The 72089-nt window shown below is 37.4% G+C and overlaps 2 protein-coding genes, 5 non-coding genes and 1 pseudogene across 11 annotated transcripts; 2 read left to right on the plus strand and 6 right to left on the minus strand.

The window, feature by feature from the left end:
- Positions 1–10942: 10942 nt before the first annotated feature.
- LOC142165283 (U1 spliceosomal RNA) lies at positions 10943–11102 on the minus strand. The gene has a single exon (XR_012696140.1). It is a non-coding gene; the product is annotated as a U1 spliceosomal RNA (small nuclear RNA).
- A 544-nt stretch (positions 11103–11646) lies between these two features.
- On the minus strand, positions 11647–11762 carry LOC142164961 (U5 spliceosomal RNA). The gene has a single exon (XR_012696045.1). It is a non-coding gene; the product is annotated as a U5 spliceosomal RNA (small nuclear RNA).
- A 685-nt stretch (positions 11763–12447) lies between these two features.
- LOC142165423 (U1 spliceosomal RNA) lies at positions 12448–12574 on the minus strand (annotated as a pseudogene).
- Positions 12575–13016: 442 nt separating this feature from the next.
- On the minus strand, positions 13017–13133 carry LOC142164946 (U5 spliceosomal RNA). The gene has a single exon (XR_012696035.1). It is a non-coding gene; the product is annotated as a U5 spliceosomal RNA (small nuclear RNA).
- Positions 13134–13721: 588 nt separating this feature from the next.
- On the minus strand, positions 13722–13882 carry LOC142165089 (U1 spliceosomal RNA). Its single transcript, XR_012696085.1, has one exon. It is a non-coding gene; the product is annotated as a U1 spliceosomal RNA (small nuclear RNA).
- Positions 13883–15644: 1762 nt separating this feature from the next.
- Positions 15645–15763, minus strand: LOC142164972 (U5 spliceosomal RNA). The gene has a single exon (XR_012696049.1). It is a non-coding gene; the product is annotated as a U5 spliceosomal RNA (small nuclear RNA).
- A 23079-nt stretch (positions 15764–38842) lies between these two features.
- On the plus strand, positions 38843–43180 carry LOC107832810 (uncharacterized). 4 transcript variants are annotated; one of them, XM_016660694.2, is made up of 5 exons: positions 38844–39115; positions 40489–40851; positions 41347–41652; positions 42737–42884; positions 42999–43180. In XM_016660694.2, the coding sequence occupies exons 1-4, from the start codon at positions 38900–38902 to the stop codon at positions 42869–42871; spliced, it is 1020 nt and encodes a 339-aa protein (XP_016516180.1). In that variant the 5' UTR covers positions 38844–38899; the 3' UTR covers positions 42872–42884; positions 42999–43180. The 4 variants fall into 4 exon arrangements, with proteins under 4 accessions (XP_016516183.1, XP_016516180.1, XP_016516182.1 ...); XM_016660696.2 differs by having other exon boundaries at positions 43004–43180; XM_016660697.2 differs by lacking the exon at positions 42999–43180 and having other exon boundaries at positions 38843–39115; positions 42519–42966.
- Positions 43181–61841: 18661 nt separating this feature from the next.
- Positions 61842–65628, plus strand: LOC142179585 (transcription factor HY5-like). 2 transcript variants are annotated; one of them, XM_075250445.1, is made up of 4 exons: positions 61842–62072; positions 62540–62717; positions 62998–63154; positions 65460–65628. In XM_075250445.1, exons 1-4 carry the CDS (start codon positions 61976–61978, stop codon positions 65502–65504), a joined length of 477 nt encoding a protein of 158 aa, XP_075106546.1. In that variant the 5' UTR covers positions 61842–61975; the 3' UTR covers positions 65505–65628. The 2 variants fall into 2 exon arrangements, with proteins under 2 accessions (XP_075106546.1, XP_075106535.1); XM_075250434.1 differs by having other exon boundaries at positions 61863–62072; positions 62528–62717.
- Positions 65629–72089: the final 6461 nt, after the last annotated feature.

Raw genomic sequence — 72089 nt, forward strand, 5'->3', positions numbered from 1 at the left:
GTATTAATGCTTAATACTCAGCAATATTGTTGGAACAGAGTTGTGCCAAGGTGAAGGAGTAGGGCAAGACTTCACCTTGGGAAGTGACAAATATTACGCCAGCACCAGCTCCTCCACGATGTGCAGCACCATCAAAGTACATCTTCCATGGAGGTTGAACCAACGACCATTGCATCCTCATCAGGTAGTTCGTCAGTTAGCTCCTAGTCATCAGGTATCGGATGATCTGCCAAGAAGTCTTCCAGTGATTGTCCTTTTACAACCTTTTAAGGTATGTACAAAATCTCTAATTGTTGAAAATTGGAGGTACCATCTCGCTAGTCGATCACTAAGAATAGGTTTTGACATCACAAACTTGATGGGATTTGCCTTTGAAACAAGACGGACAACATGAGCTTGAAAGTAGTGCTTCAAATTTTGAATTGAGAAGACTAGCTCCAAACACAACTTTTCAATTGGCGAATAATTTAGCTCGTTCGGTATCATCATCCTGCTCAAGTAGTAAAGCGAGTTTTCTTTCCCTTCACTATTTTCTTGGGCTAACAGTGCTCCAACAGACCTTTCTTGTGCCGCAATGTATAGTATCAATGGCTTTCCAGGTATAGAGGCTGCTAAAACTGGAGGCATCATCAAGTAGGATTTAATGCTCTCTGTCACACCTCCTTTTTCCGCCCCCGCGAAGGGCGTAGGAGTTTTTTCCAATTAAAGGACAATCTAAACGGGATTTGTTTATTTATTTCAGAGTCGCCACTTGGGAGATCTAGGGTGTCCCAAGTCACCAATTTTAATCCCGAATCGAGGAAAAGAATGACTCCATATTACAGTCTGCGTACCAGAAATCTGGATAGGGAATTCTGTTAACCAGGGAAAAGGTGTTAGGCATTCCCGAGTTCCGTGGTTCTAGCACGGTCGCTCAACTGTCATATTTGGCTTATTTATCTGATTTTAATACAATTATGAACCGATGTGCCAATTTTTAATTCTTTACTGCTTTTATTATTATATTTTTAAAAGAATGTGAACATCGTTTAAAAACATATCTTTGGATTGCGTCACATAAAATGCAATCTATATTAACTGAACTAAAAACGAACTTCAAAAAAAATGAATGAATACGAATTAAATCTATATTAACAACAAACAACGGATTCAAACGATTTAAGCTAACACTTTTCTATATTAAAACTAAATACTCTTAAAATTAATAAAACAAACTGAAAAATAATTTAATAATTAATTGAACTTCAACTTAAATCTAATAACAATATAATTAAACTAATATTTTTTTAAAGCAAACTTATACTAATTCCAAATCTGAGAATATCAAACAAATTACGGACGAAAATAAACTTAGAACAACTAACACCGACGAACTCGAACGAACTTTAAACGAAACCAACGAAACTTTGACATAAACGAACTTGAAGATGACGAAGCGACAAGCTGCGATGGCAGCCATGGCGAAAAAAAACGAAGATGAAGGAGCAGCAGCACAAAATAGTAGCAGCAATATGAAGGAGAAGATGCAACGGGCAGCAGCACGAAGCTGCCATGAGCAGCAGTACGAAGGAAGATGAAGCAGAAAACGCAGCAGCAGCTGCGTGAGCAGCAGCAGCGGCGGCTGGACGCGAGGAGGAGGAAGGAGGAGTCGTTCATGTTGGTGAAGCCGCGGGTGTGTGTGTGTTACGTCGTCGTGGTTGTGTGTGTGTGTGTTGTCGACGTGGTTGTGTGTGTGGCGTGGGGATGAAGGGAATGAGAGAGGGGCAGCCATGGGAGGGGCTTTGAACTCTTTTTGAGAAGAAGGAGAAGAGAGAAAGAGAGGGGGGGCGGATGAGTTTAGTCTAGGGTTTTCTTTTCTTTTTTTTGTTTTTGTTTTGTAAAAATGAAAAATGAAAATGAAGAGGGGGAGTTGGGTTGTTGGTACTGGACTGGGTCGACCCGGTTTGGAATGGACCGAGTCATAGGGAAGGTTGGGCCATTTTTTGGGCCTGTGGCTTGAAATTGAAGAAGTGGCCCAATCCGATTTTACTTTGTATTTTTGCCCTTTTTCTTCCTTTATTTTTCTAAAACTAAATTATAAAAATACTTAAATTATTATTAAGAACTAAATTAAGTTATAAAAGCGCAAATTAACTCCCAATAACAATTAACACACAATTAGGTAATAATTAAGCATAAAATTGTACAATTGGACATTAAATGCTAAAAATGCAAAAGATGCCTATTTTTTGTAATTTTCAATTTTTGTAAAACAAACTTAATTACTAACAATTGTATAATTAAATCCTACATACAAAATGTGACATATTTTTGTATTTTTTATTAATTTAACAAATAAACATGCACAGACAAATACAAATAATTATCCAAAATTCTCAAAATTGCACACCAAGGAAAATCATTTTATTTTGAATTTTTTGGGAGTAATTCTCATATAGGGCAAAAATCACGTGCTTATACTCTCAAAGGCATTATTGCACTTTTGGTCCCATTTGAAAGGGACACCTTTCTTCATAAGGCGATTGAATGGTTGACACCTCCCAACTAAGTTCGAGATGAATCTCCTAAGGTACGCTAACTTTCCTTGCAGACTTTTTAATTCATGGATATCCCGAGGCTCAGGCATTTTCAAAACGGCATCCACTTTGACTTGATCAATTTCGATACCTCGATGTCAGACAATGAAACCAAGGAACTTTCCAGAAGTAACTCCAAAGGCACATTTCAATGGATCATCCTAAGTTGGTACCTCCGGAGAAATTCAAATACCATCCTCAAGTCCTTCAAGTGGTCGCCCTTCTCTCTTGATTTTACCACCAAGTCGTCAACATAGCATTCGACATTCTTGTAGAGAAGATCATCGAAAATATTCTGCATAGCCCATTGGTAAGTAGCACCAGCGTTCTTCAAGCCAAAAGGCATTACCTTGTAGCAATAAATACCCTTTGGAGTATGGAATGCAGTAAGCTCTTCATCTTTTGGTGCCATGCGTATTTGGTTATAGCCCAATGAACCGTCCATAAATGACATTGCCTCGTACCCAGTAGTAGCATCGATCATCAATTTTGGAATGGGAAGCGGGAACTCATCTTTCGGACACGCATTGTTAAGATCCCTAAAGTCAACGCACACTCGAATTTGGCCATTTTTCTTCCTTACAGGGACAATACTTGAAACCCATGTTGGGAATTTAACTTCACGAATAAAGCCAGCTTCGATGAGTTTGTTAGCTTCTGTTCGATCAAGGGAACCAAGTCCGGCCTAAAACGCCTTTGAGCTTGTTTAACAGGGTGAGCACCATTTTGATTGCATGGTGATGGACTGCTACTTTCGGGTCCAAGAGAGGCATCTCTTTGTAACTCCAAGCGAAGACGTCCCTGAACTCCTTGAGTAACTCAATATAAGTGCTCTCTTCATCAGCTTGTAGAAAAACACTTAGATAGGTGGGTCTTGGCTCTTCATCGGTGCCAAGGTTGACTTCTTTTAAGGCATCAACTGTCGTCTTCACTCCTTCTTCAAGTTCAGGTGGAGCATCTTTCGCATCTTCATCTTCTTGAGGGTCCCCATCATTGAAAGATATGTGGTAACACGATGAAACATCCTACAATTCCGCATTATCCTCTATTTAAGATGGAACAACATTCTCGACTTGTACAGTAACATGATACGAAGAACCCACACTTTCTTCATCTTTGTCGCGTTCCTTAGTGTAGACCACAGTATATGGCTTTACCTTCAGTACTTCTTTACATGAAACCACAAATTTTGTTTGTCGCCTTATTCTAGAAGGAACCAAACTTGGAAAATCCTTAGATATCTCCTAGATTTTGGGTGAAACGGGTGTTCTTATGCTTTGAAAATTTCTTTGGAACTTGTTCCCCTTCTTTAATGGACCCAATCTTTCAAACACGAAGGTTTTCACAGGTGATTTTCCAAGTCGATCAAAGACAGAAGGCTTGTTAGAAGCGGCTGATTCATCTTCTATAGTGATATAATTGTTGCTCGCCCTTCTAATTGAGATGCGCACTAGTGACGGTTGCTTGTATCCCAAACCTTCACGTGGTTGCCTCGTTGCAGCTTCTGATGGGAGCTTCCCTAACTTTTATAGCTCATTGGGATTGTATCTATCTTTTGCAAACAGCTTGCAAGCGTTAGGATTAAAACCTTCATCTGTTCGCTTTGTAGGGAGTGCCACATTCTGCCAATGATTTTGGGATACAAACCCTGCAAGCGGCTTCAAAGACAACTTTACTGCCTCAATTCGTTTTACCGGAAGAGTTAACTCCTTTAACATCTTGGTTTGGAGATTAGATGATCCTCCCTCATCTTTCTTTCTTTTAGGGACATATTGGAGCACATGACTTACTTTCTTGCCATAAGACGCAATACCACCTTTATGAGATTTATTCACGTTGGCGTGTACCTCCTCAGTAACAGTTTTGGCTTTACCAATAGTCACCTCAGCTCTTTTAGTTATGGGCTCGTCATTCTTGCTTTTCATGCCACCATCAATTTTTATCTCCTTCACAATGCGGTTCTTCAAGTAGAACTTTGCATCGGCGAAGTGTGACTCAGCCTCGGTGAATGGCTCATCATCAGCAACTATCTTCTTCTCGACTTTACCCTCATAGTATTTCAAACATTGGTGGTAGGTAGATGGAACCACTTTGTTCTCATGTATCCAAGGCATTCCAAGCAAGACGTTGTATGAAGTCTTTGCATTGATCACATGTAGCCATTCACTTGATTGCATATCTTTAATGGTGATTCCCAGCCTGATCGCGCCTATGGCTCTTTGCCCCCCTTGGTTGAATCCTTGGATCATCACACGACTTTTTGAGAGTTTGTTCATGGGAATACCAAGTTCTTTCACAGTGCGAATTGGCAAAATGTTCACTGAGGATCCTCCATCAACCAAAATTCAATTTACCTTTTCATCACACATATAGCAAATCAAGTACAGTGGGCGGTTATGAAGAGTGTCACCTAGCAGAAGATCGTCATTTGTGAACGTGACTTTTTCCTCACAAACATTAACTTCTTGAGAAGTGGACTCGATGAGCTTTTCCAAAGATGGTGCCAACGGTAGGATATCACTCTTTTCTTCCCCTCTATCAACATTGCAACAAGAGGCCAAAATACCCTCATGGAAAATCTTCATGCGGAACAAACTTGGTAAAAACTCCTCCAAGATCACTGGATTTCGTGGCTTTTGAGAATGGTGTATCTCCACTTTTGCTTTCTTCAAATGCCTAACTGGATTCTTTTTCGTTGGTATTTTTACCATCATCTTCCTTGTTGGTTGTTCTATTGATTCTTTTGTGGGCTCCTTTTGTGGCGCCTACGATGAGTCACCAACGTCCAACCTTCATCATCATCAGGTTGATCGTCTTCAGCTTTGTTGTTCACCAGTAATTCTTCATTTTTCATTCCTTTTAAACTGCATAACTCATCTAGACTGAATGAGCCAAAGATTATAGAGACTTGGTTCGCATTTGCTTTTTCATCTTCAAGCACGATCTTATTTTCACGGGCCAAGTCCATAACTTTGTCTTTGAAGACAAAGCACTTCTACAGAGGGTGGCTTACAAGTCGGTGATATTTGCAGTAATTTGGATCATTCGTTTTCCCAGCTTTATTTGGTAGCTTCATCTCCAAAAGTTCAATGAGATTTAACTCGAGGAGTTCTTCGAAAATGGCTGGTACATCAGATTCCAGGAATGGGTACTCTTTCTCCTGCATTTCTTTTAGAGTCAACTTTCCACTTGGCTTATCTTGAAAAGAAATGGATTTCATACCCTGCTTCTTGCTCACCTTCGTCGTGAACTTCATAGGTGACGTGTTGACATTCATAGCTTCTTTGCTTTCAGACTTGGGTACGAACTTTCCCCACTTCCTGACTTCTTGCTTGTCATTCCCTTTACGAGGTTCATAGATGGGCAACCTTTCATTACCAGCGGAGGCCATGCTCAATTCCATGTCATGGGCACGAGTTGCAAGTTCTTCAAATGTGCCAAGCTTGATACCTTGCAAGTTGTAGCGTAAACCCCAATGCATGCCTTGGATGCACATCTTTATGCCTGAAGCTTCATTAAGCATGTCTTTGCAGTTGAGGCTTGCATTTCTCCAATGATTGATAAAGTCGATAACTGGTTCCCCCTTTCGTTGACGAGTATTTGTAAGTTCTATCATACTTATAGTACGTCTCGTACTATAAAAGCGATTGAGGAATTCTTGCTCTAGTTGATCCCAGCTATCGATAGATCCAGCCTCGAGGTCTGTATACCAGTCTAAAGCATTTCCTTTTAGCGAGCGGACAAACTGCTTGATGAGGTAATCTCCATAAGTCCTAGCATTGTTGCACGTCTCCACGAAGTGCGCAATATGTTGCTTTGGATTACCTTTACCATCAAACTGTTGAAACTTCTGGAGGTCGATAGCCATCAGGCATCTTCAACATATCGACCCTTGCAGTGTATGGCTTTGCATATGTAAGGGAGGATTTGGCAGCAACTTCATATTTGTTCTTAATGGTTCCTTCAATGAACTCCTTCAATTGATCGATTGGAATCATCCCTTTAGATGAGACAGGGATAGCCTTAGTGGATGCTGCTTGTCTTGGGAGAGAGTCACTCTCTAGAACTTCTGGGAGCTTGCGGGGTGCATGGGTAGATTCTTCTTCCATCAAGATTCCCACCCTATCTGTTAGCTTATCGATTCTAGCCTCTTGATTTTGCATGCATTTAGTCAAGCCAGCGATTGCTTCCGTCAAGTTTGCCAACTGCTCCTCCACAGATGAAATATTTGTCACCATGGCTTGCATGATTGTCGTGGACGACGGAGAGTAGCATGGATTTTCACACAAATTGATCCTTGATCGGCTCACGCTATGTGATCTAAGTGGGGAGGATCCATCACTTGAAGCATTATCATCTTCCTTCATAGCAGAGTGCTTGGATCCGGAGAGGCCAAGCAGAGCAAGTTTTCTTGATCTTTTCAGCAACATCGCTTCCTCCTTCAGATGCGTTTGTGGAAGATCTTGCTCCTTTTGAGGATGAAGATCCGAAAATAGGGGTGACACGGACGGTACTTGGGGTGCGTGTTGTCCTAAAGAGCTTGCTTTGCTCCTCGTCACTGGTCCGAAGCTTCCAAAGGTAACATCGAGGATGCTTTCCACATCAGCATAGAACCTGGAGTTAGCAACCTTGGTGGAAGTTGAACCGGAGTTGATTTTCTTTGAAGCCATTTCAATGTTCTTGGACTTTGGTGATTGAAAAGGTGAGATGAGAGGTAGAGATTGTCCCACCGGGCATACCAGAATTTGTATACAATAAATTTGCATCGAAAAAATAAAATCAAGACCGAAAATATCGCAACAATCGTAGTATTTTATTTCGAATATTTGAGTGTACAATCTCTATGATTCCTTTGATTCTACTTTTCTAATATAAATTCAAGGAGCTTTGAGTCTGACCTTGAATTTGAATTTGATTTATCCGTCGCGAACACTTTGATTGTTGCCACGAATTGTATCACGAACAAGTAGCCTTGATCTTGAACGCCTTGTATTTAATTTGACTTCGTTCTTAATCTTGAATACTTGAATTGTTCTTCGTTCTTGAGCTTAAACTTGATTTCTTGAACTTGAACTTGATTGCTTGAAGCTTGAAACTTGTAGAGAAATTTGTGGCCTTTGATCCACGAGCTCTCTCTTCCTTCTTTTATAATTTCTGGTGTATTTTCTGAGTTATGAAGGCCCCTATTTATAGTTGTGGAAGGGAGGAGTTGTGAAAAGAACAAACTCTTTCCGACCAATCAAATTGAAGTGTGACATGGCCGCATTTGATTGGCTAGAATATATCACTTGCACAAGTGGCATGATTTCATTGGTCTTTCAGTGTGACTGGGCATGCCTTGTCATTTTGACACGTGGCATGGTCCTATTGGCTCTTCCGCTTGACTTGGCGTGTCACGTCATTTGACACGTGGCACCAAACTGGGCCTCTAGGAAGATGACATCTTGGGCTTAATGAAGTGGACTCATCATTTTAGTCCAATTAAATGAGCTAGCCCAATGGATTAAGACTTATTTATTTAATCCATATATATTGGACTTATATCGTTAATCCAATTATATTAGCCCAATAATTTATTTAAACTAATATATTTTGAATTTAAAATATAGTCCCAATTATTTTACGGCTTAAATTCTAATAAAATTTACATGCCTACACGTGTAATTAATGAAACTCCTTTCTTTCCTTCAATTTCAGAAAACACGTACATAAATAACAAAGAGAACAAATGACGTAGAAGATGAAAGAAAGGAAGAATTAAACTGCATCTGGGTTTTGAAGAAATTGTTTAGGAGTAATAAACTGAAAGGAGAATACTCAAACTGCTCAATATATACTAGATGGCATCTACGGAGCTGATATTAACAAAGTAAACAAAATCTGGAGTGAATTAAGCAGTCAATCAAAATACATGGTTTATCAATATACTTTAACAGTTGTAACAAAATTATAATTTTCATTAGGGGAAAAACAGTACTGAATGCTAAGATCCTACGTCTTTTTTCTTGGATGGAATAGATGCGTAAATATAGGAGTTGCATTGATATGTGGCTATGGCATATGGAAAGAGGGCTGTGAGGCTGGCATTGTACAGTTGTGAGTTTGCAGTTTCATCAACAATGTTTTTTCATTGTTATTCCGGAGTAGTTATCTTTTGATTTTTTATCCGTGTAAAAATTGACTGATTATCATGTTTCTTTAAGTCAGTACTAGTCTTCATAGTCCAGCACTCAACGATGCGCGATGTTGTGTCTTATAATTCGTGTACAAGACTGAAACTAAAATTGGTGGGACACTCAGTTAAGAAACCCCTGGGAAAACTGCAATATTCTTTAGTGAACGGCAAAAGAACAGTTAGCTCTCTGCTCATCGCAAGGCTGTGTGGGATGTACAGATGATTCTCTTACAATATAGGTCGAATGTACACCCGTAAACTATTTTTATAGTTAAGTTTCCTTAATCGTAAAAACTATAGACAATTAGACGAAAAACGCAGATAACAAGGAGAGCAAGTACGTAAAAGATGAAAGAAAGCTAGAAAGCAGCTGGATGAAGATAATTTGTAATTTAATTAGTTGTTTTCAGCTAATCCAAACAGGCTTCAAAATAGTTGGTACGTGCATCACTCTTTTCCCCCTCGAGGCTTCAAAATATATTTCACTCTCCGTTTCTTCTTTTGTTCTTCTCCTTCTTCAGCAGTCTTGCAATTACTTACTATATGGTTGAAAACTTACATGTTTCAAAATAAATAAAAACTTATGCGATTCGGATTTCTCGTCAGTTTACTGGTGATATGCTCACAAGCGGATAGACGAAATGCTGCACAGAAAGATTTGGACTATATATCTTGAATTTCGGAAACAGAGCAGTTCTTGGTCGATTAAATTGCATTGTTTATTTTTATTTTAAGTTGGCCTTACAATAATAGTACGAGGAACCTTATACCTCGAGCTAAGATATTGATAGCCAACAAAAGTGGAGTGATGCGGTTTTATCACTGCCCAGAAGAAGTTCATGACGAGTCTCTGCATTCTGAATGGTGTGAAAAAGCTTTCTCAAAATTAACAAAAATGAGCCACTTACTAAAGCATGTGGACTTAGTTCCGAGTAAAGAAATTAAAATGTCACTTCTTATGACCCTGAATCACTTCATGGATGCGCCTCGCACCTGCCAAAGGCGACCCACTTCTTAGTAATTTGCTTGAGTGAAGAGACAAAAATAACTTGGGAGTAAGAAGCTTGAGGTCATGAAAGAAGGGCTTTATCAGATTAGGGATGTTTCGATGCGTGTTCACTCTTCTTCTTTACTAAACTATCTTTATGGCAGCATCTGGGATATTGTTTGTGGAGGACTTTATGCAATTGCACAAGAAGTTGAGTAAGACATTGAGCCTCTACCAGATTGGAAGATCCTGGCCACAATCAATGGTAGGATGTGATTGAGATGGATGTCATAGTGTCTTATCTATGTAAATAGTGGGTGCTAAAGTTATGTTGGTTCAAATCAATGCTGGCAGAGGCTGAGCTGAAGTTCTAGTTACGGTTCGTCAGAACCAGTAGCTTCCGCCAAATTATGTATTTGTGTTAATAAATCCAATTAATGTATATAAATAATTATCCAGAACCCATTAAACTGCATTTTTTAGAATCTAGAACCCATAAATTCAAATTTTGGATACGCTTACTTGAATATGCAGTCTTATTGAAATATAGCTATGGCTTGTGGAAAGAGGGCTTGGGAGAGATTGTTATTGTGATCAACAATAGTTTTTTATCATTGAGTTTATAGTTGTTAATCTCCAGATGCATAAACCTCTTTACCTGTATAAGGTAGGGGTAAACTGCGCATCCACTACCCTTTCTAGATCCACTTGTGAAATTACACTTGATATGTTGTTGTAGCATCTCCGGATGCATAAAAGTTACTCTCCAACAATTTTTTTGTTTTCTTGATGATTTCTCAAAGTTGTCATTCTTATCCATGTAATAGTGAGTACAAAAATAGTGTACAAATCCTCATAGTCAACCAAATATTTGATGAGCAATGTGTCTTATTGACATCATAGTTTTTAATGAAAGGCATTTTGTCTAAGTGGTGTTTCACCATACCTATGAACAAGACATAGAGTTGGGTTGTGTCATAAAAGTAATTAGACACAGTCGGCACGCCCAAATATACAAAGGCAAACAACTCAAGTTATTTACGTCATTGCGAAATCTGAATTAACAAATTTCCACTGAACTATGTATTTAACAAGCACTATAAAATTTACATATATTGACATAGAATCTTAAAGGTAACAACACAACATATTCGCAACAATACGAATGTTCCTATGAATGAAAAATTTTTGTTGATGAATTGGGCAGGGGCCGCGCAAACGCTGGCCCCGCTACCACAAATTATGACATAGGCTCGGCCACTTGGGCCGACCTTAGGCAAGCACCCCTACAAAGTGCAATGTAGGTCACCAACCTAGGCCATAGGTCTTATTGATCGCTCATTGACCCCGTCCAGGTAAGTATATTTCCTCGTAGCTCCTCCCTATGGTTTTATATCCCTCCAGCTCTTGGTTTTCCTTTGTGTCAGCCGATATGGGACATCGTGTGCCTAAACCATCTTCTCTTTAAAATTTGTTGTTAGTAGATGTTTGATTATTTCAAATTTTTGATTCTCATCCTTGAAATTCTACATAAACGTGTAACTGATGAAGTGGTTTTTCTTTCTTTCTTTCAATTTCAGAAAATACTCATATAAATAACAAAGAGAACAAATACGTAGAAGATGAAGGAAAGGAAGAATTAAACTGCATCTGGGTTTTGAAGAAATTGTTTAGGAGTAGTTAACTGAAAGGAGAATACTATGGTTTATCAGTATGCTTTAACAGTTGTAATAGGGTTATTATTAAACTCTTGCAAATAATTACATATAATCTTAAGACAAAAAACAGATAGTTATAATTCATCGTAGTTTTCTTAACTAGAAACTTCATTTAATTTTTTTCCATGATCTTCTCGTATTTTACCTAGAGCTAATTAAACATAAAAAGACTTAAACTTAATTGTTGGGGGAACTCAATTTGAGAACACCTCCAAAAATAAGCGTATGCCTCTGAATGCAGCACGCACACGGTATTCTTTAGTAAAAGGCGAAAGAATAGTTCGCTTTGTGCTTACTGCGTGGCTGCGTGAGATTACACACTCCTTGTAGCTGCCTTTTATATGTAGCAGCAAGTTTTGACTTTTTTTCTACTGTCGATGTGCGACTCATTCTTCTTCTTCACTCCCTTCACCATTCCTTCACTTACTATCCTATAGAATCGACTTTACTGTTCTGTATCCTTCCATGTTTGATTAATCTAATTTCAAGGCGTTAGAGTGGAATGAGTAAAGGAAAGATAATATCTTATTTAATGCTATTCTGCTTCTATAAATGCATTGGGTGAATTGATCAGAGTCTTTCTCAGCTGAGTCGCATTTTGAAGAAGCTAAGTCTTCTCAATTGAGAATGGATAAGCAGTCTCTAAATCCTTGTGTAACTGCTTCTGCAGAATGAGGGCCGTGTTTATATATACTTACTACCACAATGAAAAATGTCATCCTGTAGTACAAACACAGTTCTCCTCTATTTGCCCAGTTTGGTGTAGCTGGAGAAGTGATCGTCTTATCATTGGGCTCAAAAGTCAAAAGATGGGTTGTTTTAGAGGGTGTTTGGATTGACTTTTTAAGCTAGTCAAACTAGTTTTTAAGCTTTTTTAAAGCTTATTTGAGTGTTTGGCAAAATTTAAAAAGTGCTTGACTTTTAAGAAAAAAATAGATAACTATATAACAAAAAATGAATGTCACTTAAGCAGAAATTTCTTTTGTTGAAGACTTGGGTATGTAGGCTCGACCCCTTGGGCCAACCTTAGGCAGGCACCCCTCCAAAGTGCAATGGAGGTCACCAACCCCGGCCACGAGCCTTGTTGATTGCTCAATGACCTCGTCCAGGTAAGTATGTTTCACCGAAGCTCCTTGCCATGATTTTACTGCCCTTCAACTCGTTGTTCTTTGTGCCAGCCGATGAAGGACATCTAGTGCTTAATCTATCCCTCCTATATTTTCTCCGATCCGAAACAATTTACTGTGACTTGCAGACTGGTTATTTATTTCAATCTAAGATAAATGCTTTATCCATAAACACTATTATTATATCCACATTTAGTTTCCCTTAATCGTAAAACCCATAGCTTCCCTTTCTTTCCCTCAATTAAATGAAACGCGCAAATAAATAACAAAGAGAGCAAAAAAGTAAAAGAAGAAAGAAACCAAAATGAAACTAGATGGAGATTCATTCGGAATTTGAAAAAGTTATTTCAGCTAATTCAAACTGGCTCCATGTCCCACTTTAGTACTGAAAAGAAGTAAAACATAAGAAGTCTGAAACTAGAATTGTAGGGGGTTTCTCAATAAAGAGAACCCCTCCAAAAATAGGCGTATGCCACTAAATGCAGCGCGTACACGGTATTCTTTAGTAAAAGGCGAAAGAATAGTTCGCTTTGTGCTCACTGCGTGGCTGCGTGAATTTCTCCATTTGTTGTAGCTTTCTTTTTATATAAAACAGCATGTTCTCGATTACTCTTTCACTTACGATGTGGGACTCACTCCTTTTCCTCCGTTAGGTTTTATTCAACTTTGAGGCATTAGTTCTCCTTCTTCTTCTTCGGTCTCTTCACCATTCTTTCACTTAATGATATGTGAGTACGTGACAATATACATGCATGTTTCAAGTAGAAGCGACTTTGATTTGCTTTCCTTTCCTTCATCATTTGATTCGTTTAAACTCCAACTCGCTTCAGTTTCTTGGTGGCTGTGAAGAAATATATAAGCTCACAAACTTATTGCTGAAATGTCCTTAAAATGGGGTTGTACTACATATCTTGAAAATCCAATACAATGCAGGCTTAGTTTTTAAAGTTATCAAAAAGGACCCAATTGGAAGAATAAGAAAACAGAGCACCTGATTATTTGGAAAGGGGCTATTTTCGAGAAACCGTCAGCTCAAATATGAAAGATAATAAACATGTTTGATGCTTCTAAGTTTACTATCTTATCATTACATAAAATAAAGCTCCACAAAAAACAATTTTAAATTTGAAGAATTGGGAAGGGGCCGCGCGAACGCAAGCCCCCACTATCACAAATTATGACGTAGGCTCGGCCACTTGGGCCGACCTTAGATGGGCACCCCTCCAAAGTGCAAGGGAGGTCACCAACCTAGGCCATGGGTCTTGTTGATCATCCATTGACCCCGTCCAGGTAAGTATGTTTCCTTGAAGCTCTGTCCTATGGTTTTATATCCCTCCAGCTCCTGGTTTTCCTTTGTATTAGCCGATATGGGACATCTTGTGCCTAAGCTCTCCCTCCTATTTTTTCAAGTCATTTACTACTACAGAGTGGTTGTTTGTTTCAAATCTAAGATATGCTTACTTGAGATTTAACCACTGCTTCCCTTTCTTTGCCTCAATTTTAGAAAACACGCAGATAAGTAACAAAAATACGTAAAACAGGAAAGAAAGATAGAATGAACCTAAATGGAGATTAATCTGGATTTTGAATAAATTGTGTTTGAATTAGTAGTTAACTGAAAAGAGAAAATCAAAGTGCTCGCATCTTATGACATTTATGGAGAAGATATTAACAAAGTATGCAAAACAATCTATCAGAAGATTGGATTACTAGCAGGGTGTGCATTATCCGGATTAAATCAAAAAATCAAATTGAGACACCAAAAAAATTGTTATTTGGTTTTTGCTTTCATTTTGGATTAAAAATTTAAAAAAAAAATGGTTTTAAATTTTTTTAAAATAAAAATTGAAAAATCGAAAAATCAAATTATGTATGTTATATATATCTCTCTCTATATATATATATATGATGATTCCTTGAAACATGGACGTTAAAGGAATCAACTAGTATTAAGTATTTAAGTCATAGAGTGAATACGTTAAAATCCCTCGAAACTATCACCATTTTACGAGTATCATACACAAACTATTTGGTATTCCGTGTACCCCTAGACTATAAATCTCTTTAGATTAAAAACCTCCCAGTTGATTATGTGATAAAATATTTGGATAACTTGGTGAAAGTCTTGTGGGAGATGAAAGAAGTCTTAAAAAGAAGTACACCTTGCCATTTCTAACAGGCGTGGTTATGTGAATACTCAATAATTTATGTATGAACTCGCAAAATAGTGACAGTTTAGGAGGGTGTTAACCTATTCACTCAAGATTTTATTTCACGTTTACTGCTACTTGATGGAAAGAGTTTTTGGAGCGTGATGTTTACGCACTAGGCTATATTCTTCTGGTGGGTATTTTAATATGAGTTCATTTCATGGTAGTTTAGGAGGATTCAGTGAAATAACAATAGTTTAGATATAAATCCCCCAAAAAAAAGCGATAGTTTATGGGAATTTTAACATATTCACTCTAAATTATACCTACATTTTGTTTTGATTAATGATATTTAGGTGTGGAAGCTTATTTTTGTTGACTTGTTGCATAATGCTTTTATAGGAAATTACAACTATATGCGAGCATCTCATCAAATATGTATTACTCATAAAACTATGTAAGAGATTTGACATTACAACTCCTCATTTGTACTATTTATTCTTTTCGTGTTACCCAAATTTGTCAATTGATTGTATTAGATCCTTATTAAGGTGTATAACAAAACCAAATAACTGAAAAATCAAACAAAAGAAAAACTCAAACCAAACCAGGTTTACTTTAGTTCAAATTAGATTGCAATTTTTCAAAACCGAAAACCAAAAGATCAGATAATGAAAAACCGAATGTACTAAGTACTAATATATATATATATATATATATATATATATATATATATATATATACACACACAAGCCACAAGGTTAGAATAGCTAAAGTTATATAAACAGTTTATCAATATAGTTTTAAGACATAATTTATTCTTAAGTTTATACTCTGTATTGCTTCACCATTTAAACACGGAAAACATCATTTATGTAATACAAAAAGACTGGCACTAGAATTGTAGGGGGTTTCTTAATAAAGAGATCCCCTCCAAAAATAGGCGTATGCCACTAAATGCAGCGCGTGCCCACGGTATTCTTTAGTAAAAGGCGAAAGAATAGTTCACTTTGTGCTCACTGCGTGGCTGCGTGAGTTTTATGAGAGAACGTGCTTCCCATTTTATATTGTAACAATGTTTGGATTTACTCTTTCTTATCGATGTGGGAGTTGAACTTTATGAAATCCAGTCTCCTTCCTTGTTTTATCCATTTAAGATTTGATTCGTTTTCACTGTTTCGCTAATTGTGAAGTAAAGATGCGGAGAATCTGTTCTATAGATTGCGTTCAGTGTCTTGGTGAAGAATAAAAGCTCACCAACTGATTGATGAAATGCCGCACACAATTGTGTTGCGCAACCAGAGCTGGATGTGCATTTCGCTGGTAAGTGCAGGTGTAGGGCTGGGCATATATCGGGTATAACCGATAGCCCGAACCGATAAAAGCTTATTGGGGTATCGATATCGGGTTATTGGGTTAACAGTTCGCTAATGGTTTAATATTTTTTCATTATTGGGTTATCGGTTCGGGCCTCGGTTTGCCCAATTTCTTAACGGGTAAACCGATAACCCAATAAGAATTAGTACTATTTCAATTGTGTTTGGACAACTATTGAATTACTAATACTCTTGTTGCTCTTGCTACAATTAGACTCTGAAGAAAGACATTGATCCCCTGATTTATGGTTTGGCAGGAAACCAAAAAATAATTATTTATGTTCCTGTTAACTTCAAATATTAGTTGTGGCCAGAATGCAAAAATGGGTAGTATACTATATGTGAATTTTTCTCTTTTTTGCTTTACTCCGGTGAATTGTCTTTTTTTTCCTTAACTCTAGATTGAGTTATCTTATTAGGTAAACTGATAACCGAACCGATAATGGTTAATAACCGATAAGCGATATCTTATCGGTTCGGTTATCGGTTTATCATATTTGTAAACCGATAACCGATATGCAAAACCGATAATATTCACAACCGAACTGAACCGACCGATGCCCAACCCTATGCAGGTGTAGTACACTCTTTGTCTTCTCTTCAATTACATACCTATTATGGTTTTTTAAAATCACTAATTTTATAGATTTTTGTTTTCAAATAGAAATAGCCATGCATTATATTTTACTTGAGTTTTTGACTAAAATTGTCCCTTATTTATGGGAGTAGGTTTATTTTTGTCCTCCAAATATAACTCAGAGCATCTTTAATCTCTTAACTTTGCTAAAGCGGAGCATCTTTGGTCTTAGTAACAGACCCATGTTAAAAACTAACGGTGTTATCCCCTGTGACTCTCATGACTGTAAAACACTGAACCCACGGTGAAAGACTAACTCCATTCCTGATTCCCCCCAAATAAACCCTTTACCAAAAGCCTAAGCCCCTCTGGAAAAAGCTCAATTGACGGGAACAAGAAAATAACTTAAGTGAAGAAGCTTATTTCTTCATCTCCAGTAATGATTATTTGATCCCATGGTAGTGGAATACCCAATTGTGATTCGATTTTAGCAAAGAATACTATTTGGGTTTTAGTATGTAAGGTGTTGCTGAAAAAGATTAGTTATGCTGCTAAAGTTTGGTATTTTTTGTCGGTCTGAAAGGGTTTTCTTTTGCTGCTATAAAAGAACAACCTTGTTGCTGTAAAGGGTTCATTTTGCTGCTGAAGGCTGGTGTAAAAGAGTCGCAAGAATAGTTGTCTAACAGCTCTATTTTTTCTGGTCACAAAACAGTGAGGAGTATTTTTTTAACATTACTTTTGCTACCGCAATTGGGTTTTTAAATAGGATTTCAGCTGTTGGGTTTTGGTCTCACTATTGCTTTTCTTAGATCTGCCTCTTCTTCTGTTAGGCTTTTCATGATTTCTTAGATGTTTTAACATATTTCTTTATGAAGGAGATAATTTTAGCGACTTTTTATTTTGGTTTTGGTTTTGTTGTATCAACTAATGATTTGCTTGACTATAGATTCTAACAAGTTATGCAACTGAATTCATTGCTACTTATAATAAAACCAGTCATACACTTGAATGATTTGCTTGACCATATCCTAAGAAAATGGATAAGGCATGAAGAAAATGAAGAAGGCAGAACCTAGAGGGGAATCACTGTCACACCTCCTTTTTCCGCACCCGAGAGGGTGCAGGGGAGTTTTTCCAATTAAAGGACAATCGAAACGAGATTTATTTATTTATTTCAGAGTCGCCACTTGGGAGATTTAGGGTGTCCCAAGTCACCAATTTTAATCCCGAATCGAGGAAAAGAATGACTCCATATTACAGTCTGCGTACCAGAAATCTGGATAAGGAATTCTGTTAACCCGGGAGAAGGTGTTAGGCATTCCCGAGTTTCGTGGTTCTAGCACGGTCGCTCAACTGTTATATTTGGCTTGATTATCTGATTTTGTACATGTTAAACCTATGTGCAAGTTTTAAACTCTTGACCGCTTTTATTATTATTTTTTTACGAGAATTGCAACATCGTGAAAATACATCTCGAACCACGTTACATCAATGCACCCGTGGTTATTGACATATCTCGACTCGGTTGAGATTTGGATTTGGGTCACATAAATGTGCACCCGAATTAAGAAAAATAAATTATTAAGATGCGCCTAAAGCAACTAACGTATTGTTATTTTGGGGAAGGCCGTAAAATTTGCTAAACGGCATGTCCCGAATTCTAAGTATTTTTAATATATATACATTTAGAGGGTCCCGCAGCTTCTACATTTTTGTTTGTCGAGGTTCGTCTCATTTATTATTAAAAGAAATTTACAACGTCATGGAAATGCATCTCGGGCCACGCCATAATCAATATACCCGTGATTAGAGACACATTTCGATTCCGTTGAGATTTAGATTTGGGTCACATAAATGTGCACCCGAGTTTAGGAAAATTAAATTATTAAAGGCGCGCCTAAAGCGACTAGCGTATCATTTATTTTGGGGAAGGCCGTAAAATTCGCTAAACGGCCCGTCCCGGAATCTAAGTATTTAACACATATTTTTTGTGAGGGCTCCGCGATCTGTACATTTTTTATGTGGCGAAGCTCGTCTCATTTTATTTTTATTTATTTTTATTTTTATATTTTAAAAGGGTGCCATTTTTACGCCTTTAACAATACTAAACCTTACGGCTTCTTTACAACTAAAATCTCATAACTTGTCAAGATTTAATAAAATGAGTCTAGTGAATGGGTGTTTCGGAAGTGGTAACAACAAGTACTAATGCTAATTTTGTCCGAACGAACTAAGCAAAGGACCACGAACAAATTAACGTCAAACTTGTGTCATAGAACAACTAACCCAACTTAATTAAATGGCATCAAATAAACAAGAATAACACGACGCAAAATGAACAAAATGCATACGGTGAAAACATAAACAGAGAATTATCATACGATTTTCTATATTGCATCTCCGAACATTTAACGTAACATTTCCTTATCTAATACTTGAGGTTTACTAACCTTTGAACCTCGACAACCTCAGAACGACAAACACGACCCCGACGGAACTCAAGCCGGACCTCGCTGAACGAGGAACAAAGACGAAACCTCGGAACAAACTTGACGAACCGGACCTCGACTCAACTTTTGGATTTTGGACTGGAACCCGACTTCAACACAAGGTCGAGCAGCTCACCTCCATGAACTCCGGTTCAGCTAGTGGCGTGAGGATAGGGGAAACAGCCGCGGGGCTGCTTGGGGTTGTGGTCGACGCGGCTATGGAGGGTCGTTTGTGCAGTGACAACGGGAGTTCAGGCAGGAGGAGGGTCGACTGGTGGTGGGTTGTTGACGCAATGTGATGAGGCTGCAATGGCAGGGAAGCTGACGGGCTGGGGTTGGGTTCTGCGAGTGGTCGCGATGGAGATTGGAGGTGGTAGGCTGGGTAGCGGGCAGCAATGGTGGTGGTATTTTCGTCGTGAGGAAGACGATGGAGTTGGTGCTGGTTATGGCGTTTGGACGTAGGGTCGACAGACAGCGACGACGATGAAGTTGGGTTAGCTGGGGCGTTGCTGCATGGGTAACAATGATGGTTTGTTGACGGTGGTGATGGAGTTCAGTGGGAAGGTGGTGGTTGTGAGACGGAGAGAGAGCTGGACGAGATGGGACGATGAGGGAGTGGAAGCTGGTTGTGATGGTTTTGGTTACGACGGGGGAGGCGAAGTGGTCATGGGGCTGGTTGGTTCGGCAGGTGGTCGACGAAGGGAGCTGGTGGTTATGGTCGCCGGTGGTTCGGACGTTGGGGTGCAGCTGATCGGAGGTGGTCGTGGTTCGTTGCTGGGGTGCGAGGGTGGTTTTGGGTAGGTCTCAGTAGGGGTTTTGTTTAGGGTTTTCGTCAGGAAGAAGGGAGGAAGACGATGAACAGTCCTCCTCAAAATTTTCAAAGTTCCACCTTCCAAAAATGTTTGTCCGTGTATTTAGTATCCCTTTGCTAGGAAAATGAGCCCCACGCGTGGTGGGGTTCAAGACTTGTGTCCCCCACGCGTGGTGGGGTTCCCCGTGTACGGGATTCCGTCCGTGTTCCCCACGCGTGTCCCCTCATGTGTGGTGGACTCAGATTGTTATGGGCTAGGTCCGAAATTAGGCCTAAAAGCGGGTAATTTGAACCCGAATATTATTCTTTTGCCCGGACCCGATTAAGAACACAACGTTGTTCGACTAATCCTATGTAAGCAAAATAACTACAAAAATAAGACTAATATTTAAACAAAACTATATATTTTTTAATATATTTTTCAAGATTTAAAATAGCTACAAAATATTAATAAAACTATTTTTTTTTTGTAATTTTTGTTTTTATATAAGGATAAAATATAAAGTAATATTTTTTGTATTTTTCAAAAATTAAAATAACTACAAAACACTAATAGAACTATATTTTTGGTTATTTTCGAAATTATATAAAGTACAAAAATAGAGTGCAATTTTTGTATTTTTTCAAGTTTATGAGAAATACATAAACTAAAATTTATATATATATTTTTTTGTAATTTTTCTTTTTGCAACGAAATAAAGTAAAAATAGTTAAAATGGCTATATTAGACCCAATTTCACATATTCACGCTAAAAATGTGAAAATTCTCGGGGAGGGTCAAAAATCCGGTGTCTACAACTGCCCCTCTTTGACTGGAAACACGAAGAGTTTTCGACAAAGAACGACTAGACATGTTTTTGACCCGACCATTACTTGGACGGACTACACTAAAATAAGGAAGAGAATGTGACCGAGCTCTGGTATCTGAGCTGCCTACATATCCTTGGTTATACAGGAATCAGGCCACGTGTAGTTCAGATATGAGAGATGGTGGAGTGTACCGAGGTGAAGAGCCGATCGAGGTGCCGTTCCGTTGAGGTTCCGGTCCGCGGTCTTGTCATTACAACAAAAAATGAAAACTGAAAAAAGACTAACTAAGCCTATCAGCTACTAGTTACAAGGATTCCTATCTTCAAGTCTTCTGAAACTTGGTCTTGAATCTTGAATGGTGCTTCATACAGACTTTGGATTTGAACCTTGATACTTGCTAGTTGTAGGTGCTAGTTCTTGAACAGACCATATTTGTTCTTCACTTCCGTATTTTTCTCTCCTTCTTTTTTTGTTTTTCTCTTTTCTTGTTTTTTTTTTGGATCCTCGGGGAGCAGACCACATCTGACCATCTCAACCTGTTGACTCGCATTCTTGAGGCGAGCTTCTGCTATTTATAACTTGGTTGAATGCTGGGGATTTTTGTTGTAGCCTTCTGCTTTCCGGTGCTGGGGATCTTTATTGTTTCCTGCTGGGGATTCTTGTTGTAACCTTCTACCTTCCGGTGGGGTTACTGATTTCCAAAATCTGCGGTATAAGACTAAAAAGTATTCTTCTTGTTATACAGGTGGGCGCCTGAAACATGAAATGTAAAGACTGAAATGTATGCTTCTGTTATATGGGCGGGCTCCCAATTTCAACACTTAAAAGTAAAGACTGAATGTATTCCTCTCGTTATACAGGTGGGCGCCTGGCAAAAAAAGACTGAAAAGTATTCCTCTCGTTATACAGGTGGGCGCCTGGCATGGAATGTAAAGACTGAAAAGTATTCCTCTCGTTATTCAGGTGGGCGCCTGTCTTTAGGAAAACTAAACATTGATAATCTTAAGAAAACTAAAAATGACTCCTTTTTATCAAATTCAAACATTGTTTTTTTTCAACTTATCCTAGGAGAAAATTCGTCAGACTAGGATGTTTTTTTTTAATTATTATCTTAGGAGAAAGATTTTCATCATACTAAGATTTTGATCCTAGGAGAAGATTCGTCAGACTAGGTCTCTATCTTAGGAGAAAAATTCATCGGACTAAGATTTTGATCCTACGAGAAGGTTCATCAGACTAGATCTTGTTTTTTGGTATCTTAGGAGAAAGATTCATCAGACTAAGATTTGGATCCTAGGAGAAGATTCGTCAGACTAGGTCTTGTTTTTTGGTATCTTAGGAGAAAGATTCATCACACTAAGATTTTGATCCTAGGAGAAGATTCGTCAGACTAGGTCTCTATCTTAGGAGAAAAGTTCATCGGACTAAGATTTTGATCCTAGAAGAAGGTTCATCAGATTAGGTCTTGTTTTTTGGTATCTTAGGAGAAAGATTCATCATACTAAGATTTTGATCCTAGGAGAAGGTTCGTCAGACTAGGTCTTGTTTTTTTTTTTGGTATCTTAGGAGAAAGATTCATCAGACTAAGATTTTGATCCTAGGAGAAGGTTCGTCAGACTAGGTCTCTATCTTAGGAGAAAAATTCGTCAGACTAAGATTTTGATCTTAGGAGAAGGTTCGTCAGACTAGGTCTTGTTTTTTTGGTATCTTAGGAGAAAGATTCATCAGACTAAGATTTTGATCCTAGGAGAAGGTTCGTCAGACTAGGTCTCTATCTTAGGAGAAAAATTCGTCAGACTAAGATTTTGATCCTAGGAGAAGGTTCATCAGACTAGGTCTTGTTTTTTTGGTATCTTAGGAGAAAGATTCATCGGACTAAGATTTTGATCCTAGGAGAAGGTTCGTCAGACTAGGTCTCTATCTTAGGAGAAAAATTCGTCAGACTAAGATTTTGATCCTAGGAGAAGGTTCATCAGACTAGGTCTTGTTTTTTTGGTATCTTAGGAGAAAGATTCATTAGACTAAGATTTTGATCCTAGGAGAAGGTTCGTCAGACTAGGTCTCTATCTTAGGAGAAAAATTCGTCAGACTAAGATTTTGATCCTAGGAGAAGGTTCATCAGACTAGGTCTTGTTTTTTTTTTGGTATCTTAGGAGAAAGATTCATCAGACTAAGATTTTGATCCTAGAAGAAGGTTCGTCAGACTAGGTCTCTATCTTAGGAGAAAAATTCATCAGACTAAGATTTTGATCCTAGGAGAAGGTTCATCAGACTAGGTCTTTTTTTGTTTTTTGGTTATCTTAGGAGAAATATTCATCAGACTAAGATTTGGATCCTAGGAGAAGGTTCATCAGACTAGGTCTCTATCTTAGGAGAAAAATTCGTCAGACTAAGATTTTGATCCTAAGAGAAGGTTCATCAGACTATGTCTTGTTTTTTTGGTATCTTAGGAGAAAGATTCATCAGACTAAGATTTGGATCCTATGAGAAGGTTCGTTAGACTAGGTCTCTATCTTAGGAGAAAAATTCGTCAGACTAAGATTTTGATCCTAGGAGAAGGTTCGTCAGACTAGGTCTTGTTATTTTAGTATCTTAGGAGAAAGATTCATCAGACTAAGATTTTGATCCTAGGAGAAGGTTCGTCAGACTAGGTCTCTATCTTAGGAGAAAAATTCGTCAGACTAAGATTTTGATCCTAGGAGAAGGTTCATCAGACTAGGTCTTGTTTTTTTTTTTTTGGTATCTTAGGAGAAAGATTCATCAGACTAAGATTTTGATCCTAGGAGAAGGTTCGTCAGACTAGGTCTCTATCTTAGGAGAAAAATTCATCAGACTAAGATTTTGATCCTAGGAGAAGGTTCATCAGACTAGGTCTTTTTTTGTTTTTTGGTTATCTTAGGAGAAAGATTCATCAGACTAAGATTTTGATCCTAGGAGAAGGTTCGTCAGACTAGGTCTCTATCTTAGGAGAAAAATTCATCAGACTAAGATTTTGATCCTAGGAGAAGGTTCATCAGACTAGGTCTTTTTTTGTTTTTTGGTTATTTTAGGAGAAAGATTCATCAGACTAAGATTTGGATCCTAGGAGAAGGTTCATCAGACTAGGTCTCTATCTTAGGAGAAAAGTTCGTCAGACTAAGATTTTGATCCTAGGAGAAGGTTCATCAGACTAGGTCTTGTTTTTTGGTATCTTAGGAGAAAGATTCATCAGACTAAGATTTTGATCCTAGGAGAAGGTTCGTCAGACTAGGTCTCTATCTTAGGAGAAAAATTCATCAGACTAAGATTTTGATCCTAGGAGAAGGTTCATCAGACTAGGTCTTTTCTTTTTGGTATCTTAGGAGAAAGATTCATCAGACTAAGATTTTGATCCTAGGAGAAGGTTCGTCAGACTAGGTCTCTATCTTAGGAGAAAAATTCGTCAGACTAAGATTTTGATCCTAGGAGAAGGTTCATCAGACTAGGTCTTGTTTTTTTGGTATCTTAGGAGAAAGATTCATCGGACTAAGATTTTGATCCTAGGAGAAGGTTCGTCAGACTAGGTCTCTATCTTAGGAGAAAAATTCGTCAGACTAAGATTTTGATCCTAGGAGAAGGTTCATCAGACTAGGTCTTGTTTTTTTGGTATCTTAGGAGAAAGATTCATCAGACTAAGATTTTGATCCTAGGAGAAGGTTCGTCAGACTAGGTCTCTATCTTAGGAGAAAAATTCGTCAGACTAAGATTTTGATCCTAGGAGAAGGTTCATCGGACTAGGTCTTGTTTTTTTTTATCTTTAACAACCACTTAGGAGGAAATGCATCTCCTACGGGTGAAACTAAAACGAACTTAGGAGGAAATGCGTCTCCTAGGGGGTAAAACTTAAACTTAGGAGGAAATGCGTCTCCTATGGGTAAAACTTAAACTTAGGAGGAAATGCGTCTCCTATGGGTAAAAGTGAACTTAGGAGGAAATGCGTCTCCTATGGGTAAAACTTAAACTTAGGAGGAAATGCATCTCCTATGGGTGAAACTAAAACAAACCTAGGAGGAAATGCGTCTCCTATGGGTAAAACTAAAACAACCTTAGGAGGAAATGCATCTCCTATGGGGTGAAACTAAAACAAACTTAGGAGGAAATGCATCTCCTATGGGTAAAACTCAAACTTAGGAGGAAATGCATCTCCTATGGGTGAAACTAAAACGAACTTAGGAGGAAATGCATCTCCTATGGGTAGAACTCTAATGATTTCAAACTAGGAAGTGTGTCTCCTATTAATGAAACCTTCGTTTTTTTTTTTGAATTATTTACTTACCTGTGTTGTCCTCCCTCGAAACTGTTGGGGATTATTTAGATGGGGATGACTTTTTACCCTTTTTTCTTTTTTTTTCATTATTATCTTTTTATTCTTCCTTTTTTTTTATTCTTTTTTTTTTTGCATAGCTTCTTCCTTTGAAGACTACCTCATTTGAGAGTCGTTTTGCCTTTCCCCGAAAGGAACCGCTGAGGATACCGACTTTCCAACCTTGTGTTGGACTCCTCGCAACTTCTAGGGATAACACTGTTGGGGAATTATTTACTTACCTGTTGGGGGGTAAAATATTATCAGCTGGGGGTACCTGACTTCCAGAAAATTTTCTAAATGGAAGGAAAATTTTCTGCCCCAGTTTGATAATATCCCTTGTGGCATTCGTTTCTGCATCAATGCCATTTCCTTTACCTGTTTCAAATCAAACAAAATTTGTTAGTTTAAAACATGGTAGTTGGTTATGATACTCCTATTGGGATGGATTTCCCTTTCTCCTTCATTGCGATGTACTCCACGACTTGTTGTGGATGATATTATGTGTTGGGGATAATCCCTTCCTGCTGGGGATATCCCTCTTCTTTTGTGGCATAGCTTGGAAACTGGCATTTCCGAGGCCTTTTAGTCTAGCATGAATTTCCCCACATCATGTTCACTGCTTTCCTTGCTTTGTTCATAGGCCTTGGCTTTGAGGTTTATAACCTTGGTTTTGGCAAGGATATCCCTCTTGACGCTCGTCAATCCTTTTGTCAATTCCCTTTTGCTGGGGATATCTTTTTGACGCTGGCCTCGCGCTTGTTTCTTGCTGACTAATACCACTTGGATGTACTAGTCAGATCTCATCTTGCACATTCGGAAAGCTGATGGCATATTTTGAAGTCAATTCACACTTGTTCTGACCAAACAGACTTTATTGGGGATTTTTCTTTGAAAGGAAAAAGATAAAAGGGAACAGAATAAAAAGACAAAGAATAATGACTCTTTAACAAAAGAAACTATAAATAAAAACCTATCAAATGCAGATACCGACTCTAATGGTCATGACATTCATATGTGGCCTATCCTCCGCTGTCAATCATCTTTCAAGATCTTCAATTGGCAATTCCCCATCTGATTCTCAATCTTATTCGACTTGTAGTGCCCGAAGGGTTTTCACTATCAAGCCTCTCTCATTTTGGTTTTTCTCTCAACTATCATCGCTTTATGGCGCCTGTGAAGGTTTTCACCAATAAGACTCTCTCGTTTTAATATCTCTCTCCAGTTGGGGATTTGGAGTGTTGCTGATATGACTCTTTCTATTGGAGATTAGAGTCCTTCCTGCTGTGGAACAGAATGTTATGTGCGCCGGTAAGACTCTTCATTTGTCTGACTTGGCATCTTTTGAAGACTGATCAGAAGGTCTTTCTTTGGACCGTAATGTGGGTTTTGGATAGGGCTAGAAAGAAAGGGTATTAAAGGCTCAAAAATGCATTAATTTTGGGTTATTAGTTACAACCTTCGGAATTAGATTTATTTACAACAAACGCAACATTTGCCCCAGTTTCTTGCTTGGGGATATTCTAATTGTTTTTTTTTCATTTTTCAAAACCATGACCGAGCCGTGAAGCGCCTACGTATCCTCTTTGAGGAATCAGGTCAAACGTAGTTCCCAATTCCTCCCTTTTTTTTAATTTGACTTTCCTTTTTTTTTCCTTCTCTTTTTTCATCATTTTTCTTTCCTTCTTTTTTTTTCATTTTTCTTTTGTCGTTTTGTTCGTTTTTTCTTTTTTCTCTTTTTTTTTTCTTAGTTGCTACTGATTCCGAACGAGGGGTATGAAAGAAAATAAATAAGGCTCAGAAGGGGTAACGAAGGGTAAAGTGTTTTAGGTAGCAGAACAAAATGCCTTCGTCATTCCAGTCTTCAAAACATGCCAAGTGCAAACAACACAATTTAAATTTGTAGTCTCTTCTGATGGTGCTTGACTTGACAATTATATTCAACATCTGTTTGTTCATTTGTCACTTCTAAAGCACCGTTGGGCGACACTCTCATTCTCATTATTATGAACGACCCTCATGCCAATTTGGCGAATCTTTGTTTTTTAACGGTTTTCTTTGTGTTTAACTTGCCCCAGTTCCACATGACTCGGGACCCAAATAATCTCAAATCGTTCTTATTTCCTTTAAATGCTTTTGATCACATTCCCAGAGTCTTATGATTAACTTTTAAAATTAGACCCAAACTGTGTGCGCATGTCATGTCCCTAGAATCGGCATTGAACAAAAATGATAAAAGGACTAAACAAAAGATGACTGGAAATAAATAGAAGACCTGATTTTGTATTAGATTACTGGTGAAATGGTTTGAAAAAATAAAAATAAACCGGAATAAAAATCCTAAACAACCTGGACAAAACTTAAACAAACCGCTATGACAAAAAAATGGAAAGATAAGAAGGTTTGACACAAGATAAAATCTGAATTACAATCCTAATAATCCGAACAACAGAAATGACAACAAAATAAACCACCACAAGCTTCTCTCTTGCTAACCAAGGAACGGAGCGTCCTCCCACTTTATCAAAACTGGCATCTTAGCCACTGAACTTCGCATCAATACTGCCAAGACCATTACCAGCTTCAATATCATCAACCTCCGTCAGCAAGTCCCCAATAGGATTCGAGTGCTTCTGTTATCAGGCCTGATCCGAGCAAAGTGTGTATCATGAGGTGCACGTAAAGGATTCTGGGTGTTATTGTCTGGCTTACCACAAACCAACCACCTTAACTTTCTCTGTGAAACAAACAGGTTAGAATGGACTCAGTCGGTCCTCATTATTAGCAACGTTTTTTTTTCTTTTCTTTTTCATTTCTCTTTCTCTTTTTCGATTTTTTTTTCCTTTCTCTTTTTTCGTTCTCTTTTTTGCTTTTTCATTTTGCTTTTTTTTTTCATTTCTTTTTTGCTGTGGTCGAATCTTATGGAGATTGCCTACGTATCATGACCCCGCATGAATCAGACCTTGCGTAGTTCGGACCAATAAAAGATAAACAATAGTAAACATTTTTCAATTTTCATATTAGAACAAACTGAGTTTCAAAGGTTTGAAGATGACCTACAAACTTGAAACTCAAGCAACCCACATATTCTAGTCAAAAGATTTATAACCTCAAACGGCTATTTTTACAAATGTGGCCCCTTCCAAATCTCAAATGAATTTTGAGGTCGGAGAGGATTATTTTATGACACTTTACAAACTTGTCCGTTCTTTTACGAAAATAACCTTTCGACAACTGAAAGATACTCTAAGGCTATTTCGGCAAGAACGGTTTAAGACGCGGCCGAAGCTGGCTCGGCTTATTATGACAAAATTCAAACGGTATTTTTTCTTTTCAAATTATAATAAAACCTGGTGTTGCAAACACGGCCCTTCAGCGCCTTGGGGACGAAAATTTTTAAGGCTGTGTGGGTCAATTGGACAAAAAAAATCCTAAACATGACCCAAAAGGTGGTTGTTTATGCAAAGTCAGCCTTCCGGCGTCCCTTTCGGGAACATTCGGCTATTTATGACAAACAACATCACCTGATTTATTTATGACTCTTTTTATCGTTTTTTTTCAAAATAGAAAATTCAATATTGCAAACACGGCCTTTCAACGTCTCGGGGACGAAGATTTTTTAAGGCTGTGTGGGTCAACTGGACCAAATCTTAAAAAAATGACCCGAAGGTGGCTGTTTATGCAAAGTCACCCTTCCGGCGTTCCTTTCGGGAACATTCGGCTATTTATGACAAAACAGCATCACCTGACTTATTCATGACTCTTTTTATCGTTTTTCAAATTTAGAAAACTCAATATTGCAAACACGGCCTTTCAACGTCTCGGGGACGAAGATTTTTAAGGCTGTGTGGGTCAACTGGACCAAATCTTAAATATGACCCAAAAGTGGCTGTTTATGCAAAGTCAGCCTTCCGGCGTCCCCTTCGGGAACATTCGGCTATGTCTTGATAAAACAGCGTCACCCGACTTCTTAGAAATTTGACACATATATTTTGCTATTTTTTTTTTGTAAAAGGGGAAGTTGGACATCACCCGACTTATTTATGACAAAATTAAAAATCTTGACACAATTTTTTTTGTTTATTTGTTTGTTTTGGTTTTTTAGCAAAAGGTGGGTTGGACATCACCCGACTTATTTATGACATGTTTTTTATTATTTATTCGTTTTTGGCTTTTTTAGCAAAAAGGGGGTTGGACCCGATGAGGGTTGCCTACGTATCTCACATCCGGTGAGAATCAAACCCGCGTAGTTCGGGCAAATAAACTATTTTTGAGAGGACCCTTTTCCATTTTCTATTCTTTTTTTTTTATATATATAACAAACAAACAAACTATTATTTTTCATTAATAACAAACAAACTAACTAACGTAAAACATAAAACATTCCTTCTTTTTCATTTGTTTTTCTTATTCTAAAGAAAAAGAAAAATGTTTTTTTTTGGAATTTTTACCTTTAATAAAAGAAATGCTTAAAAAATATTTTTTGAATTTTCTTTTGAATTTTTTTGGATTATATATATATATTTATTTTGGAACAAATAATAAAATCACGTTCAACGTCCGACTCTTATTATTTTTTGGCATTTTCATAGACAAATAAAAATAAAAAAAATATTTTAAAAACCAGACTCTTTTTCATTTCCATTTAATGGCAAAACAAACTATTTTCTTTTCTATATTTTCTGAAAAACAAGACAGAACAATGATGATTTTTTTCTCTATTTTTCCTTCGCTTTTAATATAACAGACTAATAAGGCATTTTTTTCATTTTCTCAAAATTTCGGCAGAGTTTCGATACTACTCGGACATTGGTTTTTTTTTCTTCTAAAATAAGTAGTTATATCTCTACGCTTTCATTTTCTCATCTTTTCACAATTTTCTAATTTGTGGAAAAATGATGACAACATACAAAATCTTTTGAATTTTCCAATGCTCTTTTTTATTTATTATTATTTTGTTTTTATTTTCAAAATGTGGCATGGGGGACATGGGGAATTTCAAGACTTCTTGGATTCCACAAATGTTCCCCATGTGTTTTTTCCCAAAAATGAAGCGTGGGGGACATAGTGGATTTCAAGACTTCTTGGATTCCACAAATGTTCCCCATGTGCTTTTCCCAAAAAATGAAGCGTGGGGGACATGTGGAATACCAAGGCTTCTTGAATTCCACAATGTTCCCCATGTGCTTAATCAAAAATAGTGCAACTTTCTTATTTAACGTGATCAGCATGATAAGGAGTATCATTTGTCCGCAAATATCATTGGTCCGCCAAATGACCCATTCACCCTTGAATAAATAACATGTAGCACATAGGATGCCAAAGATGGTCTATTATTTTCAGGTTGCTTGTCCTAGACGGACCCAACCCCTGTGTTGAGTCCCCTAAGTCAAATGCACATGATGCAAATAAACGTTCCTACTAGGGATCCGGCATGTGGCTTTGTTATACTAAGTTCATAACTTGGGTATTTGTTCTAGACCTGGCTTACCCGAGCGGACAACTCGAGCCGAGGATGGGAGCTGTGTACCGGTAACCAAAAGGCCATCCGATTTTGCAACTCCTCCGAATCCTCGTTCTATTTTGGTATATGACACTAACAGAAAGAAGCCACAACCAGCGTGCACTCCTCAAGAGAGAGAAGAGAGGGGTTTCGGCACAGTTTATATGTACAGTTCAAAAAATATCAAAGCAATAAAAGCAGCACTTAGCACATTAGGCTCAAACACGTAAAAATCAGATAATAAATAAAGCCAAATAATAACAATTATTTTAAGCTCGAATTCTTAACCCTGAACCAGTGGTTCTAGGTCCAAATCCCCAGCGGAGTCGCCAGAGCTGTCACACCTCCTTTTTCGCACCCGAGAGGGTGCAGGGGAGTTTTTCCAATTAAAGGACAATCGAAACGAGATTTATTTATTTATTTCAGAGTCGCCACTTGGGAGATTTAGGATGTCCCAAGTCACCAATTTTAATCCCGAATCGAGGAAAAGAATGACTCCATATTACAGTCTGCGTACCAGAAATCTGGATAAAGAATTCTGTTAACCCGGGAGAAGGGTGTTAGGCATTCCCGAGTTCCGTGGTTCTAGCACGGTCGCTCAACTGTTATATTTGGCTTGATTATCTGATTTTGTACATGTTAAACCTATGTGCAAGTTTTAAACTCTTGACCGCTTTTATTATTATTTTTTACGAGAATTGCAACGTCGTGAAAATACATCTCGAACCACGTTACATCAATGCACCCGTGGTTATTGACATATCTCGACTCGGTTGAGATTTGGATTTGGGTCACATAAATGTGCACTCGAATTAAGAAAAATAAATTATTAAGACGCGCCTAAAGCAACTAACGTATTGTTATTTTGGGGAAGGCCGTAAAATTTGCTAAACGGCATGTCCCGAATTCTAAGTATTTTTAATATATACACATTTAGAGGGCCCCGCAGCTTCTACATTTTTGTTTGTCGAGGCTCGTCTCATTTATTATTAAAAGGAATTTACAACGTCATGGAAATGCATCTCGGGCCACGCCATAATCAATATACCCGTGATTAGAGACACATTTCGATTCCGTTGAGATTTAGATTTGGGTCACATAAATGTGCACCCGAGTTTAGGAAAATTAAATTATTAAAGGCGCGCCTAAAGCGACTAGCGTATCATTTATTTTGGGGAAGGCCGTAAAATTCGCTAAACGGCCCGTCCCGGAATCTAAGTATTTAACACATATTTTTTGTGAGGGCTCCGCGATCTGTACATTTTTTATGTGGCGAAGCTCGTCTCATTTTATTTTTATTTTTTATTATTATTTATTTTTATTTTTATATTTTAAAAGGGTGCCATTTTTACGCATTTAACAATACTAAACCTTACGGCTTCTTTACAACTAAAATCTCATAACTTGTCAAGATTTAATAAAATGAGTCTAGTGAATGGGTGTTTCGGAAGTGGTAACAACAAGTACTAATGCTAATTTTGTCCGAACGAACTAAGCAAAGGACCACGAACAAATTAACGTCAAACTTGTGTCATAGAACAACTAACCCAACTTAATTAAATGGCATGAAATAAACAAGAATAACACAACGCAAAATGAACAAAATGCATACGGTGAAAACATAAACAGAGAATTATCATACAATTTTCTATATTGCATCTCCGAACATTTAACGTAACATTTCCTTATCTAATACTTGAGGTTTACTAACTTTGAACCTCGACAACCTCAGAACGACAAACACGACCCCGACGGAACTCAAGCCGGACCTCACTGAACGAGGAACAAAGACGAAACCTCGGAACAAACTCGACGAACTGGACCTCGACTCAACTTTTGGATTTTGGACTGGAACTCGACTTCAACACAAGGTCGAGCAGCTCACCTCCATGAACTCCGGTTCAGTTAGTGGCGTGAGGATAGGGGAAACAGCCGCGGGGCTGCTTGGGGCTGTGGTCGACGCGGCTATGGAGGGTCGTTTGTGCAGTGACGACGGGAGTTCAGGCAGGAGGAGGGTCGACTGGTGGTGGGTTGTTGACGCAAGGTGATGAGGTTGCAATGGCGGGGAAGCTGACGGGCTGGGGTTGGGTTCTGCGAGTGGTCGCGATGGAGATTGAAGGTGGTAGGCTGGGTAGCGGGCAGCAATGGTGGTGGTATTTTCGTCGTGAGGAAGACGATGGAGTTGGTGATGGTTATGGCGTTTGGACGTAGGGTCGACGGACAGCGACGACGATGGAGTTGGGTCAGCTGGGGCGTTACTGGATGGGTAACAATGGTGGTTTGTTGACGGTGGTGATAGAGTTCAGTGGGAAGGTGGTGGTTGTGAGACGGATAGGGAGCTGGACGAGATGGGACGATGAGGGAGTGGAAGCTGGTTGCGATGGTTTTGGTTACGACGGGGGAGGTGAAGTGGTCGTGGGGCTGGTTGGTTCGGCAGGTGGTCGACGAAGGGAGCTGGTGGTTATGGTCGTCGGTGGTTCGGACGTTAGGGGTGCAGCTGATCGGAGGTGGTCGTGGTTCGTTGATGGGGTGTGAGGGTGGTTTTGGGTAGGTCTCAGTAGGGTTTTTGTTTAGGGTTTTCGTCACGAAGAAGGGAGGAAGACGATGAACAGTCCTCCTCCAAATTTTCAAAGTTCCACCTTCCAAAAATGTTTGTTCGTTTATTTAGTATCCCTTTGCTAGGAAAATGAGCCCCACGCGTGGTGGGGTTCAAGACTTGTGTCCCCCACGCGTGGTGGGGTTCCCCGTGTACGGGATTCCGTCCGTGTTCCCCACGCGTGTCCCCTCATGTGTGGTGGACTCGGATTGTTATGGGCTAGGTCCGAAATTAGGCCTAAAAGCGGGTAATTTGAACCCGAATATTATTCTTTTGCCCGGACCCGATTAAGAACACAACGTTGTTCGACTAATCCTATGTAAGCAAAAATAACTACAAAAATAAGACTAATATTTAAACAAAACTATATATTTTTAATATATTTTTCAAGATTTAAAATAGCTAGAAAATATTAATAAAACTATTGTTTTTTGTAATTTTCGTTTTTATATAAGGATAAAATATAAAGTAATATTTTTTGTATTTTTCAAAAATTAAAATGACTACAAAACACTAATAGAACTATATTTTTGGTTATTTTCGAAATTATATAAAGTACAAAAATAGAGTGCAATTTTTGTATTTTTTCAAGTTTATGAGAAATACATAAACTAAAATTTATATATATATTTTTTTGTAATTTTTCTTTTTGCAACGAAATAAAGTAAAAATAGTAAAAATGGCTATATTAGACCCAATTTCACATATTCACGCTAAAAATGTGAAAATTCTCGGGGAGGGTCAAAAATCCGGTGTCTACAATCACCACGTGAGAGTCACATGGATAGCACTGTTAGCTTTTAATATAGATCTGTTAGTGAGAGCAAAGATGCTCCAGTTTAGCAAAGTTGAGGGATTAAAGATACTCTAAGTTATATTTGGAAGATAGAAATAGACCTACTCCTATAGATAAGGGATAATTTTAGTCAAAAACTCTGTTTTACTCCTACATACTTAAAGCATTGGATCAGTTCCTATCCACAGCTCACAGGTTAGTCAATTGAATGGCTGGAGCTCCTTTAGGATCGATTTGTTGAGGTCATGAAACTTATCGGCATCGTTTGATGAATTGATGGTCAATATTTTTTTCCATAATGACGTATCTATGTGTTAAAAAATGTCTTTATTCAATTAATCAATTAATTACATATCAACCATACATTAGTTGAAATCATTTATCTGCATCTTTTTAACCTATTCAAAGAATTTATTAAGTTACTAATTTTTGCATTAAAATAGGTTGTCTATACCCGGTGAAGGTGCAGCTTTTCCTCCGTACCTTGCGTGAATGCGGAATATTTGTGCACCGGGGTGAAAAGAAAAGATTGATTTTGTGCAAATCTTTATCTATCATAATCTTCTCTTTGGAATCAACCGTGTTTCATAAAACTCCGTATATGCAACATATGTTTTTTTCGTCCTCCAAAAAAGAAACCTACTCCCTCCGTTTATTTTTAGTTGTCCGCATTTGACTTTGCACTCCCTTTAAGAAAAAATAAATGAAGTATGTATTTGACAATTTTACCAATAATAATGATAGCTTTTTAAAAAGTCTTGGGAAATGATTTGGGGAATAAGGAGTTAATGATAAGGGTAAAACATGGGGAAAAATTATTTTTCTCTTGATTTAGTATAGTGGACAAGTAAAAGTGAAAATGTATTTTTAGTATAGTGGACAAATAAAAGTGAACGGAGGAAATATTAATTAAAGTCATCAGTATAAGAAAGATTGTGATAGTGTGTTGATCGCACAACTGTAGTAATCGAACTACAACAGAACTGGGGTGTGGCAATTACAACCTGAGCCATGACCATTACAAAAATGAGCATGGGAATAGCTAGCACTGCAGGGAGGGATCATCCGGCTACATGTAGTGCCCGCCTGCTACTACCAAAGGTGAATGTAGCCTTAGGCTTACGCGTTCAATTGAATTCATAAATTTCGACACATATATAAATTTATGTGTAAAAATCAATTAAATTTCAATTAATATTTGATCGGAACCTATAATTTTAACAGCATAATAAATTCAATGCTAAATATCATAAAAACTAAAATTATTAAATTTAAATCTTGAATTCATCTCTAAAAAGTTATTTTCCGGTGTCGTCATTCCCCTACAATCTAAGAAATTATTTCAGCAATGTGTAATATTTTTCCAGAATTAAACAAGCACATCTCTATTTATTTAGAGGATACAGAAATCAGTAAAATTAAATAATACCAGCATATTTGGAATGGAGAAATAAACACAGGTTACAAAAGAAATCGGAACACACAAAAGGCTAGGCGTAATTGAAAATGAGAAGGCTTGTAGTAGTGATTACTAATCATTAGCAATCATGAGAGAAAATAAATTGGAAGAAGAAGAATTTTTTTTGTCTTGCTAATGATGATCTTCTTGTCTAGTTGAGAGCCTATTTATAGGCATATGTGCATGGATCCATATGATGAGAGGAAAGAACGTGGCAAATGCAATTGCCACTTTTCAAAAGCTTCTTGCCATATATCTCTTCCCTTCTAGAAGGTTTGCCACATGTTTTTTGTTAAGACATTTGTCACAAGTGTCTTTAAAATATTGCCACAATTGAAAGCTTGAACAAGTGGATCTTGAATTTCAAATATAACGAGTTTAAATTAAGTGGATATTGTTGAAATCTTTTTTGAAAACATTGGAAAAGATGAAGACTTTCTATATAAACTATTCTCAGTTGGGCATATTATCAATGTCTTTGATATTTTGTACTAAAAGAACGAGGATATTTGAGAAATATGTAAAAATATTGAAGCTTTCTTGATTTCAAATTGTTTAGAGTTTTGGCAAGTCAAACTTCAGGCCTCTATTTCTAAACTTCATACTCGTGCGTTTGAAGTTGATTTAAAGCGGCTAAACTTGCAAAAATTGAACGTCGACTATTTGTTCACTTCGCCCTTCACGGGATTACCAGCAGGTTGTAGCCCTGTTTTAGTTTGTAGCAACCTTCTTTTACTGGTGATGTCCAGCTAACGAGAATAGATATTTTTTAGAGGATCTCTATTATATATGTTGGCGAGATAATAAGTAGGCAACTGGACATAAAAATTATGATTTTTGATGAAAAAATAATATGTGAAGTTAAACTGAAAAGGGGTATTTAGAATTTGAAATTATATTTAGACTTATATTTTACTTGAAAAAATATTGTAGTTTAGTGCGAAAAAATAATTTTTTACTTACAAAGTTAAAACTTCTTTAAAAAAACTACTAACCGCATACCAAGCATGCATGCTAGGAACTTAGAACAACCTCGTCTCATCTAGGCTATAAATATCCTACTTTATTTATTTGTCATACACATTTGATTACATATAACATTTGAGATTATTTATCGTGTACTCTTCGTATTCTTTTGCAAGATATCTTTCTCTTTTGTCTTTTTCAAGGATTGTAATCCATTTCAACATAGTCACATCAAAGGCCGACGATCAATAAGATTTCTCTTATTTGACCTCAATTCCATTTTATTTATTGCTATTGTTCTTCATTTCAGTATATGCACTTTGGATTAATCAATTTGCTAGTGGCGGTAAAATACGGACAACTAAGTAAGATTCATTTCTTCCAATTTTATTTCTCTCTCTACAACTGCTCCGCATCACCTCTCTCGGCTGGGTGTATCTCACAATTCACTCAATCCTCCCAACATGGTATTAGAGCTATCGATCAATAGTCCTTTGAGCTGAAACACCACGAGTTCGAGCAATTGTAGTGCGTAGTGAGGTGGATTTCATCGAAAATTGTGCATTTTCCAAAAAAATTCTGGAGTAATCGAGGTCCAGAAACCCTAAATTTTTTCGCTGTTGTCAAATCTTCAATTTCTCCTATCGGTTCATCATGCCAAATGCTTCAACAACCGAATGGCGTATTATTGTCGGCTTGATTGAGAAATTCAGTGACATTCATCCTAGAAATCCATTGTATTTACTCCCATCGATTCACTAGTTAGCATCTTAATTCCTCAACATCTAACTAGAATTGAAAACTATACTACATGTTGTAATTCAATGAGAGTTGCATTACTGTCTAAAAACAAGTTAGGGTTTATCGATGTATAAGGATGATTTGATACATAAGTGGGATATATGTAATGCTTTTGTTTTTTTCATGGATTACCAATTCGTATCAAGAGAGCTTGCAAATAGCCTTATGTACTCTTCTAATGCACAATGTGGATGGACTTGAAAGAGCGTTTCGATAAATGGAATCTCAGACGAATGTATCAATTGCATCGTGAAATCTATACTATGACTCAAGGCACTTCTTGGCTACTGTATGAATTAAAACAAGCAATTAGACAGTGGAATTTGAAGCTAACCTTGACCAATTATGGCTATGTCCAAAGCAAGCTTGACTGCTATATGTTCACTAAAAGGCACAAGGGGGACATTGTTGTAATTTTGGTGTATGTTCATGTCTTGTTAATCGCAGGCAGCAATGTCACACTGATTCGAGAGGCCAAAGGCATTTTGAATCACAACTTTAAAATGAAGGATCTAGGAGAATTGAGATTTTTCCTTGGAATTGAATTCGCCAGATCTGATAGAAGTATACTATGAACTAAAGGAAATATGTATTGGAACTAATTTGAGAATGTGGTCTAGGGGGGAGCTAAACCAGAACCAGTTACAACACCTTTGGAACAAAGTCAAAAGCTAACAAGTCAAGAGTATGATCAAAAATTTGATATCTCTAGGGACAAGGAATTAGAATACATAGGAGTATATCAGAGGCTGATAGGAAGACCACTTTACTTGGTCACTACAAGACCAGATATCTCATTTGCTATTCAACACCTAAATCAATTTATCCATGCCCCAAAGGAGTCCCATTATGAAGCAGCACTGCGAGCGGTAAGATACATCGAGGATAAACCTGAATGGATTATTAATGAGTAGTACACCATCTGGCAAGATAACATGTATCATGAGCGTAAAAGCATATAGAGATTGCCAGCGATTTCAGTAGAAAAAGGCTACATCAAAGACTGATCAGAACAGAGCATGTGCCAGGCAAGGAGTAGAAAAAGGCTACATTAAAGACTAATCAGAACAGAGCATGTGCCAGGCAAGGAGCGTGTAGCAGACATTCTAACCAATGCTTTGGGAAAACAATTAGACTGTGAAATGTTATGCAAGTTGGGGATCATCTTCATCAGCCAACTTGAGCGGGAGTGTAGAAAGTGTTAATAGCAGACTTTACTTGTATCTTGTATTGTGAATTGTAGAATGGTACATAGTAAGTTGTAAGTGAGGTTTAGTTAACTAGAATTAGTAGTTAAAGGTTAATTATGGCTAGGTATTATGATTAGTCATCAGATGTACGTATATAACTATGTATATAGTGAATGACAACTACGTGAGATTCATTTATTCCAATTTTATTTTTCTCTACAAGTATTTCAAAGCTAACTCAATCCTTCCAACAAATACAATAAATTATTTATTCGAAAACTAATTTTTGGATTAAACAACATGACGACGACGACAACAATAATAATAATAATAATAATAATAATAATAATGACATAAAAAGAGAAAAGCGAAAAAGGGCCCCTTCCAAATAATATTATCGCCAATTACCCCCTTCTTAAACCCTTCAAACAGAATACAGATAAGCCTCGAAGCTATTCAGAAAGTGGAGAATGGCCTCTGCTTCCACGACTCTTCGCATTTCCATTACACTCCGCTGTTCAACCAACGATCTTCATCTTCTTGCGGGTCAGCCCAGAAGCAGAACAAACGTTGTTTTGCCACTTCACTCTTCGTCCTCTCGTCCCTCTTCCTCCGTTCTCACTTTCTCCCGCCGTCGAAGCAACAGCGCCAATTCTGCTATCACTTCTTCCAAGAAAAAGAAAAAGGTATATACTATGTACTATACTTTGTAAATAGCCAATTTTATCTTCTATACAGTTTCTCGAGTTTTGCAAATTAAAAATTGGGTCTTTGTTGAGAAAATGTTAGCTGCTTATTTGTTTCTACAACTTTGATTCGCATATGAATGTTACTCCTGTAACTATTGAGCAATTTTCTTGTTTTTACTGATATAGGTTGCTGTTTATGAATTTACCTTTTACTTTCATCTGTTGAATAATTGTAGACTTTAAGGTGCTTGTATGAGTAAATACTTATGCTTCGCAAACATGATCAAAGGCGGAGTGAGGATTTAAAGTTTATGGGTTCGAAATGCCACTAAATCCACTAGCTATTTGAGTTACTCGGTTCGAAATTTAATATTTGCACATTTTTAGTAGATCTTTTAACATATACAGAGGGTTCGCGCGAAAAGCTATTGTGTTCTGCCGAACCCGTAGCTTATGTGCTACCTCTGCCCCTATGATTTATGGTCCCCCTCCTCCCGGGGGGTGGGAGTGGGGGGGGGGGGGGCTATGTTCATCAAATATCAATAACATATTTTCTCCCGTGCCTTCTCAAAAATAGCATAAGGCTTCATGTGCCATATTGATGTAGTTGAAGAGAGCAATGGGAAAGCATCATACATTGTTATGATTTTTGTTTAACATCTTAACAAAATTGCACCTTATATTTTAATGGCAATTGTTGCACCACTCAAATTACTTGTCCACTGGATGCCTTTCTGTAATCATGCTTAACTGTTTCGACGTACTTGATCTACTTGCCTGCTGCTTTTAGTATAAGGAGTCAATAGCAGGACATTTTTTTCCGTGTGATTGTAAATGATAGACAGATAGAATAGCGTTCTGCTGATCAATACGTGTAACACTAACTCTGTAGCTTTTACGGTTGACGAGGTGCATTTTTGTAGGCCACTACTCCAAGTTTAGATTTTATGCAGCTATTTTTTCCTGGTGCATGTGAATAACCATAAAAAAGAACCCTGTCCCTTGAACTTCTTATTGGACATGTAAATATCCATCATGATACCCTGTCTCTTCACCCGTTTTGATAGCAATCCTATTCTTATCTTATCTTTTCTGGGATGTGGAATGTGATTTGTCTCTGGTTTTAATTACTATGTACAAGCTTAATGTTTAACGTGGTTTGATATTTTGAGATCTTTCACTTGAATATTCAAACTATTTGCCTTCACTAGGAGTTCAGTAGAAACATATCTGTGTTTTCTTTTTTGGTGAAGACTTGCTCATGAACTTTGATATAATTAACAACCTCTTCTTTACACCTGGATGTTTGTATTACACACCTTTTAATTGTTTACTGAACCTGAGGTTTTGTTGTTTGCTTCCTATGTCAGAGTCCACCTACAATAGACACTGAGGAAAATGGTGATATAGATGAAGATGCTTTTGAGGCACTCTTTCAGCTGCTGGAAGAAGATCTGAAAAATGATGACCTATCTTTGAACGATGATGATATAAGTGAGGAGGACCTCGCGAAGCTGGAACGTGAATTGGAGGAGGCACTGAAGGATGATGAACTACTAGGAGAAATTGCCTCAATTGCCAATGAGAAAATTGAGAGTGAGGATGAAGATGAAGAAGTAGTAGCAAATGATGATAATGAGGATGATAAAGATGAAGAATTGCCAGTGAAATTGAAAAATTGGCAACTTAAGAAACTGGGATATGCCTTGAGAAAGGGACGGCGTAAGACAAATGTAAGTTGTCATCTTAATGCTAGTCTTCTCAAATCTGATGCCACAATGGCGTTACAGCTACTCATTATTCGTGAGCCTTAAGGCCACTTTGGTTCACTCGGCTCTTTGCGTCTTCCAGCTTTAAGCATGACGCAAAGAACATTGGTGCTATCTATCCACGTGTCTAAAGTTTTCAAATGCTTGGGCAAAATTTACCTTGTTAATCTCATTTGTTCCTGTGTACTTCCATTCTTCAGATTCCATTGTTTATGTAGCATTTAACTGGACATCTACTTTTAGCTTGCACCATATTCTTGACGTTAATTAGCTAAAACTATACTAATTTGCAAATGAAGCATATCATTGATAAGTATAGACTGGAAGTTTTGGAACCTGTAGCAGAATTGGAAGCGCAGAAAAATGTGGAAATGTTTCTTTTAACCTCTGCTACCTATTGAAAGAGAATATGTCTAGTGCTGCTAACTCTATAACTTCTAATTCACTTTTTCCTTCCAGATAAAAAATCTTGCTGCTGAACTATGCCTTGATAGAGCCATTGTTCTTGAATTACTTCGCAATCCTCCGCCAAACCTTTTGTTGCTGAGTGATGCCTTACCCGATGAACCTGCCCCCAGAATGATAGAGCCTGAAAGCAAACCCCAGGAGACTGTTCCCATAGAGATAAGTGATGTTGCAAGGCTTGAGGCTAAGGTGGAAACACCAGTCCACGTGATGCAAAGTAGTTGGTCTGCTCAAAAGAGGATAAAGAAAGTCCAACTAGAAACCCTTGAACAAGTTTATAGACGATCAAAGCGGCCCACTGTGAGTCCCATTACTTCTCTATTGTTTTTTATGCTTTTAAGTCTATGTTGGTAAAATTTCATATCTGAATAGAAAGCTTCTGCATATTGTTGCTTAACTCTGCATCTGAACAATGGGGCTTGGGTGTGGGAAACGGGAAAAAGATCCTGCTGACATATCAAATAGTCTGGGATGTAAAATGTTCGTTATTGAGGCCAACAATGTTGAGTGGTGGCTCTTGTGACATTGGAGTTTGGGGGTCAAGTTTAATCTAGGATATTCAATCTGCTTTCTTGCTCTCGTTGTCCAAATCTCAACACATCTGTCCTCCCTATCTGTGTTCCCAATATATCTTGTTTGTTGTTTTCATGTTTATCTTTTTTTCTTTTCTTTCCTTATTTGTTCGGGATGAGGATGGATGTGATGAGAAAATTTAGACAGACCTATTTCAGGTTATCTGTTTTGCTCTACATCTACTATCCTTGGGGTTGGCATTTGATTAGAAATTGCCAATAACTTTAAGGTGAAATGAGTGGTTGCTACAAGCTGTAAACTAAACCCCAAGAGATTTGACATAGTAATAACTTTAGCACTGGGTCGATAAATCTGAGAAATGACTCCGTAGAATGGCAACCCATTGCAATCGGCAGCTCTTGTTCAACCAACTCAATACCTTTGTGCCCTTCTATTAATAGTTTAAATGCCTGCTAGTTCCCCTATCATTAGGGATCACTTAGAACTTAAAATACTTGGATCACATAATTGAATTTAAAAAAAAAAAAAAAAATCTCAACTTGTTTGGGGCTGAGGCATACGTGGTACTTTTTCTCTTCAACTTTGTGCGGTATGATTTCTTGATATAAGCTGGATACTGATGATTTATTCAGAAAATCCGATCTGAGCTAGTAAGCACTGCTAAATCAGTCCAACATTGCATCTTTTACGCGACCCGTGACTCCTCATACTGGTTTCTCCGAACTGTACGGTTGAAAATGGATATGTGGTTTGCTTGGTGATGTTGTTGCATGCAATTGCTAAGTGCTATATCTAAGGATGAAAGAGAGAACATTGTTATCCTTATACTCTCTCCGCTGTGGAGATGCAGAATGCCATGATTAACAGCATTGTGCATGTGACAAATCTGCCTCGCAAAAGAGTTCTGAAATGGTTCGAAGACAGACGGTCTGAAGAAGGGGTTCCTGATCATCGACGTCCATACCAACCATTGTCTAAATCTTAATAGTTCTATCCTTGTAAGTACCAGCTAAAATAATTAATTTTTGTATGTTAAACTGGTTTCTCGTGCAATCAGATGCTAGAATTATTTCATGCCAACCATCAGCTTCCTTTTGGTATTTATTTCTCAGTGCAGCTATAACAACAGGAGCAAATAGCAATACCCTCTATAAAGCAAGATGGTGACAAACAAAAAGAAGTGAACAACTTTAGTTTCTATGTTGTGTTGAATTAACTCTATCCTGATCATATAATTCTTAGTAGTAGTTGCAAGTTCTTAATACCTTAGAGAGGGATTTGGATCTTTTGTCTATTCCTTTTTCCTTTGGGTCCCTTGAGTCTGATATCTGAGAACTCTATGACTACATCTATCGGGCGAATCTGCCTCGTCAATACTAGTTTGCAGAAACACCATTAATCTGCAATGCCAATTTGAAGCAAAAGAATTATGTCTAACAATGGAAATTGGATTTCTCTTCAAAAATTAGGGATATTTTGCTTTTTTGGATAATTAGAGAAAGGGGTTGGTCGTCTCCACTTATAAAGAACTCTATCCATCACAGGTGAATATCAAGCCTCACTTGTTCATACACATAATCAATTAAATTAATCTGGCCTGATGCATATCTTTTCACAATTTGAACTAAGATATTATTAGGTCATAACTGTTATCTAATTAACAATAGTCTTAATTCCAACAACTGAAGGAACCTTGCTTAGTGATTGCTTCTATATTATCATCAAACGTTTAACCTTTTCTTCTGGTTATTAGTTTCTCTTGTTTAATATTTGGGATATACTTTTATTTCTTTGTTTGAGTAACCTATCCTTTTTATATTATTGAAAATAGGACGTGTTTAAAGAAGATTATAAAAACAGAAACCCTAAGATGCTCTCAGGCACTACTCCCGAGGCATCTCTGTACCATGAATCCTAGGATTCTATCACCACCCACAGATAGCCACCCCCATTGCGACCAAAACCCAGGAAAATCTCCGACGGACAGCCTCCTACGCGCCCTCACGCGCGACCCACTTCCGGTGATCTTTATGCCACGCGCCAGCGCGTGAGGCAATTTCCGGCCAGATCTCGTCTGGAGAGGCTATTCCGAGTCTACCTATCTATCTTTCTCCAAAATCCGACAACTTTCACTATTTTCCGTCGACGGGGGGAGGTTTTTCCGACCAGATTTCAAATTTTGTTCTTCATTCAGCCTTTTAGAAATGATGGGCTCTACAGAGAGAAACTCCTACTTCTCTCTAGAATCTAGAAAACTGGAAAAAATGTCTTTTATCAAAGCTGCCTCTTGGCCAACCCTAGATCTTGAGGGAAGATGTCATCGAAAGCTTGACGTAGGGCAGGAGCCACACTTCTCGCTGTCCGAGGAGCACACTCTCAGGCGCAAGAGTTTCTTGAAATCTTGTTTGATTGGATCTTTCTCCAAATGGGTTGGTTCTCCAGAGGCTGTTAGGAATTGGGCAGCAGATGCATGGAACGTCAATGACGGGCTGAAAATAATGCAACTTGGGGATACACAATATCTCTTTTGATTTCTCGACGAGTCTCAAGCTTCAGAAATTCTTGTTAGAGGAAACAGATGGTTTGATGGGAACTTTTTACATCTAAACAGATGGGTGGAGCACGATGGGTGTCTCAACCATCGTTTCACCGACGAAACATTGGTGGTCAACATGGTGGGTCTCCTGGTGCATCTTTGGTGCCTTGACCTCTTCAAGAAGATTGGGGAAATCTGTGGGGGCTTTATTGATGTCACTTGTAGCCTACATGATGTATCGTGAGTGAGGATTGTGGTGAGGAAAGGGGGCAAAATCCCTGTCTCCACTGTGGTGGAAGATGGCTACTTGAGTTATAGGGTGTGGTTGAGCCCTGAATTTAGCCCTATCTTTATGCATGTGATAGTGGCAGAAGAAAAGGGAAGGTCAAATAGAAGGGAGAGGGAGGGGAAATCAGTCTCTGAGGGGAGGGGAGGGCTCACCGGATCAATGGTCTAAGCTAGAATTAGATGTTAGATCGAGAAGAGACGAGAGGTTTGAATTTGGGAGAAGAAGACACAATTTCAACAGGAGGGAAAGACGTGAATGGGTTAGTGATGCGGGCTGGAAAGGTAGAATGGACCGGTCATCTTCTAATTATCCTAGGGCCAAGCAAGTTTTCAGCAAGTATAAGCCTGAGCCTCCTCATATGGGCCCAACAACTTTTTCCAATTCTATTAGAATTGATCCGGGCCCAGATTATTTCAAGTTGCGTCTGTTAAGGCTCCTAAGCATATGGGAACAATCATTCTTCCTTCTTCTGCCAATGGTGCTACACACAGTGGCATTTCTGCACCGAGCTCTAGTGACCTTTGCCCTTCTTCGATGGCCGTTGCTTCAGGGGTGGCACCGGCTATAGATGGTGCTGTTATTCCACGACCTCCCGCCTCTGATGGACCTAGCTCCATCGCCCCCTCATCTGCTCCTGGACTTAGTTGTGTTGAGGCTACACTTCAAGCTTCTTCTTCTTCTGGGAAAATCGTTAAGCATGCCCCATCTGATGTTAGTGCCGGACCAGTATCTCCAGTTAAGATGCCGCCAAGGGCTCCATGCTCTCCTCCTTCTTGCTACCCTACTGGTGTTCTTGGTCATTCATGTAGCAGGGGGTGCTAATTTCAGAGATTGATACCCCTCAAGGAAATGGTGAGATCCTTTCGACACCTAAAGTTCCTATTGCTAGCAATGCTATGGTCTTGTATTCCTCCGGTAGGGTCAAGGAAAGGGTTCATATAGAAGACACCTGTCCAATTTCGTCACGGATTGGAGGAGGGGATATATCTTTCTGGATGGAGGATAAACGATTAAACTTTGGGAAGTTTTTTGGTGTTTCTTTTGAAGGGAAGGAAGATAGGGTGTTAGAACTGTTGAGGGAGATTGAGCAACAATCTTGTTATGATGGTGCATGGAGGAAGTTGGGTCAAGGTGTTAAGCAAAATAATTTAGGGGATGTAGTGGTGTACTAGAGAAGGGGCCGAGTGTGTGACAGGGAGGAAGGGAGCTCGGTTAGAGGGGGTGGGGAGAAGGGGGATATTGTTTCTTATGGAAGTTAAGATGCTTTCATGGAATGTGAGGGGGATGAATGACCCAAACAAAAGGGTCATCATCAAAGTGGGAGTTAGAGAGTGGGGTGCTAACCTAGTTTGCTTTCGGGAGACAAAAATGGAAGTTTTGTCGGATGTGATTGTGAGGAGTGTCTGGGGAGGTAGTTGGGTAAAATATGACTGGGTTCCAGCAGTGGGAAGTGCCAGGTAGAAGCGTGGAGGTAAAGGAGATTAAGAAGGGAGTTTTTTCTTTAGCAGCTCTTGTCAAAGATAGAGTGAGTGGGGTAGAGTGGGGATTTGAGGGAGTGTACGGACCGGTAGGAGAAGGGTCCAAGGTGTTTTTCTGGGAGGAATTGATCAATATGATGGGGGAATGGGATATTCCATGGGTTCTGGAGGGAGACTTTAACACTATTAATTTTTGGAGGAGAGATTAGGGTGTAGTATGATTTCGAGGGCCATAGAGGAGTTTTCTGACTTCATCAATGATCACTTTCTCATTGATCTTCCTCTGTCAGGGGAAAGGTTTACTTGGGCCAGAGCGGAGGATTCCAACTCAAGGTCTAGACTTGATAGATTTTTAATATCGCCTTCTTGGGATGAGCTGGTGCCGAAGCAGATTCCTTTACCTAGGCTGACTTCGGATCATTTGCCTATCTTGCTAGATGGATGCAGAGGGAGGGGGGTGCATGCTCCCTTCCGATTCGAGAACATGTGGTTGAAGGTGCCAAGATTTGGTGACAAGGTGAAAGAATGGTGGACAAACTAAGGGGTATCAGGGACACCTTCATTTCGTCTTTCGAAGAAACTTAAATTGCTCAAGGGAGATATTATTAGGCGGAATAAGGAGGTTTTTGGGAGGGTAGATGTTAAAATGAGGGAGCTTATGCATGAATTAGGGGATCTAGAGAGAGGGGAATGGGCGAGGGAGTTAGATGAATCTGAGAAAGAGAGATTGGGGGAGGTTAAGAGGGAAATAGTCGAGTTAGCAATAGCTCAGGAGACTAGTTGGCGGCAAAAATCGAGGGCGCTATGGTTGAAGGAAGGGGATTCGAATGCCAAATTTTTCCACAGGATGGCGGTTGCAAATCGAAGAAGAAACTTCATAGAGTCCTTAGCTGTAGATGGGGTGAGGATTGAGGGAGAGGAGGAGGTAAAAGGGGCGATAGTGAGGTTTTATGAGAACTTATACAAAGAGAAAGTTAGTTGGAGGCCGACTTTGGGGGGAATAAAGTTCAACCACATAGGGGAGGGAGACAGTGAGTGGCTAGAAAGGGCTTTTGAGGAGGAGGAGGTGTACGAAGCTGTGTCGAGTTGTGCTAGTGATAAGGCCCCGGCCCTGATGGTTTCTCCTTGGCCTTCTTCCAGCTCTGTTGGGACACCATCAAGGGGGAGTTGATGGAGCCATTGAATACTTCCATGTGAATGGTGTTTTCGAGAGAAGTATCAATGCTTCTTTTATTACTATTGTGCCTAAGAAAGAAGATGCATCTTCTATCAGTGACTATAGGCCTATTAGTCTTGTGGGGAGCATTTACAAGATTATTTCTAAAGTGCTTTCCAATAGACTCAAGAAAATTCTTGACGTGTCTGTTTCGTCCTCCCAGAACGCGTTTGTGGAAGGTAGGCAGATCCTGGATGCCGCTTTGGTGGCAAATGAACTTGTAGACTCCAGAAGGAAAAATAGCGATCCCGACTTACTATGCAAGTTGGACCTTGAGAAGGCTTTCGATCATGTCAATTGGGAGTTCCTAGATTTCATTATGATGCGGATGGGATCTGGGGCAAGATGGAGGGGATGGATCAAGTTCTGCATTTCTTCAGTCAGATTCTCTGTCTTGGTTAATGGTAGCCCGTGTGGTTTCTTTAGCAGCTCCAGGGGTCTCAAGCAAGGAGAGACCCCTTATCCCCCATGCTATTCATTCTAGTGATGGATGCTTTGAGTAAAATGATGGATCGAGCGGCGGGCGGAGGCTTCTTGAGAGGATTCTCAGCTCTGATCGGGGTGCCTAGTGCCCGAAGAGTCTCTCATTTGCTTTTTGCGGATGACACCCTGGTTTTCTGTGATGCCGATATGGATCAGTTGACTTACCTGAAGCAGGTCCTGCAGTGGTTTCAGATAGTATCAGGTCTCAAAATCAACCTCGGCAAGTGTGAGATTTTCCCGGTGGGTGAGGTTGCTAACATCGATGCTTTGTCTTATGTTCTCAGATGTAAGGTGGGCTCCCTTCCCACTAGTTACCTGGGTCTCCCATTGGGCGCTTCATATAAGGATACTACGGTTTGGAATTCAGTGATTGAAAGAGTTGAAAAAAGATTAGCAGGCTGGCAGAAACGGTACTTGTCAAAAGGCGGAAAGGAAGTGCTCATTAAAAACACTTTATCGAGTATGCCCACCTATTACTTGTCCCTGTTGCAAGCTCCTGTGAGCATCACAGAAAAACTGGAGCGGCTTCAAAGGAATTTTCTTTGGGATGCAGCGGATGGAACTAGAAAGTATCATCTAGTGAATTGGCAGACAGTCACTTCCCCAAAGAAGTGGGGTGGACTTGGAGTAAAAGATCTTAGGGTATTCAACAGAGTTTTGTTGGGGAAATGGTTGTGGAGATTCGGGGTAGAAGAGCATGCTCTATGGAGGGAGGTCATAGTAGAAAAGTACGATTCCACGGGAGGGGGTTGGAGGACCAAGGCAATCACAACACCTTTCGGGTGTGGCATGTGGAGGAGTATCATAAAGAATTGGGAATTCTTCAGTAGCAACATCTCTCACAGGGCGGGGATGGAAGGAGAATCAGCTTTTGGAATCATAGGTGGTGTGGAGAGGATACTCTGAGGGTCTCCTTCCCCACGTCTTCAGAGTTTCAAACCAGAAGGAATTGATGGTCCAACAGATTCGTAAGGTGCATGTAGGGGGGGGCAGCATGGGACCTCTCATTTAGAAGGAATATGCAAGATTGGGAGATTGCGGAGCTCCAAGATTTATTGACACTGCTATATGGGCAAGACAGGCCCCAGCCATCTTGTGATTCTTGGAGATGGGGTTTGCGTGGCGATGGTCTGTTCATCGTAAAGTCCTTTTACCAGAGTATGTTGGTGAGAGAGGAGGTCTCTTTTCCATATTCCTCGATCTGGATTCCTAAGGCGCCCACGAAGGTGTGCTTTTTTGCATGGCTAGCGGCGAGGGGAGTGATTTTGACTGCTGAGAATCTGCGAAAGAGGGGAATTACACTTGTTAGTTGGTGCTATATGTGTAAAAGCTCAGGGGAAGAAGTTGATCATCTTTTGTTGCATTGCCCTATGTCCTCGGCTTTGTGGAGGGCGATCCTGAACCTTTTTGATGTTCAATAGGTGATGCCAAGCACTGTAAAGGAAATGCTATATAGCTGGGCCGGTTTCCATAGAAGAAGAAAGCAAAAGGCGTGGAAGTTCGCCCCGTTAGCTCTCATGTGGATAGTTTGGGGGGAAAGAAATAGGAGAGCTTTTGAGGGGATTGAGTCTCCTTTTTCACATCTTAAGAATAGTCTTTTATCTTTGATCGTTTTTTGGTGCACTCATATAGCCCCTATTTGTATAGAAGATTTGACGTCTTTTGTAGAGAATCATGTTCTGATGTAAATTCTCTACTTTTTGGTATACTTCTTGTATACGGGAGTTCTCCCCCTTTTGATTAATACAATTTACCTTATAAAGAAAAAGACGTGTTTAATATAATTTCCCAATAAAGTAAGACGGGGTTTAAATTCCTCTCCAACTGCAACTTTGTGTCTTCCAAAAGTCTTTTATATACTAGAAGGGTAGGTAATAATAATTTCTCAATGGAACACACTCTTTACAAGAGGTTTAAACAAGGATTCACCTTTATTAGATGTAGTATGAACAAACCTATGAATTTTTTTCTTCTTCTTGATTTTCCTACAACAAACAGCAGCACAGACAATAAACCTTATTTCATTCATTTGCTTCAACTTAAGTTCATTTTGGAATTGCTACTTGGACAATGCTGCAAAATTGGTGAAAAATTACTACAATTTTTAGTGCCATCAGTTTATTCTTTGGATCCTTCCATATTGAATTTAAGTATTTAACACATGATGAACTCCAGGACATTAGTCGGCCTATCAAGTAAGAAAATCAATTTAGTTTTATTTCTCCTGGGTACACTTGACATATAATGTTCTTCAATTCTAATGTGATGCTGAACTTAACCTTGGGACATGCCATCAAATTAATATCTTCACCCGCATGTCAATATTTCATCGTAATTTTAATAGCTAATTAATTACCTTTTGTGGATAGAGCTTTTACGAATTCCTGAATTTTTCAGTGTTGTATGTCTAAAATAAGTTTGCACATATTGTGCTATGGAAGTATGCCCAGCTGTTCTATTTAAGGCTAGAACTTTTGAATTTATATAGGTTAGCAGATTCAAATCCCATCCTCATTACACGCACCAGTGTAAGTGAAAGCAGGACAAAACTAAGAGTTAGATGATAAACCACAATAAATAATTCTGAATTGTCCACTAAGAACCATGATTAATAGATAAAAATAATACTATATTTAAAGCATTAACCCAAACAAAGAGGTCTGTAAAGTAATAGTAGTAGCAGTAGAAGCAGTAACGAAATCCTGGCCTTAATTAGTAACTGAATAATCTGAGCAGGTAATGAATACTAGATCCTTCAAGCATTTGAACAGCACTATTTTTGAAATTGTGACTAGTATTTCAATGATTCACATATACAAAGGGCATTATACCTAGGACTAACTGTAAAATAGTCAAGTGAATTATAATATTGTCTACAATTTATTTAAAGAGAAAACGGAAGAAATAAGATTCCCAAAAGGTCAAAATCTCCTCTTCTTTTCCAGCAGCGTTTGGGAGCTCAAGGATCTTTGGCAGGCTTAGGCATATCATGAAAGTCTACCATTACGGTCCTTCTCTTCAACCCTTTCCTCAAATTTACTTTTACTTGATTCAAACTTCATTCTCGAACTATTCGTATCTATGATGCTTTGTGTTGGTTTTTGCGTTGGTCTTGCTACTGTAGAGCTTCGTGTTGCTTTTTGCATTGGTCTTTACTGTTGATATCCTCGTTCATCTTACTTAAACCTCCAGGAGATTTCTTGATTGCCGACATAACTAACTCATGTTCTTGCTTTCTGTATCGTCACTTTCCCGTTCTATAGTCTTTTCTTTATCACTATCGACATGCTTGTGTTGAACCTTGTCGTTAATGTATGTACTCGATACACTGGATTTTGTCTTACTGACGTTGTAGTTCCTTTATCGCTCAATAATATGGCGTGTTTCTTGATCAGCTTATTGAAACCTAGAACAACTCTTCTCCATCTGGTGGAGACCATCAACAGAGAACTCAGCACCACCACCACCACTACCGTTGATTTCTTCATCGTCTACTCCACTAACATTGTCGATTACTTCATCGCTGTTTATTCTTCTTCTTCTTCTTCTTCTTCTTCTATATAATATAATGTACTGTCGATTTCTTCATCACCAACACTGTCGATTCCTTCAACGACCCTGGTTTTCCCGGATCCAGCAACATCATCAGTATTTCATTTTTGTGCTTCTTAAACTTTGTAGGGTGCTTAATCAACTTAAATATATCTGACTTCTTCTCTATTGGCAAAATGGTTTAGAAACAGTGCTTCTAAATCCATGCATATGAACGGTTGTATAAAGTCGGGTGCTTGAGTTGTTGAAAACAACAAGCCCAATGGCAGAAAATTAGCGACTTAATCAAGAACAACCTACGAGAGATAGACATTTCTCTGGAAACCTATTTCGATATGGAAATAGTTTTACAAATTGGTAATATTTCCTGCCACGGGGAAACCCATTTAGATTTGGAAAAGGTTTTAATTTCCTCAATGGGTTTTGCCCATTTATATGATGGGTAATTTGGAAATTATGAATCAATAAAAGAAATGGTATTTTTCTAGAATCTGACCAAAGCAAGCGTGTAACTTTTCCTTTTAATCTTAAATCTAAGATATTGATCATAATAAAATGTATACACAGAGTCATAAAATGGTCAAATACGTCAAGACTTTTAAATTAAAATCAACAATAATTATGTAAAATGAGAAAACAAAGATCCCATAGTTATCTATTGACATCTGCCAAATTAAAATCGAAACCGTATAAAGCTTATGACTCCCCTAGTTATTATTCTGTTAGAACACACACTATAAGAAAACACAAATTTTGGACGAAATATTTATGATGGACAAGTACGTCAAAAATTTGTAACGGATTTTGACCATTTTACGACATTCATCAATGTGAATGGAATTTGTACCGAACACGATGATCTGTCACATAGCTACAAATTTATCACGGAAATGATGGTTTACCTTTATGAACATTTTCAGAGAGTTCTAACTAGGTAGCACGAGCGATCACTATTTTATGGGGATTTTTTTAGAAATAGCCAGATTTGTAACTGGTACTTAAAATTAGCTATAGTTTCAAAAGTAATTAAAATTTAGCTACTTTTTCATGTGTAAAATAAAATCTGAACAAAACACCCATGAAAATTTGGAAAAATTCCAGCATTATATGCCTGAGCTCGATTGTTTTACATATGAGATTCCAACATAATGTGTTGGAGTTCTAACATAATAAGCTGGAAGTTTGTACACACGAGTTCCATAATCCAACATATTATGCTGGAAGTTTTCGTATTTCAATAAAATAGTGGTTATTTTTCAATGACCTCGCAAAACGCTGGTTACTTTTCAATTCCTTTGTAAATATTGGCTCTTTCAATAACCACCCCTATAAATTAAAATCGAGTAACAGGGACATCGAATTTGTGTACCTGTTAACAATAGCGGAAGATTTTTGTAGAATCTATTCCAATCGATTGCCCGAATCTGATTTCGTCTCTCTTGGAAACGAAATTCTTATTCACGAACTAAATACCTTCTTTTCTTGCTTTTAGTGTGTTTCTATCTTTGTAGGGAGGATTTCTCAAAGTATATCTTTATGAAGAAGGGGAGCGTTGATTATATAGAGAAGGGAACTTGTCAGAGAAAAAACTACTGTGAAATTGACCCACGTTGATCCACACGCTCCCCCTTACTTCTCAACGTGCGATAGTTTTACTTTAGGAGTTAAACTTTCCCTAGGTAACTTCCCTTAATCATATCTCCTTTTAAAACAGGTCGGGTCAGTCCATATGCGCGACCCGCGACCCAAACATCCAACATCTCTCACTTCGCACATGATGGGCTAGACCCAAACCAGTGCTATATGAAAAAAACCCACGTAATTCATACTGGTAAATAAATGGTGCGACCTGCGAGCATTAAGAGCTACATTATTCTTACACCCTTTAAGGTTGTTTAATAGCTCTATGTAGAAATTCAATCGCATGCGAAAAGGATTCACTACTACCATGAGGATCTTATTATTACTCGCAATACCCCAGACATTGTTAGCTATTCTAGTAGCTAGTTATCCGATCCCTCATCCTCGAAAAAGGCGAACTCGAGTTCATGTTTAACTTTGTATCCACAATTACATCCAACACCATCATGGTAAGTATAATGGTCGACCTATGAATACATGTTAAATTACTAAATTCTAGTCGTCTTCCCTTTTTACTCGAATCTTTGCATTTCAAATCAACTGCTTTCCTAGACATGCACTGCATTGCCGAATCACTCATGGCTATTAGTGACATGCTAAAGTAGCAACATTGATTGGCACTTCAAGAGACAGTAAAAGGTCAAAGGGTATTCTAATAAAAGCTGATATAACTTCTTTGGGATCTCACACAATGAAGAAGCAGGGATTCATTCTTCCATTATCCCATGGTCGATAGCACACGTGGTCTGAAACACATGTTACAGTGTTCTCACCTTATATTGGCGCGCGTGCCTTATTCTTTTAATCATTCAACACTGTACAGATCTTGGTCTAGACACCTCCAAATGTCTAACCCGAGTTTATCAGTTCAATAATCCTTAAACCATCTTCTCAGAGAAACTTCCATTTGGCTTACAAAATGAGTCATAATCGAATAGTTAAATCCGTAAGTCTGATTAGTTGTCAAGACCGACCTCTACAAGTAAATATAACCTCACATTATTCAAGGTTCCATAAGGTTTCATCTCTTCACGATTCTTAACGTAAAAGGCGATTGCTCGTGTGAGCAATCCAATCTCGCGGCTTATTCGACACACTTTATCAACAAAACATTCATCACATACATACGAGATATAAGCATAATTCAAGAGTCAAATATTGATGAGCATATTATAATACTTAAGTAATTTTACAATACATAAATATGTTCATATCCTTCGCAAACCTAGAGCCATAACATGTTTCTCAAACAGGTCTCTAGATATTGCCTTTGTAAAAGGATCAGCTATCATGCTTCGCGTAGGAATGTATTGTAAATTTATCTCTCCACTTGCTACCATGTCTCTTACAAAGTTATACTTGATGTCAATGTGTTTGGTTTTACTAGGATCTTTTGTATATGCAATAGCCACTTGACTATCATAATGTAGAGTCATGAGACCTTGAGAGTTCTTTGTAATATCCAAATGCTCAAAGAATCTCTTCAACCAAACAGTTTCTTGTACTGTAGACGCACAAGCCACGAACTCAGCTTATTGAAAGGGGTGTAAAGGTTTGTTTCTTACTTTTCCATGATATAGCACCACCATTAAGTAATAAGGCATAATCGGATGTTGCTTTTCTATCATTCCGATCACCAGCCCAATCAGCATCTGTATATCCTCTCAAGTATAAATCATTTCCACTATAACATAGTGAATAATCTGTAGTTCCCTTCAGGTATCTGAAAATTCTCTTCACAACTTTCCAATGATCTCTTCCAGGATTGGATTAATAGATGCTAACCAGACCTACGACGTAACAAATGTCTGGACGAGTACACACCATAGCGTACATCAAGCTCCCGACAACACTTGAATATTGAAGTCGAGACATGTCTTCCTTTTCATTTTCTGTCTTGGGACACATTTCACGACTTAAAGTTTCACCTCTCGCTATAGTAGTATCCATGGATTTGCAACTATTCATGCGAAAACACTCCAAAATTTTCTTTATATAAGTTTCTTGAGATAGACTCAATAACTTTTTGGAATGGTCTCTTTGGATCTTAACTCCAAGGATCTGCCTCGCCCATATCTTTCATGTCAAATGACTTTGAAAGCCATGACTTGATAGTTTTCAAATACTTCAAATTGTTTCCGGCCAATAAAATATCGTCCACATAATGAGAAAGAATTACAAATATCCCATTGGACTTCTTCACATAAATGCAATGGTATTCATTGATCATGGTGAAATCATATGAGATCACCTCCTTGTGAAATCTCAAATACCATTGCCTTGAAGATTGCTTCATGCCATAAATAGATCTTTTCAATTTACAGACCTTCTTTTCTTGGCCTTTAACGATAAAGCCTCCAGGTTGTTCCATGTAGATTTCTTCGTTTAGTTCTCCATTGAGAAAAGCTATCTTCACGTCCATTTGATGTAATTCCAGATCCAAGCGTGCAACAATAGCCAAAAGTAAGCGAATTGAGGTAAACTTCACAACTGGTGAAAATGTTTCCTCGTAATCTATTCCAGCTTCTTGAGTAAAGCCTTTTGCCACCAATCGTGCCTTGTATCTTTCTATTGACCCATCCGCTTTGCGTTTAACTTTGACAACCAAATTGTTCCCAATGGCTCTACACCCAGGCAGAAGGTCAACTAGATCCCAGACTTTATTGGTTTTCATGGACTCTAATTCTTCTTTCATTACTTTCATCCACTCATCTTTTTTAGGGCTCGATAAAGCCTCAGTCACAAACTTTGGCTCATCCATTTCTGTGGGAGATACCAAGAAAATATAATCTTCAATTTCATAAAAACGTTTGGGTATATTTTTCCTGGAACTCTTTCGTAGTTGAAATTTAGGTTCATCAGAAGGATTTTGGAATTGGGAGTTCCCACTCCCACTCGGATCAAGAATAAGATCTTGATCAATTTGATTATCAACTGTTTTAGAAGACACTTGCTAACTATCTGAGTTCAACATTCCATAAAGAGGGTCTCCATTCTTTATCTCGCCCTTCTTTGGAAAATTATTTTTCAGAAATGTGACATCTCGTGATTCAATCTCAGTAACACTTCCATCCTCTAATTCACCAATGAACACATACCCTTTGGAGTGTTCTGAATATCTTATAAAGATATATTTTTGCCTTTTGAACCTAATTTATCAAACTTGCTAAAGGAATCTTTTATATATACAACACAACTTCAAGGTCGTAAATCCTTTAAGTTTGGTTTATGACCAATCCATAGCTCATAAAGAGTGGAAGAAACTGATTTAGAAGGCACTTTGTTCAATATGTAAGTTGCAGTCAATAACACATCTCCCCAAAAGGAGATAGGTAAATTTGTCTGCGCCATCATGGACCTTATCATGTCCAATAGTGTTCTTTTCCTCATTTTTGCTATACTATTTTGTTGAGGTGTGTACGGAATAGTTAACTGTCTGGTGATTCCCTTTTCATTGCACAATTCTTCAAATTCTTTTGAAAGATATTCACGCCCTCTGTCGGTTTTTAAGGTCTTAATCATTTTGTCTAATTGATTCTCAACTTCATTCAAATATTTCTTTAAGCATTCAAGTGCTTTAGATTTATGAGAAATCAAATAGACATAACCAAAGAGTGAAATCATCAATGAACGTAATAAAATATAAAGCACCAGACCTAGCCTTCACATTCATTGGACCACAGATATCAGAATGGATTAATTGCAATGGAAAATCAGCTCTCTTAGCCTTTCCAAATGGTTTACGTGTAATCTTTTCGGCAAGAAATTTTCACAAGTTGGTATTTCAATTTTAGAGAAAGAACCTAAATGTCCTTCCTTAGCCAATCTATTCATTCAATCCTACCCTATGTGACCTAATCTTGCATGTCATGTAATAACATTAACATCATTGTTACTAGAATAACATGCCATAAAACAACGGTCAACATAATAGTTATACGTAGAAGGATTACAATGTAACACAATGAAACCATCATAACGATGTCCAAAACCATAAAAAAACACTGTCTTGAGTAATTCTAAAACCACTGCGACTAAAGTTCAAATTGAAATCTAAATCTAGAAGAACAGACACAGAGACTAAGTTTCGTCGAATCTCTGGAACATACAGGACGTCATGCAATATCAAATATCGGCCACCACACATGTCCATTCTGCAAGTGCCTATCCCTTTGACTTCAAAGTTTGCATTATTTCCCACACATACATGCTTTGATCCGGGTGGAACTCGACAAAACTCTATAAACGCTTCTCTATCGTGACTCATATGGTCGGTGGCCCCTGAGTCTACAATCCACACAGGATAAGATTGAGTTAGCAAAACAATGCTAGAAACATATATAGCACTAAGAAATACATTTTGAAATGCTACCTTTTTCGACTTAGTGCACTCACGAGCAAAATGCCCTGGAACTTGGCAATTGTAGCACTTCATCTTACTCTTGTCTTTTTTCTTGTAGAACCGTTTTCCTTTCTTGGAATTTGGCTTGTTTCTTTTCTTGGAGGATCCTTCTCCGGTCTCCTTACCCTTTCCGTCATTTTTCTAGTTTCTCTTACGCTTGAAGCTTGATTTTTTTGTACCACTTGATTCTGTCACAAAGGCATTAGGTACAGCTTTAGCAGCACCAAGTCGTTCGTCTTCAAGCTTCACATGACGGGCAACATCAGCAAAAGTTTTGATGTTATCATTGTGGGTCAAGTTAACCTTCAAATGTTCCCAATTATTGGTAAGAGACCGAATCACTGCCTGGGCCTGCTGCTCATCAGAGAGAACATACCCATCACTTTTGAGTTGAGCAATCATATTTGACATTACCCTTAGATGTTGTTTGACACTGTGATCATGACGTTTTTTATACGTGTCAAACTTGATTGTCAGCTGTCGAAGGCGAGTCACAGTTGTACCCCCATATGCCTCTCTTAAATGTGCCCACATGGCTTGAGCAGTAGGATATTGTTCACATTCGTGGATGAGATCATCAGCAACTGAACTCACAATAATTCCACGTGTAGTGGAATCTTTCTTCTTCCAAATATTGTAAGTTTTTAGATCCCTCCTGTGTTGGGCAGTGTTATCCTCCTCTAGGTGTAGTATGGTTAATACTTTCAAGAGCATCTTGTTCTTCGAGTACATACCACATCTTACGACTCCAAATGTCGTAATTTTCACCATTCAATTTGTCACCCTTGTTCAAGTCAACAATGATACTTTTCGATGCCATATTTGTTATTAGAGACAATATTACAAGTTTAACTCATCAATATTTACTTCAGTCAAGTTATGCATGTGATTACACACTCAGGTAAATTAATTATAATATTAATTCTACATTTAGTATAGAATTGAACGGTCACTATATTTTCATTCATCGTCTATATCTAAATATTCTGATTAATATCAAAATCACTTCTTAGTGTGTACTTTATTTCAAGTCTCAATCCAAAAAAAATGATATACAATATATGTAACCGGCGAGACAAGTAACATAATTTAAATTTCATTAAGATAAAACACATAATTAACAATTTACATATTTTCTAGGACATACATGTACCAATCGAACACTAACTCTTGCACATACACGCTAAAAGGTGCACTGGGCCAAATATCATGATAAATCTCAGTTAAAATTTTACCCCAAGGCTCTCGAAGAGAGTCCGCTAAAATAGTTAATGCTTCCCAATCAGTAATTTCTACGTAATTAGCCAATTCAGCTCTTTTTAACTGAAAAAAGTGTACATGTTCAGGAATGGAAACATCAGGGCCATTTTAAATTCCTTAAACTCCCTAAATTTCTTTTCTCTTTCCCTTCGTTCAGCCATTCGATCTCTTAACTCATTTTGTCTCGCCCTTGGGACATTCTTAATGACTTTAGGCTCCGAGTCTGAATCATTATAGAAATAAGTCCTGCGACGACGTACCCTTCTACATTGTCCCCTTCCTTGACTTCGAGAACTCCCATGTAGAATAATTCGAACTTGTCCATGTTCAGACATATCTGAAATAGGACCAAGAAAACAATAAGAATGGCTACAACCATCCAATGTGACAACATATATCACAATTACTTGTAGAAGGATATTAATTAAGGGATTACGACTAAATTTATTTTAACATTAAGAGACAACCTTAGGGATTTAGACTAAATTTGTTAATAGAAATTAAATCTGATTCTATTCTTCAACTTTGGAGCCACAACCGATGGTATTAATATCACTCACTTGTCTACCAACAACAAACCAACATTAGTTACATGGGACCATTGAAAATCTGCAACTTTAATGGCATTTTCTATTTCTATCTTTCTCACTATTCTTAAAACAAATAGGCTCACATAGTGGCTACAATGAATACTATTGTCTTTTTCCCTTTTCTCGTTGTTTTAGGGGCAAAGATTCAGGAAGCCATATCATTTTCTATTCTATTAACTGTTAACTTGAACAATACATGACAAAATCAGATCACAATTTCATATATTGTAAAGTTAAAGTCTTACTTACTTTAACTTTTAGGAGACAGTAATTTATCAAAATACTGTTATAATAATTTGGCGTGAAACCAATATAAACAAAAACAAAACAAAAAACTGCAAAGGGAATTACTTTGAAACAAGCAGAAACTTTCTTGAGTGTTAGAGATAATTCTGTTACGGGACCAATGTTGACTTCTTTGGTGAATCAAGAATCTGAAAGTTGTTAACTTGATTAATAATTTGTTTCAAGGACCAGTTCTCCAGATCAAAGATTCAGTTTCTATGGATTTGATAAAATATACCAATAGTTTTGTTTACCAGTACCTGATGATTGTGTTATTTAATCATGATACTGGTTTGGGATAACTTGTAATAACGGGAACATTACCATTGTAAATTTCCAGAATATGGGGCAACAATTAGGAGCAAACAACGTAGGCTCTGACATTGTGAATTAAAATCGAGTAACAGGGACATCGAATCTGTGTACCTGTTAACAACAACGGAAGATTTTTGCAGAATCTGTTCCAATCAATTGTCCGAATCCGATTTTGTCTCTCTTGGAAATAAAATTCTTACTCACGAACTAAATACCTTCTTTTCTTGCTTTTAGTGTGTTTCTATCTTTGTAGGGAGGATTTCTCAGAGTATATCTTTCTGAAGAAGGGGAGCGTTGATTATATAGTGAAGGGAACTTGTCAGATAAAAAACTACAGTGAAACTGACCCACGTTGATCCCCACGCCCCCCTTACTTCTCAAAGTACGGTGGTTTTATTTTAGGAGTTAAAGCTTCCCTAGGTAACTTCTCTTAATCAGTAATTTCCCTTAAAAACAGGTCGGTTCAGTCCATGTGAGTACCGTAAAAGATATCTTTGCGAGATAGAACCTTGCACACCACAAGTGCAGACAATACAATATCTCGTAAGAACGCCTTTAGATGGTATGTAAAAACAACTAGGTATGGTGCTATTTCTTCAGCCCCTCGTCTGGGTGGATTCTTCTGTAGATATATGTTACTTTCTGCCACATCGACCAAAAAAAGGAGATATATAGCCACTTTGTCATAAGGACCTTGATCAACTTACAATGAATAGCTATGTTTTTTACACTTACATTAATGAATATATTTTGACAATATCTACATGGTTTAACAAGTTGTAGTATGTCACTTATTTTGTAAGTTATTAATCCACATTTACTGTGAATATTACTTCACCCGTTCACTATTAGTTGTCCACTTTTAATTTTGCACTCACTTTAAAAAAAATAAAGTATTTATTTTATAATTTTAACAGTATTTCCAAAAGTCTTGGAAAATGCTTTGGGGAATGAGTAGTTAATGATAAGGATAAAACTAAAAAAAAAAATTATCTTTCTCTTGATTTAGTATAGTGGACAAATAGAAGTAAAAATATATTTTTAATATAGTAGATAAGTAAAAGTAAACGGTGGAAATATATGTAATTGACTTTTACGTAGTTTGATATTGAAAATTCTTTCTGCGTTAAGATTTTGGTTGATAGCATGAACAAGTGTAATCCCAAAATAAAATTTCCATATACTGATGGGACATTTGATTAGTTGTATAAAACTATGCATAACTAATGAAGCATTTAGTTAGTGATATTGTGCTCCTCATATTAACACTCGTATAATTTATAAATGAATCTATATACATTTTATGCGGAATAATAAAAATATGCATATTAACAATGTATGAATAAAAATAATTAAAGTAAAAATTACCCTTAAATTAGGTAATCTTTGCTTAGCAACTCTGTTTATTATGATCAATACTTTCCGTGTAACAATCTTCTTCACATGATTATTAACTATTGAAAAAAAAATTCTATATATTTTTCACCAAATAAACCTTGCATTATAATTTCTCCAAAGATATTCCATGAACCAAATGTGAATAAAACTTAAATTCAATATTATTATTTTTGAATACGTGGAGTGGAGAAATATCTATTGTGGGCAAAAAAGTAAAAGCAACTTTGGCTCGAAAGTCCAGAAACCAATAGCACTTTTATTTTAGCCAGCAAATAGCTGGTCCCAATCCATTGTACCTAATTCAATCAATTAATCCAAACCTTTAATCATATCCAAATCCAAAGGCTAAAAGTCTTCCACGATACTCACATATCAACCTTTGATTAAGCAAACACCTTATGGCTCCAAACCATCCACGATTACCTCTTTATATCCGTCCGATCTAAACTGATCCAACGGTCTTTGTTCGATCAACTTGCTTCCTCACTCCCCACTCTTCTTTGCCTTAGTACTGTAACATTCATGTCCCGCTATTTTTTTTTCCTCGACAGTGTCAGATAAATAACTGAATATTCATAAGCCCCTTAACTCTTCAGACTATCTAAATTCTAAACTTGTTTTTATTTACATTTTTGTCTTTGAAAATGCAAGAACAAGCTACCAGTTCCATTGCTGCTAGTTCTATACCTTCAAGTAGTGAGAGATCTTCTAGCTCTGCTCTCCCTCTTGAAGTCAAAGAAGGTTCAATTCTTCCCCTCTTATTTTTTTAATTCAAAATTCAATCTTTAGCTGGTTTTATAAAATTTCTTGCTGATAAACCATTAAAATTTGGAGTTCCTGGGTTGAGTTTTTGAGAAATGTGTGATTTTGGATTTTGGGTGTCATTTATTTCGAGAAAGGTGGGTTCTTGGGGAGGAATAATGTTGGAGTGAAGTGTGTCTGAAGTCAAAGAAGGTTCATTTTTTCCCATTTACTCATCCAACTCAATTTTTGAAGTGTTGAACTTGAACTTGTGATGTTATACTTTTGGAAAGAAAAACTCAGCCTTTTGAGTCAATTTTGGAGTTTTTACGGTGGGTTTTAGAAGAATGTGTGATTTTGGATTGTGGGTAAGGTCGAGATTTTGAGAAAGTTAGGTTCTTGGGGATGAAAGAATGTTAGTAATTTTTTTTTTTTTTTTTTTTGAGGTTGTTTAGTGTTTTGTGAAGGTATGGAGAGTGATGATGAGATCAGAAGAGTGCCGGAGATGGGCGGAGAAGCCACCGGAACCACCTCAGCTTCTGGAAGAGATGGCACTTCCGCCACCGGTCAAGTTCAGCCGTCAGCTGGTACTCAAAGGAAGAGAGGAAGAAGTCCAGCTGACAAAGAAAACAAGAGGCTAAAAAGGTAAAAACCAAACGTGGTTCTTTTTAATCCTTTCATCCAATCATGTCATGCCACGTAGATGTGTCCACTTGTCAATTTTGAACCCACTTGACGCTGTTATGGGCTTCCATACTCATACCTATCTCTTTCAATGTTTTCTGATAAATGGCATGTTGCATGTTGATTACAATTTAACAGGTTAAAGTATATTGACAGTGTCAAATTTTTTTTAAGTGTAAGTGTATTTTAGTACTTTTGGTTAATCTTGTATTTTTGTGTGGACAATGTTGGGGGAGACAAGGTTGCTGAGAAATAGAGTGTCAGCACAGCAAGCAAGGGAGAGGAAGAAAGCATACTTGATAGATTTAGAAGCAAGGGTGAAAGAATTGGAAACAAAGAATGCAGAACTTGAAGAGAGGTTATCCACTTTGCAAAATGAGAACCAGATGCTTAGACATGTAAATTTTCTTGTTACTCTTACTACTTGTTGCTTCCTTTTAATTGCTTGCTATGCCATTTTCAACTTTCACCAACCAACAATATCATTCTCTAGTTAAGTAGTATACCATCATTTCATTCCTTTGACATGTGTGTCATGTCCCATTCCTTAAAAGGTTGAGTTATATTGACATATCATGTGGTTCTGCTTTTCTTTCTTTTGCTCATATTAAATGTATTTTTGGGTATTCTCTTTTTTTTTAAAGAAGTGTAAGTACAAAACTGTCAGTATTAGCAAATGTAGCCTGTAATAGGTAGAATTAGAAAGATACACTCTTAACTGTGCAGCAATGATAGATCTTGAGCCATTGTTATAAGGTTAAGTAGCCTTTCTTGTCTTTCAACAACAACAACAACGACCCTGTTGAATAAATAATATTCTTGAGATTCGTTTGTTTACGAGCAGATTTACGTTAATAATAAGATTATCTCAAAGCAGCTGCTAATTTTGACCCAAAAAAAGGTTTATCTTAAGCAGTTAATCCCTGCCATTCGTCCGGTTCAGTTTTTTTTTTTTTTTTCGGGGGTCGGGGGAGGGAGGGGGGCAACATTCTGGAGGAGTTAAAGTATGACTATCATATTAATACTATGCTATGATTTCAGCATCCTGAAATTACATTTGGTATGATGTAATCCCAGAGCAATATCAATGTGTCAGCTTCTGGACATGAACTAAAGCACTGCAGCTTTGTACCCATCTAAATGCTCAAAATATCCCTTTTTGTTAACCATCAAATGCAAATTTAATTAGTAGCACGTAAGCTCAACAAATAATTGATGAGTAAAGTGCTCCTGTAGATTCCTCTCTTTGTTAGCTCAATTTTCTGGAGTTCTTTAATAGTAGTATATATGCTTGCAAGAAATGTGAGGAATTGCTTAATCATCCATGCGATGTGATGCCAGCTTCTTATTCTTAGTTATTGCCTTTTAGTAAATCTCGGAAACCAATTCATGTCACTTGGAAACTGCAGATATTACCTTCAGCTATTAAAGCTTGTCACTGTTGCATGAACCGATAACACTAGTTATTTTTAAAAAATTTGAGCTAATGTCATCTCTTGAATCCATACACATTCTTCAGCCTATTCTTTTCTTAAATGGCATAGTCATTTCATACTCACCCTTTCTTAATACTTTCTGTATCTTGCCAGTGAGGTTGGTGCTTGTTCTTCTGGACTTACTTCTGCCATCTCCCCTTTCAAGTTAGCTGGGGTTTCAGACTTAAAACAAGAATGAATTAAGTCTAGCTCTTGCTGTGAATATCAATAAAGACATCTTAGGGAATGCAATGCTATGTAACTGTTAGTCTTAGGTTTATCACGATTAAAACGCTGACTTAACTGTTTCTAGTAGCAGATGCCTCTAACTAACATAGGAACTTCCTACGACCAGGCAAAAACGCTTCAAATGCTGCTTAATCATTCCACCAGTAAGATTGCTGGTTAGGAGAAATTCAAATTGTTCTATAGGAGTATGACAGTTGGTCAGTGAGATATTATCTGAAGCATTGGCCCTCCGCTCTTAAATCTTTACCTTATTATTCCAGGATCTGGTCTCACCTGGTTTCATTGGTGTGACCACTATCCTATTGTCTAATCTCATCGGTTCCTTTTTCAGCATTAACCTAGTGTCTGATCTCGTAAGTTTTATCTTTTTCACCATTAACCTATTGTCTTATCTCATAGGTTGTGCTGGTCTGAATTAGGGTAGGATGTCACTTACCCTCGGTCTAGGTTAGTCTATAAATCCTGGAGGATGAGGCATGGAATAGGGAGAAGTTCCTTTGTCTTTGTAACGTTCCATACTGATGTATGTCTTGTTTAATTCTAAAATCAATTCACCAATACTGGGTTAAGTTCAGTTTTCTAGATCCACTCTCTTGTCTAGGTGAGTAGTTAGTTTCTTGTTAAGAGAAAAAATTGCCTTTAGCCAGGTAATAAAGCCAACAACGGAAGGAAATCCACTCAGACCACATAGGGATGTTAAGGCCAGTTATATACTCTTTGGTGCAACAACATACGTCTCAATCCCGTGCAAGTTGAGGTCGGCTATGTGAATTTTAACTGTCTATGTTGCTTCATGTAAGCCCATCTCAGTCATTCTCTTTGATATTGCTACCTAAGTCAAATCTCCTGTTAAGTTTCATGGTTGTGCTTGTCTGATACCACACAACCTTACTTCTATTACTAAACTTAAGTTTCAATAGGAGAAAAAGAAAATGGTCTATATTTTTGGGGGTTTTGACTTGTTTTGTTAAATCTGCAGATATTGAAGAACACAACAGCAGGTGCGCAAGAAGGGAGGAAATAAAATATGATAGGTAGAATCATCCATTACAAAGACTGGAAATGCGATCATTGTTGTTTTGATCCTATGCGGGCATTGTAGAGAGAATCTCTTAATCCTGGATTTGACAATATATGCATGTTTTGTGGGTGGATTGTCTTGTTCTGATTTGATTATTTAGTCTACTCTTAGGTGTTCTATATTATATTAGCTGAAATTGAAGGATTATAGCTATATCTGTGAAGATTAACCGTTGAATCACATCTCGATCAGGCAAAGGTTTCCCTTAAAATTGATGTGTTGATTGGGGGGAAAATAAAGACAATCTGGTTTTTAGAAAGTATGTGCAAGTCGGAATCAGTTTTTTCTGTTATTTATACAACATGGCATTCTTTCCTCAGTAAAACATCAATCGACATAAAAAGAACGTTATAACGATATCTGGTTTGTAAAACAAGAAATCGCTTGAACAGCAGCAAAATGAGTAGTTTGAGCCAAGTGTGGATTTGCTATAGCCTATAGGTAAGATTGCGCTCATCCGTCGGAACTTTGGCGATCCGTCAATATTTTTGTACAATTTATCCGAACATGATGATATAAATGTTTATTATCATTCTAATAGTCCATTTGCCCATGAATTTGACTTCTTGGCGATTCGTTCTAATTCACAAGCTTCAACTTCTCATCCGCAAATTAATTTTACGGAATTTATTTAAACGGAGTTAAAACTTAAATAGTGGCATGGGAATAGCCTATTTAATTGGGGTTTTGACACAGTTACTCACAAAAACAAAACTATTTCATTTGTTTTTCTACCTATAAACTAATTACATTTCCTACCCATAGTAGTTTTGCGGGGAATTTTTTCTTTATTCTCCAATTCTTTTTTATTTCTATGCTTCTTTTCTTTTTTCCTTTTTTTTCTTTCTTTTCTCCTTTTTCTTTTTTCTCATTTTCTTCCTATTTTTTATTTTTCTCTTTTATTCATTTATTTTTGCCCCCAAATCGTATTATTGTTATTTTTACCATAACTTATTTCACACTTAAATTTGACTCCTTTATTTTATTTTTTTTATTTTATTTTCTTTATTTCTTGTTCCTTTTCTAATTCCACGTGATTGTCATGCCCACCTTGATCTCCTTCCCTACAAATATCAGTATATACTCTATCATTAGCAGTAACACCAACCAGTGATGGAGCAAGAAAACATAATCTACGGCCACTAAATCTCCATATGCACTAGTTAGAATAGAAATGATAATAAAATATTGGAAAATGCAATAAAAATATAAGTAGCAAAAAAGACTTCTAGTACCGTATGATACCAATATGGTATACATGTATACCAACAGAGTATATGATTGCTCTTGAATATTGCTACAACTATCTGTGACTATACTACTGTACCAAAACATTAAAGGATACAATAAGAGTATGAGAAAATTACTTGCTCGCATTGCAAGCTAAATATTCGCAAGGCAACTTGCTCATTCCATATACTAACAGGGTATATAGTTGTATGAATCGTTCCAACAATTGCCTATAATTATAAAAACTATTACATAATACACATAATCTATATCCATCAGCACAAAAAAATTCCAACACTGCAAATCACGTTCATATAAATAATTTCAGAATATAATTCACTTAAAATGCAGCTAAAACAACCAAACAAATGTTCAAACTACCATATGATACTAATATGGCATATAACTATACCAACATGGTATACAGTTTTACTGGTTAATTTCCAGCAACTATATGACTATAATACTATTACATAACACACATGCATAAAGAAAAAAATAAAAAAATAGTGTACCACATATTAATATATAAAATATTTCAAGATATTGTACTATATTACTATTATTAAAAGAAAATCAAATATTGCACTAATAAATGCAGCTAACACAACCAACAAATGATTCAACTAGAATATGATACCAATATGGTATATAGCTATACTAATAGGGTATATAGTTGGAATGAATTGTATACCAAAATAGTATATTTGAGTATACAATACAAATTCGTCTTCTTTTCTTGTTCAACTATATTTCAACCCAAACTTCTAAAATCTATTACAAAATCTCCACCAGATTGACTAAAACTTTATCTACAACCTCCAATCAACTTTCCAAACAAACCCATATAGGATCAGATTAAAATAATTAAAAACTCAAACAAACCAAGTTATGAGTTTCAAGCTTCAAGGTTTTTCAATGCTGAATTTGAATTTTTGTACAATAAATCTCCAAAAAACAGTTTGGGTGAAGAGAAAGAAGAAAGTATTAGTGAGAAATAAGTGTGAAATGTCATTGATGATGAACCCCAGAATACTACAATAAGAGAAGATTAGTAGTTTTTGGTCACATATGTGTGCTTTTTAGAGAGATGATACGAGATTTGGATTAGAATTTTGATTATTAAAATTGGGATTGTCGTTTTGCTTCAAATGAAAAAAGAGCAGAGTAGAGTAAGAGTTGGAGAAACAGTTGAGCTGGGGGGCAAGCTGCACGTGATTCCAATTAGTACTCCCTCATATTATTGGGAAATAACCGGATAAATAGTTTGGGCAGCATGGGTAGGAGTAGTAAATAGTTTGGGTCTGGGCATTAAAGGGCAAATAATTTTGAAATTAATGGGTATAAAGTGAGATTTTCTCTATTTAATTTGTCCCAATCTCTTATATCCAAAGGTTACGTTTGTCTAGTTGAATCTTACCGTATTATTACTTTTTGCCCGTGCTATAAACTATTTACATTTGGTAGCCAAAAAAGTATATCAAATTTATATAATTTTTGTATATAACATACAAAATGTATATATATACAAAAATTATACATTTTTTCGACTATTATTTTGAGAGTGGCTATACAGTGTCATTTTTTCAATCTTACCTCCGTGAAAAATTGGTAAATAATTACTTTTTAGGTCGGCTATTAGAATTTAGCTTTATTTTAAATTATCGTGGAAAAATAGTTACTACTTATTAATGCGGGCGTACAAGTCTGCACAAAAATATCCCTATCTGAAATACGGAACAAGTACATGAATGATTATTGTACTTAGTATATTTACAAGTTCATAATTTAGTAATTGTTCCTGGATTTTGAATTATTTTGAAAAAACTCATGAATCGTTCCTGAATTTTTTTAAATTTGCACTAGTAATGGTTCAAAAATCAGTAAATTTTTTTTTGAAATTTTTATTTAGAAATTAAAAATTACTAAAGTATAATGTTAATTCAAAAACCATGAATTGTTTCGGGATATTGCACTGGTAAAGGTTAAAAAAACCAGGGATCGTTTATGGAGTTTGAATTTTGTACTAGTAAATGTTCAAAATTGCTGGATTTTAAAATTACAGCATAGTTTTTTATTGGGGTTTCACTTGTCAAAGCTTCGAACTCCAGTACCGATTATTAGAGTTTTATTCTGTATTTCAGTTGGGGAAAAACACGTTAATTTAATCGGATTAGTAATTACTTTACCATTACAATGTAAAAGGTGGCCAAGCTCTAATAACAAATGCCAAAAAGTGACTACACCAACTAATTGAACTCTCGTTTGGCCATAGATTTTTTTTTTTTTTTTTTTTGAAAACATTGTTTGTTCATAGATATAATTAGTTTTTGAGAAAATTTTGAAAAAAAGTTAAGTTTCCAAAAACTGATTTAGGGCAGATTTTTGGTGAAATTTTTTCTTTCGCTCACAAAATTTAACTTTTTCCTCAAATAAAATACATGTCCAAATACAACTTCAACTTCCAAAAATTATTTTTAACACAATTTTAAAAATTATTTTTTTAAAATTTCAAGCAAATCTATATCCAAACTCTAGCTAAGTCCTCCTTTCTCCTTCGGCCGGTCCAAGGAAAAAAAAAATACTAACAGAAAGAGAACTATTCCTTTAAATTGAAGGAACATTTCATGTTCTTAAACTATATTTTACTTTTTAACCAGAAATGGAGGTTCGGCGCTTCCTTCAGTGACAATTAAAGGATAAGTCATCTCATCTACTGCCCATTGATGGCAGAACACTGAAAAAGTTCTTGTAAACTGGTACAATAATTAAGTGCTCACTGAATAATGAAGAAAGTGCACGGGATTTTGGATCAATGATTAAATTAAAGCACATGACAGATGTTAAGAAGATCATAAACTAGTTCACCAGTTTCATTTTGACTAGGCAAAATCTACTATTCCCTCCGATCCACTTTAAGTTATTTTTTTGGCTTTTTCACATGTAGTAAGAAATTTATCTTTTAGCATTAATTAACAATAAAATTGACCATATTAACCTTAATTTGTTCATTGGAATCAACAAATACTCTTAGGATCTTTACTCCAAGGGCAATGAATTTTTTAAAACAAATACATGGTTTAGATAAAAGCTACTGGGTTCGGCCGAACCCGTATCTCGCATGTGTCACGACCCGGATTTCCCACCGACGGGACCGTAATGGCGCCTAACCTTTCAGTTGCTAGGCAAGCCAACAATTAGAAATTAATACGCTAACTCTTAAACAATTCAGTAAATAAGAACAATTAAACCATAACAGCTTCAAAGGAGTGCAGAACTTTATAATAACCCAAGTAATTATATACAACTACCCAGAATTTGGTGTCACAATTCACGAACTTCGAAGAGTCACCACAAATAACTGGGTGAAGGGAAGTGCAACTGTTTTCGAGTTAAAAGAAACAGTAAATTGAAATAACTGGAAGGGGACTCTAGGGTCTGCGAATGCCGGCAGATCTACCTTGGGTCTCTTGTGGAATTGAAGTCAGCAGCTCAAGTGGGGTCAACACGGTCCAGTACCAAAATCTGCACAGAAAGTGCAAAGTGCAGTATCAGTACAACCGACCTCATGTACTGGTAAGTGTCGAGTCTAACCTCGGCGAAGTAGTGACGAGACTAGGACAAGACACTCCCAAACAAAACTTGTGCAGTTTATCAATACATATACACTAATAACAACAACTAAAGAAGCAAGGCAAGAAATATTGGGAAGGGAGCATGCTGAGGGGATTTCAAGACAAAGAAATACAACACAATTGAGAACATGAACAATCACTATACCTTAAACACATAGAAACGAATAAACACAGTAAAAGAAAGTGCACTGCATCACTCTTCGTACTTTTACTCTCAACTTTACCTGATAAAATACTCCCTCCGTTCCAATTTATGTGAACATGTTTGGCTGGACACGAAGTTTAAGAAAAAATAAAGATTTTTGAAATTTATGGTCCTAAACAAGTCAAAAAGGGGCCCAGAGTATTTGTGTGGTTATAAAAGCTTCTCATTAAGGATACAATTGTAAATTTAAGCTAAATTGTTTCCAAATTTAGAAAAGGATCATTCTTTTTAGAACGGACCAAAAAGAAAATAGGTTCACATAAACTGGAACAAAGGAAGTAATAGAAACGTGCACGGCATCACCCTTCGTGCTTTTACACTCAACCTCACCATAATAAATAATAAGAACGTGCACGACATCACTCTTCGTGCTTTATCACTCACTCACAAAATATTGCACGGCATCACCCTTCGTGCTTTAACACTCTCCCTCGTCAAAACAATGAACAATAATAACGAGGAGATAGGAATATCAAGAATAAATCTTACTTCAACATTTAGTTCCACAATACCAACCTCAACTTAGAGTCAATACTCAATCAATACCAAATTCAGTAAAACATGATAAGAAATTGCTTAACACATCGAATAGCTAGTCTAAGCATGAACAATATGATCAAAGAATACAACATTTACAAGAATAAGACTCACTCACATGTTATGACTCGGCAACAACGCATAGATACTTGTCACCTCGCATATACATTGCACTCAACATCCAAACACGTAGCAAGTAGGCAAATAATACTTAATCCCTCAAGCCAATATTAACCACGACACTTACCTCGCTCCAACGGCCAAACTCAAAGCTCAATCACCGCTTTTTCTTTTACACAAGCCTCCGGACAAATAGAATCTAGCAAATTACCAATCAAACAATTCAATTTAAGCCGTAGGAACTACCCACGATTGCAAGAAATTCAATTTAGGCCATTTTTGAAAGTCAACACCGGGCTCGCTTGGTTCAAACCCAAAATTTGAACCAAAACCCGATTATCCATTCACCCCAAGCTCGGATATATAATTGGTTTTGGAATCCAACATCAATTTGAGGTCTAAATCCCCAAATATCGAAATCCCTAATTTCTACCCAAAAATCCCCAATTCCACCATGAAAATCTTAGATTCTAGGTTGAAATCTTGTAAAATGAAGCAAAAATTGATAGAAATGAGTTAAGAATCAATTACCTATGATTTGGGAAAGAATTGGTCTTTGAAAAATCGCCTAGAGGGTTTCTTGTTTTGAATGTTTTGAAAAATGAGCAAACATCCCGTCTAAGTCAAGTTTTACGAGTTGCAAATGTCGCAAATGCGACCTGGGCTTCGCAAATGCGAAAGATCCATCTCATGTGCGAAGATTCCCACAGTCCTGCCTTCTTCGCAAATGTGAAGAAAAGTCCGCAAATGCGAACTAAGCCGGTTGCAAATGCGATTAGATGATCGCAATTGCGAAGGTTG

The sequence above is a fragment of the Nicotiana tabacum genome, chromosome 1 (genome assembly GCF_000715075.1).
Source record: "Nicotiana tabacum cultivar K326 chromosome 1, ASM71507v2, whole genome shotgun sequence".
Taxonomy (NCBI): Eukaryota; Viridiplantae; Streptophyta; class Magnoliopsida; order Solanales; family Solanaceae; genus Nicotiana; species Nicotiana tabacum.

What these genes read in the sequence shown, in the direction of transcription:
- LOC107832810 (XM_016660694.2), top strand. Translation starts at nt 38,900, where the DNA reads ATGGCCTCTGCTTCCACGACTCTTCGCATTTCCATTACACTCCGCTGT. An exon ending in CTTCCAAGAAAAAGAAAAAG is followed by an intron (nt 39,116 to 40,488) that starts GTATATACTATG and finishes TTCCTATGTCAG; the next exon opens with AGTCCACCTACAATAGACAC. An exon ending in GACGATCAAAGCGGCCCACT is followed by an intron (nt 41,653 to 42,736) that starts GTGAGTCCCATT and finishes GTGGAGATGCAG; the next exon opens with AATGCCATGATTAACAGCAT.
- LOC142179585 (XM_075250434.1), top strand. Translation starts at nt 61,976, where the DNA reads ATGCAAGAACAAGCTACCAGTTCCATTGCTGCTAGTTCTATACCTTCA. An exon ending in CCCTCTTGAAGTCAAAGAAG is followed by an intron (nt 62,073 to 62,527) that starts GTTCAATTCTTC and finishes GAGGTTGTTTAG; the next exon opens with TGTTTTGTGAAGGTATGGAG. An exon ending in AGAACCAGATGCTTAGACAT is followed by an intron (nt 63,155 to 65,459) that starts GTAAATTTTCTT and finishes TTAAATCTGCAG; the next exon opens with ATATTGAAGAACACAACAGC.